General features: G+C 50.7%; 1 protein-coding gene across 1 annotated transcript; it reads left to right on the top strand.

Moving 5' to 3' along the window:
* The first annotated feature begins 15901 nt into the window (after positions 1 to 15901).
* SIM2 (SIM bHLH transcription factor 2) lies at positions 15902 to 69071 on the top strand. The gene is made up of 11 exons (XM_047720030.1): positions 15902 to 16735; positions 25396 to 25478; positions 28517 to 28606; positions 35786 to 35894; positions 40116 to 40201; positions 42405 to 42604; positions 47321 to 47427; positions 61528 to 61675; positions 63267 to 63435; positions 64235 to 64643; positions 66882 to 69071. The coding sequence occupies exons 1-11, from the start codon at positions 16561 to 16563 to the stop codon at positions 67340 to 67342; spliced, it is 2037 nt and encodes a 678-aa protein (XP_047575986.1). The 5' UTR covers positions 15902 to 16560; the 3' UTR covers positions 67343 to 69071.
* Positions 69072 to 70690: the final 1619 nt, after the last annotated feature.

Below are 70690 nucleotides of genomic sequence, written 5' to 3'. Positions count from 1 at the left end.
AAAGAGGAAAAAGATGTATAGTTTTATTACCTTCAATATACCTTTATTACCTTTATTACCGTCAGTTTTTCCCACTTTTTGAACAAGAGGTCTCACATTTTTGTTGTGCACTGGGCCCCGCAAATCTTGTAGATGGCCCTGCGTCCCTTTATTCCTCAAGGCACAGCCTAGGCCAGCTGAAGTCTCAGAGTAAGAGAAGGGAAGGGGGAGGCCACACCCAAGTGATTGAACCCCGGGGACTATCGTCTTGAGGAGGTCCGGAAGTCACCTCGCAGGCCCGGCTTTGGTCTCTAATGAACTCCTGAAATCATGCTCAGGGGCCGGACATGAACAGCTGAACTATCCATGCTCTCCTTCAGATGCATCTTTAAATTTCCAAATGGCTTGGTATGCATTTCTTACTTTAAAGATTTTATTTGTTCATTTGAGAGAGAGAGAGAGAAAAAAAGGGGGCAGAGGGAGAGGGATAAGCAGACTCCCCACTGAACACAGAGCCCGACATGGGGCTCCATCCCATGGCCCTGAGATCATGACCCAAGCCAAAATCAAGAGTCAGTCACTCAACCGACTGAGCCACCCAGGCACCCCAGTTTGGTATGTGTTTCTAAAAGATAAGAACATTTCGAAAACAGATCGTCACAGTTCCATTATCATACCTACAAGACGGACAGCGATACTTTGACAGCATCAAAAATGCAGTCTGTGTTCACATTTCCCTGGTTTTCTCCTACATTTTTACCAGGTGATTTTCCTGCGTTCAGATGCCAAGTTTCTAGCTTGCATGTGGGTCATTTGTCTACGGTCCTTTCATCCTGAAGTTCCCTCCCCGTCCGCACCCCCCCAGCCTTTTATCCTTACCATTTATTTGTCAAATAACCACTCTCCTATAGAACCACTCTCCTATAGTCTTTCACATTCTAGATTTGCTGGTAGCATTCCCTGATGTCTTTTAACGTATTTCTCTGTCCCTGTGTTTCCTGAAAACCTGTAGATGGTCTAGTTAGGGACCGAATCAGATTCAGAGTTGATGTTTCTCGGCAAGGCTCTTTTATAAGGGATGTATATGCTCCCTCAGGAGGCAGGTAAGTTCTCTGAATTTTCCTCAGTGCAGTCTCCATCTCTTTCCCTCAGCCTCCTCAGACCCCCTTCTGCCCCCAAGGTTAGCAGCCACTGACAGGTAGGTGATAGGTGAGGAAATCTGTAACTTAATCAGAAGTTTAAAAAATGGTATCCTAATTCCATCCTCTCTTCTTTTATATTAGTCAGACTATTTCTATGGAGACAGAATTTCCCCCCGTTAACCATTTGTTTACCTGGAGATGTAATTCGGACGTATTTCCAGCATACGTGTTCTTTACTATTGTTTTTTTCCTTCACAACTGAATCCACAGTTAGACGGTTCCATTTCTTGGGCTGTCTGGTTCAGTCTAAAGACCCACATTATCACGACATCTAATGATTCCTTTCTGAGTCTTTCAGATGCACTCACAGATTCTGTGATTTCTTGTCTTCATTTTCCACTAACTTTTCTTTTTTCTTTTAATATTTTTAAATTTTTTAAGTAATCTCTACTCCCAATGTAGGGCTCGAACCCACAACCCCAAGATCAAGAGTCCCAAGCTCTTCCGACTGAGCCAGCCAGGCGGCCTCACTGACTTTTCTTAATTCATCAGGGAAGGATGAACTAAAATATTCAAAGAATTAAGCAGACCTCAGCGAACAAGCCAAGACGTGGGCTAGCGTCTATACTGTGTCAAAATCATCTTTTGTCCACTAAGGCACCGGAGACCAGGGGTGATGGGTTATGTCCAGCGTACGAGCACATGCTGAGTAAAGTCAGGTGCGTGAGAATCAAGGGCAAGTGTGACCTAGTCATAGAAGAGGCACAAATCCTCTCAGAAGGCTCTCAGATGCTCGCAGGCATCCTGAATGTTGAATGTCCATCCTGAATGTTGGATTCAGGATGGACATTCAATCATCTGCTGGACCGCCCTGCCCCAGGGACACCAGGGCAGCTGTGAATGACAGCTGGGATATCCCCCCTCAACCTGGAACTTCCTCATTTTCTACCAGGGTACCAGGAGAACTGGGGGATGAGCATGGCTCTGTGGACATGCACTTCCTGAATCCAAGTAATTGATATTCGCCCTGCGCGTCTTCTGATTCAGAATATCCAGGGACGTGCAAGTATTTTGTTTATTCTACGGTTATTCCTTTAGCCTTTTAGCATTTGACACTGTGAGTTGAACTCATGTTTAATGAATGAACCCTGGGAAAATTTGACTGATGGGACAAATAACTGATTTTTTTTAAGGGAGAGTTCGTAATTTTCAGACTAGACTCAAAATGGCAGAAACTGTCTTCGAGTGAAAGTGGCAGGAGCAAATCTCTGCAAACTGAGTTAACTCACCAAGGACTGTACGGGAAAGGACACCTCTCTCAGTGAGTAATCTTGGCTCGTGCTCCTCCTGACCCATTAAATTATACAAGGGCATCAGTCACTGAAAGCTAAAAATAACACTTTGCGGGGCTTGCCAGAGAGTTCTGATAGCTCCAGTGGGAACTTTCCATGCTCTTGTGACAGACCAGCATCCACTGGTGTAGCCATAAGAAAAAAATAAGAATTGAGTTTCTTGCCTTGGTTTTTCTAGCAATTGCCACGTGGACAGCCTGCTTGGCCTTTGATGATAACCCCACTCTGGTCACATTGATTCGGCAAATATTTACTGGCCATCCACTGCGCGCCTGGTACAGCGCTGGGGGCTAGGGGTAAAGAGGTGCGTGTGACAGACAAAACATGGGCCCCAGGGCCATGAGATCTGGCCCCTAGACCAGCCTCAGTACTTACTGGCCGTGTGGTTTGGAACCAAGTCTCAAAAATCATGTCGGCCCTAGGCTTTGGCAGGGTTCCTAGTGAAAGCAGCACTCCACACTAAGTTAGTAAGAGCTGGATTACATCCCAGCTCTGTCCCTTACCAACTGTACGGCAGGAACCTGTGGTCACTTAGAAACAGAAAGGAAGCAGCAGCAGCTGGAATGGGAGAGCGAAAGGGAGGTAGGAGGGAAATCACATGTTACAATTTCTTCTTCTCTTTACTCAGGGTGTACCTTTCATGTATCAAATATAACAGCGCACGCAAGTCTGAACTACACTGCTCGATGCATTCTTCATACCAATCCCATGTAACTACCACCTAGATCAAGATATGGGACATTCCCAGCACCCCAGGAGATACAACTTTGAAAGTGAAAAGTACCAAAAGTCAAATCTCGGGACTTATGTACGGTTCACGCGTCCATCCTGCCAGCTTCGGAGCCACTTTCCAAACGGTGGAGATGAGTCTGCAGTCTCTCTTCCCATCCTTCTGCTGACCAACAGTACTACTTAAGGACTGGTCTGCTGGACATGGGGCTGATTGAGGCTGTGAATCTGGCTCGGAACAGAGTCGGAATGTGTACTAAGCTAACTGGTCCATCCAGGGACGCAACCCACCATCTTGCCCTCTTCTGAATATAAAACTCAGAGGTACTAGTTGCCCCAGCCAGACTTTCTTTGTTGTAAAATTTGCTAAATATTTATCATAAAATGACTACATGGTCAGAATAAAGGTTGGAGGGAAATACCAGTATTATCCACAGCAGCTGAATGGCAAAAACAACTTAAACGTTCATCAACAGATCCGTGGAGGAACCAAACGTGGACTATCCCCAGCAGAATATGATTTGCTGGGGGACCTGGGTGGTTCAGTGGGTTAAAGCCTCTGCCCTCAGCTCAGGTCATGATCCCAGGGTCCTGGGATCGAGCCCCGCATCGGGCTCTGTGCTCAGCGGGGAGCCTGCTTCCTCCTCTCTCTCTGCCTCCTCTCTGCCTACTTGTGATCTCTCTCTGTCAAATAAATAAATAAAATCTTTTTTAAAAAAGAATATGATTTGCTGTAAAAAGGAATGAAATATTCATACACACGACAACACATATGCTACAACTTTGATGCCAAGTGAAAGAAGTCAGACACAGAAGACCACATGCTGTATGATTCTATTCATATGAAAGTCCCGAGCAGGGAAATCCGGAGAGAGAAAGTAGGTTAGTGATGGCTTAGGGCTGGTGGTGGGGGCAGGAAGATAGGGATTTAATAGCCAATGGGTATTTTTTTGGAGAGGAAAATGGAAATGTTCTAAAACTGACTGTGCTGTGAAGATGGCTGCACACATCTCTGAATGGACCAGAAACCACTGAATTGTACATTGTAAATGGGTGAATAGAATGGTCCGTGATTGTATCTCAATGAAGTTGCCTTTTTAAGAAATGAAGGGAATAAAAAGTAAATGGAAAGATTATTCACAGTCTCTCTGCCCAAAGATACTCATGATCAATGCTTTGGGGGATATCTTTCTGGTGCTCGTCTCCCCATAGTTCTATTGTTTTTTGCTGGTGATCACACATTTCATAATATTGGCACACTTTCCAACATATGTTGGTCAGGATTTAGTTGCCAACGAGAGAAAGTGGTTTAGGCAGAAAGAGATCTGATGGAAGAACTTTGGTGCTTCTGGAACTACTGTTAGTCCTGGAGGAGAGGCTGGCTCTCCAGGGGTGGAGAACACATCAGGAAGGGCTGGCCCAACCCGTAATGCCCACGTGAACTATCAGCCAGGGATGAGAAAAACCACCACTGGCACTGCCAGCTTCAGCACAACTCAACTGGGCTCCATGCTGACAGACACACACTCACACACGCGCACACACACACACACCAAAAACATATTCACTGGGGCGCCTGGCTGGCTCAGTCAGTGGAGTGTGCTGACTCTTGATCTCGGGGTCGTGAGTTCGAGCCCCAAGTTGGGTGTAGATAGACCTTCAAAATAAAATCTTAAAAACGTATTTATTTATTTTAGAAAGAGAGAGAACAGGGAGAGAGGCAGAGGGAGGGAATCTCAAGCAGACTCTCTGCTGACCCAGGAGTCCGACGTGGGGCTTGATCTCATGAACTATGAGATCATGACTTGAGTCAAAATCAGGAGTCAGATGCTCCACCAACTGAGCCACTCGGGCTCCCCTAAAAGTAAGATCTTAAAATAAAACCAAACAACCATATTCACTGATCATGCCGACCAGCAGAAACCACAGAGGTGCCAGAAGTGTGACTTCCACTTTACTTCTCAAAGAAGTGCATCTCATGGTCACACTTAATTCACACCAGGAACCCTAGCTGCCAGGCAGCCTGAGAAATATGACTGCGTGCTAGGATCCATACTCTAGGAAGGTACTTACCATGCCGTGTTGTTATAAACTTATCATTTTTCATAGCTACATAAGTTTTCATTAACTATATAGATATATATCAATCCATATATAAGGATATCCATATATACAGTATATAGGATTTTATAATATTGGATCCAATATATCAGATATTCATCCATTTATATATAGATAGATAAGTAGATCTATTATACATATGTATGGATAGACTGTTTATTACTATATATGTTATATAGTATATATATAGACTGAGATTAGATATTAGGATAGACTGTTTCCAGAGCTTAATATTATCAGTATTAATATTCCAAAGCTTAATAATAAAAATAATGCTGTAATGATAATGCCAGGAGTAGCAGCTATGGTTTACTGAATACTTCCTTTGTCTAGGCAGTGAGCGAGGCCCTTCACATTCACTGTATGTGTCTTTCTTTTTCTGGTTAAGCTCATAACCTCCTTATGAGGTAGCTCTTAGCCCCATTGTACAGATAACAAAACTGAGGCATAAAGAGAAGTTAAAGCCCAACGTGACACAGCAAAGCTTATGCCCTTAACCATTACACAAATACGCATGAAAAAAGGTCTTTTTCATTTTGGAAATGCTTTCCATATCGCAAATAATCAGAAACAGAATTAGTGATTCAATACCTGGGGACATGTCGAAGGCCTCTGGCACATAGTAGCAGGTCAGAGTCTTAATCAGAGCATTATGGGGACTGAGAATGACCTCCATGGCAGGAGCTCACTTTTATCCTGCAAATGCCTGGCTGGGTGCCTGGCACACTGTGGCCACCCGAGGGATGTTTCCCCAATGAGGAACAGCTTGTGCGCAAGCAGGAGTGCGTGAGGGCTCCCCAATTCAAAGAACTGCATTCCTTTCCTGGGGTAAAGTACAAGCAGCTTCTAACTCAGTCCAGCTCTAGTCCGCAGTGAATAACGGTGCCTGGAACACACAGCCCTGATCTGTTTCTTTTAGCCTCCCTCACGCTGAGTCACCGCACAGGCCCGTCACTTTGTTGACTGTGAAGAGTCTAAAATGACCAAGTAAGTCACACCACATGCATCCGACGGACCACGCATGCGGCTGGAAAGTGCATCTGTTCTTTTAGGCATATGCACGGGAGCATTTTTTAACAAGTGCAACCCCTTCCTCGGCTTGGATTATTTAAGAAGTCGACTGTCTTATTAAATGCTGATTCTCCGTGGAAACATTAGCAACCGACATGCATTGTCCCAGTCCCAATGCCCGAATAAGACCATAAACCCGATACCTTCGCAAGCTGCCTCGCTGGTGGAGGCCACTTAACAGCCCTCAGATGCTCAGCTCTACTCTGCTGTCAGGAAGCAGCTGTACCCACCTAACTAACTACCAGCTTAAGAGGTTCATAATGCTGAAACCTCGGGACCTCCATATACTGCTTTCCCCAGCAGAGCAAAGTTCCATGACAGGATGGTTTGTCTTGGGAGAGTCACTGCAGAGGAGCCAAAAAACCTGCTGGACATCAGCTGACCTATAACCAGGTGGGTTTATATTCCAAAAGATTCATTCTGTCTTTCCAACCCTGTCCCATGGGATTGCCACCATCTTTATTTCCCTTAAAAAAAAAAAATCCTAAGATGATGAACGACACTACTTTTAGTGCTACCTTACCTACTTCTTGGACTGTACTATTCAGGGGTCTTTGGAGGGATGGAATTATAACTTTCATTATCAATGCAGAAATACCTAGAAGGGTGCCTGGTAGCTCAGTGGGCTAAGCACCTGCTTTCTGCTCAGGTCATGATCCCTGCCTCCCACCTCCCTCCCCACAACAGGCTCCCTGCTCAGCCAGGAACCTGCTTCTCCTTCTCTCCCTTCCCTCTCCCTTACCCCATCTCCAGCTCATGCTCTCGCTCTCTCTCTACTCTTTCTCTCTCTCAAATAAATAAATAAAATCTTAAAAAGAAAAGAAAAGAAATACCTGGGGAAAGCAGGGATGTCCTTTGGCTCCTATCCCACTGCCGCTCTCACATCTAGAAGCTCTATCAGGTCCTCCTGGCACAGAGTAGAGCTGGGAGGCAATATGACCCAACCAGACCTTAATGATTTTATTTCTTCCACATGGCCTGAGAACATGTTTGAACATCACTTGCCATAATTTTTCTGGTGATTTCTATGAATCATTTTTTAATTATGAATAATGTCTTTAGAGACACTCCTGAGAAATTTCACCCCAAGTTCCCTTGACAAACATCCCATAAAGTATCTGAAATGAAGCAGCTTCCATGACCAACCCAGAAAATCAATGCTAAAGCATGAATTCCTAAAAGATCCATTAGTCAACTTTGCAGGGAAGGGAGCTCAAGATTCACACACACAAAAGGTTGCTGAGAAATACAAGAACAAACAAAACCAGAAAAAGACATTTACTGTCAAATAACATTCAAAGGATTTTTGTACAAATGCAGATCTTCTAACTATAGATGGGGTCTTTTTTTTTTTTCTTCTAGCTGGAAATTTTCTGTGTCTAAAATTATTGCCTTTCTACCCTCAGCTGAAGGTTTTCAGCTCTTTCAGGATCTGCTATGGCTATGGCACAAAGGACCCTATCCTCTTGGCTCAATCCAGGCCACTCAGAAATTAAAATATTTGTGTAAGATAGTGAGCGTGAATTTCCATTTCTGGGATTTACTTTCAGAAAACCCAACTGCTGGATCTCAAACAATCAAGCAAGGTCTAAGTACCCTTAAAGGACAGCCGGACTGGGTATTGGCCCTGGGATTCCAGCACTTTCTGCAGGCGCGGCTCTCCTGGCTCCCACTTTCCTTGCTTGTCAGTGTTGACACCTTCTCCAAAAACATGGTGTAGACTACTGGCTAAACAGAAATGCAGATAAGCCATTAGATTTCAGTGGAGTACCCTTTAGGTTGCTTACCCAGGGAGGTGTTTTCTGGTCAATTATTTTAAGTAGACTTCAAATAAACATTAAGATTATTTGTGCATGGGTAATAATGGCACTGATCTATTTCCTCCGTGGCCTCCAACTACCCAGGAAGTAAAGCAGAGTCACTTAGGCGCTTTCCAGTGCTCACTACCTTGTTTAAAGTGCTTAAAAGGTGTTTGGAGCTGTCGCTCTTCCCACCCACCCCTCAAGGGCTGACAGTTCCCAAACAAGTAGAAAATGGCACCTGTGGCCTCGCCAGGTGCAGCCAGCATGTACATCATCACTGAACCGTGCTCCTGGAATGCCAGGCACCTCTGCGCTCTTCCTTACCCGAGGCCTGCTTACATTTGTTCAAAAGTTAGATTTTTCAATAAAATCTTCTAAGTAGCCACCTTTCTGATGCCCGCATTATCCGGGCAGAGGCTGGAGACTCTAGGATCTGTACACTATTTTTTTTTTTTTTTGTAAATCTTTCCACTATTAAAAGCAAGATAGAGGGGCCCCTGACTGACTCAGTCCGTAAGGCATGCGGCTCTTGGATCTTGGAGTTCTGAGTTCAAGCTCCACGGTGGGCGCAGAGTTTACATTAAAATAACAATAATAATATAAATAAAAAATAAATAAAATTAAATACAAGATTAAAACTAGGTCTCTCACACCACCCTAATTAAGCTGTTTAATGGGTTTCGACTTGGGGAGGGGAGTAGCACCTGCACGGTTCCACTGAGCCAGGAGCGCACCCTGACCGCCCTTCCCTTAATGAGAAAAGCAAGGAGAAGGGTCCCCTGAATGTGCAAACTTGGGCATCCGGCGAGGAAGGCGCCGGAGGGCTCACCCCGGAGAGGGGGGTGGGGCACAGAGTATTCCTCAGTGAGATTAAATAATGCCTTTGTCGACACCCGCGGGGCGAAAAGAGCGTTAGTGGAATAACCAGAATTATTGTTTCCGCCCTCTAAAAACCGAAGACGGTGCTGGACCTGGGGCATAAAATATTCACAAGTCGCACGATTTGAATCTACCTTGTAGTTTATCAGCTAACCGCTCCTTTTGCCAGGGAAAATAGCCTTGGATTGAGAAGAACTGCTGATTTTTAGTTATTCGTTTTACGCGAAAACGTGTTTTATTTACCCCGTGCCTTCTCTTCCAGGGTATTTGCTTTGGCACATAAAAGGAATTGTCTCAGTTAAAAGAGGGCGAGGGACGGTGGAGATCCCCAGTCGAGGACCATTCGAGAATTCCCTCCAAGAAGGCTGAGCCGCTGACACTGAGAATTTTGACTCCAGATCCGAGCTAAGTGCGCGTGAGATGGGAGTGGCCCACGGGGCTTTAGAGAGACCCAGATGAAAGCACAATTTCATCTTCAATTTCCTGTAGATAACCCCCCCCCTCCACAGGCACCGGGTTCTGTCGTCTCCCGCCGGCCCCGCGCGCACCCAATCTTCCTCTGGTCTCCACTTTCCTCGTGAAAAGAATCTGGGAGGGAGGGGCGCAGCCGAAGCCAAGCAACCCGAGTGGGAAAGGTGGAGGTGGGCACCGGCGGCAAGTGCCAGGGCGAGGACCATGTCCTGACGGCCTCAAGCGGCACCGGATCTTCACACACACCTCCCATCCGACGCGCACAACCACTCGCGCCCCAGCGCGCCGCACGCCCCTCGCCCTAGGCGAACCGAGGCCCACCCCCGCGGACGCTGCGCCCTCGCTGTGAGCGCTGAGAGCGCGCGCCCTCGTGCGCTTCCCACTCCTTGTGCAGTGCGCCCTCTCCGTGCGCTCGGTGCCCCCCAACCTGCGTGTGTACTGACACCACCCCCCACACCGGTGTGCTCCGCGCTGCCAGTGCTCACTGTGCCTTCCACGCTCCACGCGGACTGAGCCCCTCGGGCGGCCGTGCGCATTGCGCCCCCTTCCGCCAACCCGCGCACGCAGCGTTTCTAACCACGCGGACAGTCCCGAGACTGCGCCCGAAAGAGGCGGGACCACGCGGCAAAGTACGTCTGAAACAAACAGATCCTGAGCCCGCACGCAGCGCGGGAGTCCCGGGTCCCTTCTGCAGAATCAAGACCTCTAGCGTCAGAGAAGCCTGACTCTTGTCCCCCTCCTGCCGCCGGTGTCCCCAAGTGTGGCCTGCAGCTCCCAAAGCTGGGTTTCGGCCCCGGGTGGGGAGGGCTGGAGAGGGGTCCCGCCACAGCCTCCCTGCCTGGCCAGGTGGGGTGCGCTCTCCATGCGGCCGCGGCAGATCTAAAATCGGGCTTTGGCGCGCCGGGAACCTCCGATGCGGGACTGCTCTCTGCCGTGGGAGTCGCCTCCTTCTCCTCCCCGGAGAGAAGAGGGTGTTCCTGGACACACACCTCTCAGGAAACCCGCCTACAGCGCCGGCCTGTGCAAGAAAGTAAAAAATGAAAACCTTTTCTAAGTAGTAAGAGGCTCACGACCCGGGTTGGGGCGGCCTCGCGTCCCAGGCCGGGCTGGAAAGGGCCAACTCAGCCCGCACGCCAGCTTTTCTCTCTCTAACCAACCACAAATGAATTAGCATACCTCTTTTTACAGAATTGTTTAGATTAGGGGAAAGGTTCCCCCACATTCACTTTGCTTTGCAAATAACCCTGTTATATTAATTAAATGAAACGCGTTTGTATCCTCAAAGTACAGTAATAGCCCTATTCTGTAGTTAGCCTTTTGTTAAAGACCTGCTAGGGGAAAAAAAATTAAGCCCATCAGGTTTCTGCTCTTTTATGTGCAGAAATATTTATCTCTGGTGGATATTTTCTTTCGTTTTCTAAAGGAAATTTTTGGTGGATGTTTTTGAAAGGCGGTTTCAACGCGGTCGTTAATGAACTAACTGGTTTTCAGATTTCAAGGTGGTGTGTAATTGGTATAACCACTGAGGAATTTCAGCCCCTGCCGGACTGTTAAGACTCCTCCAGCTCAAAGGTTTCCAGGCACGACCCCCAGCTGGCTGGAGGCGAAAAGTGGGGCTTTGCGGGGAACCAATGGGCAACCTCTTCCCAGAATTGTGATTTTTGAGGCACTGTTTCTGTTAAGCGAGGCCAGGAGTAGGACTGTGAAGGCTTCAGGTGGTCGAGTCCTGGAAGGGTGGCATTAGGTGGGCGCAGGTCACTCCTTACCCATCTCTCTCTCTCTCTCTCTCTGCCAAGGATTCCTTTCTGTCCCTGAGCTCTGAACTTGGCACGGGCTGCTGCCTGAGCTCCAGGGGTAAATCGCCCTCCCTGAAGAACTTTGGGAGTCTGAGTGCATTGGGAAGGACACGGAGAATGGAGAGAAATTGAGGCCAGTCGTGAGAGAAAGGGAAGGAAAATGCAAAGGACAGGCTACCCTCTCACCTGCAGGTAAAAGTTAGAAGAAACGAGTGGCTCTCTTTTACCCGAAACCTGTGTGGCTTCTGTGGCCCCCTGTGTCCCATGCTCGGGGACTTTGCTAATCACTATAATTAATCAACCAGTGACACTGTTTTTCTCCTAAACGCTTCACCCTGAGGGAGGGAGAGAAGTGGGCAGCAGCTATTCCATTCCTAGGTCAAGAGGCATTGCCGTGACCCAAGGCCTCCAGACCCCAATCTCAGGACCCAAAATTATCCTAGGTAACTGAATCCAAAGAAAAGAACCATGCTCTTTTCAGAATCCCAGAGAACTGAGTCAACTGAGAGCAGGCCCAGGTAGGAACCCAGAAGATGGGAATTACCCCCCATAGTCCCACTCTGGAATGCCCCCTTCTCTTGCCTCCCCACCCCAAAACCATACCTAGGGCACCATGCTGAGGACCAAAGACTGGCAGGAAGAGATCCCTGGACCCCAAGCTCAAGGGTGGCCCTCCTTACTGCATATAACCAGAGATCCTGCCCACCGAGCTGAAAGCTAACAACTTTCTCCAAAGGAGTAACTTCCAGTGAAAGAATTTCTTAAAAACAAAACAAAACAAACAAAAAACAGGTAAAGTTCTCTTTCTCTACTTGGAAATACGTGAGCAGAGCCAGTTACTGTCTAGACCTCTGGAGGAATGGACTCACTAAGAAATAGCTCAGGCTACCTTGAATTACTTTTCAACAATGAGCGGTGATATTGGAATTGTCTCCTGATCCTTTCTGGCAGTAGCAATGACTCCAGGAAAAGCTGGTGGTATCTCCATGGGGCTTACCCAAGCAAAGGAGTGAAAAATCAGAGTACTCTTTCCCATAGCTCAGACCCAAAACTCCTCCAAGCCATGGTAGTCATATACGTGATGCCAGAGTCAAGCCAATCTTCTGGAGTAACCATATCTTGCTAGTTGTGCAGGAAACGGCTTATAAATGGAATGGACTCTAATTTCTCTAGTCCTGGATTTTCTGTTGCCCCGTTTTGCTCCCGCAGTTGGCATTCTCCTTAACTACCACTCAGAGAGGATGGCCACCACCTCCCCACACTGCTAGGGAAGGGAGGAGTTCTCTCCCTGCCCCCACCTCCTTAGTGACGGTCTCTGACCCCCTTCTGCCACTGCAGCAGCTTCTCCCGGAGCCCATTCCCGGTAGAACATCTGCGCGTTTCCCCCTTGATCTCACTCGAAAGTCGGTTTCCGCGGGGGATGGGCCTCAGGTAGGCGCCGGGTGCGGCCTGGGCAAAAACAGTTGCGGAGCATCTGAAGCGGAAAATCCAAGCAGATGTGGGGCGGCCTGGGCCCGCCCCTTTCCTCTTGGGGCCTCAATTTCTTCCAGATCACTTTCCTAATGGAAAATTTCTAAGAGGTGGCGGGTATGTAGAGGCGTGCTGGTGCACCTCGGGGTGCGCCAAAGCGTGTGAGGCAGGACTGGCGGGGGGTTGGGGGGATGGGGGGTGGTGAACAGGCCGTCCTCCCCAAGCCTGCTGACCTCAATGTGTCGGCCCCCCCAGTTCTTCCCACAGCCCTCTTCCTGCCCCCAGCTTCCCTTCATTCTAGATTCTGCAGGCTCCTTCTAGGTCAGCAGGGGAACTACTGTTTTTGGGTGATGCCCCGACTTCAGGGTCTTTCGTGGCTGCTATACTTCTCCCCTGCAGGCTCGTCTCTGTGCTCTGGGGGAGGCACTGGGAGGTAGCCCCAAAGCATAGACCTGGAAGTCCTCTCTGCACAAAGAGCCCTGAGAAAGGGACACGCAGCAGGTGTCCCAACCAGCGGCCACCGCTGACGCCCTTGATCACTCTAATAAGCACGATTAATGCTTTTCCCACATTACACAGCGCCTGTGGGTGTCCCTATAGAGGTCCGAGGATTTCCTTCCGATAGAAAGAGCTCTGGAACAGACCTAACCAGGAACGCACGGGGGAGGGGAGCGTTCTTCTTTCACTATTCCATGCAGAAGTCACTGTCCTTACCACCCAGGAAACCTCGAGGTCTGCGTCCAAGTGCTTTGGGAACTTTCGATGATGGGGGCGGCCGAGGGAGCCCAGACCCGTACTGGTCTGCGTGTGTGTGTCTCTCTTGAATGAACGTGTTGGGAGATATACAGTGCCCGTTTTGGCGTCTGCTGAGGCAGACTCTGGGGTTGGAAGTGTCCCACACCCACAATTCTACGAGTCTTCAAACGCTCCCTCATGCCACCTCTCGAACCCCGCGACTCAGACCGGTCCGGCTGATGCGAGAGCAGCGGCGGTGAAGATGAGATCATGAGATCTCAAATACTCTTTCCCGGAAAACCCGGGAAATTTGGTTTAAGAAAAGTTTCTGTTCTTCTCACTTGTTGGGTCTCTCCCACTTCCACTTAGCCATGTTTCTGCGCTCTGAGTAATCCCTTTCAAGCATAGGAGGAATTCTCTAGGGTCCATAATTGAGGATCGGAAATCGTGGGGGTGAGGGAAGCGTTAAATCCTCCCGAAGCCAGGAAAATGCCGGAGCACACTCACAGGCAGCCTTCGCAGCCCGCGGCGGGGCCCAGCCCGCATTCCCTTCTTCTTGGAGCCCCTTCTCCGGGTATCCTGGAGACGACAACTGTCTGCGGAGTCAGGCGCGAGATTCCGGGCAGGGAAGCGGGCCCCGCGCCCTGCGTTTGGGTACTGCGTACCCTCACCTCTCGCGCGCTGTCCAGACCCTTCTGAACGCACCGCAGGAAACAGGAAAGTGCTCCTAGATCCAAAACCCCAAGGGAAAGTGCTGCGCTCGGCATGGGGGCGGCGGGGGGGCCACCAACTCCGAAACTCGCGCTGCTCGTTGATTTCGGAGCGCCAGCCCCGGGAGCCAAGGCCACCTCTGTGGGTTCCGCTGGGCGCGGGGCTGCCGGCTCGTGGTTAAGCCGGAGTCTGCGCACACGGTCTCGCCCACCAAGGGAACTAAGACGCCTCCAACGCTGTCGAACTTGTCCCCTTCAAAGGGATCCCCGAAAAGGTCAGGAGCGCCCGCAGCAGAATTCGTGGTCCATTTCTCGGCCCCCCAGGCGTGAGGGAAGGAGGCGGGTCCCGGGTCTGCCAGAGCGCGGAACAGCAGGCTCGCATCCGACTGAGAGGGAAAGACGGGGCCGCTGAAACGGAGATTCTAGAGCGGAGCACCGCAGCCCCCGCTTCTCTCCTCCTCCCCGAGCCAACCTCAAAATCGGGCGCGCCACAGTCGTACAGTCTGTGCCACTCGGCCGAGGTACCTGCAAGACCCCGTGCCCTGAGTCCACCACAGCTGCCCTCTGACCCCACGCGCGGAGGAAGCCAGCGTCCTCCTAGCGCGCGCGTCCGCACGGTGGCCGTAGTTTTCCAACTGCTACGAGGGTGAGAGTCGGTGCGACCGTCGGGGATTGGAGGAGAGCCGTCCCGAGGGTGGCGTGAGAGTGGGTATGAGGACTCGCGGCCCAGTGTGGACCCGAGGGAAAAGCACCAGGACGCCCTATGGCTGTGTCCCCAAGTGCGCCTTCCTACTCCAACTGCTTCCTGGCCCACCTCCTCGGGCCCTACCAAGGCTCACTCCATTACTCCCGCTCGGCCACCCCCGGCCCTGAAGAACCCGCCCCAGCCGCGATTCCCCGCAATTCCGGCAGCACCGATCCGGCTGCGGGAGAGGGGACTGTTGTACCCTGTGCCCGCCAACGCCCTGGGCGAGGCCTGGTCTCTTGGCTTGGCTCCCCGGCCCCCTCCTTTCGTCCGGCCCGCGTATCCCCGCGGCCTGCAGCCCCTCCGCGAAGGCGCCGATCTTCTTCAGCTCCGCTGTTTCGAGGTGGGAAAGGGCCGGAGGGGCAAAAGGGGCAGAGGCTCTCTCCCGCCCTTTCCTGAGGGAGGGAGTCTTCCCTTCGGGCCTACCCCCTTTCTGCCCTCGGACCTGCAAAGTGGGGAAGGAAGGGCGCGGGATCCGCGCGAGGCTCGGAGGACTGAGTCCTCCCCGGAATGGCACATGCCGGCGGGTCAAGCCGCCTCCTTTCGGCCGCGCGCGCCGGGGACTTGTCCGGGAGCCACCCGGAGGCTTGGGCATCCCTCCCTTCCTTCCGTCCCTCCCCCGCTCCTCCCCACCGCCCGTCCTAGCGCCCAGGTCCCGCGACCCGCTGGCGGGAGCCGGTCCCCAGGGCGCGCGGTGTGCACTTACCGAGACTTCCTCGAGGCCGGGAGCGCGCGGGCCTCTCCTGGGAGAATCCCTGGAGGCCGCGACGCGGAGGCGCGCCTGCGACTCCCCGGCCGCGGCGGGGTCGGGAGGCGAGATTCGCCACCCCCGCCCCCGCCACGGTCCCTCCCCCCTGCCCCCCCTCCCTGGGCCGCGGAGGCCGAGTGCTCCGCCCGAAGGCGGGTCCGCCATAAACAAACGCGGCTCGGTCGCACGTGGACCGCGGAGCTGCTGCGACTCGCGACAGATCGCGGGCTTCGGGCGCCGCGTCTCCAGGCAAAGGGAGCCGCCAGGGAGGGCAGGAGAGCGCGCCCGGGCCCGGCCCCAGCCGCCTCCGCCCCAGCTCCCCTCCGCTCCCCTCCGCTCCATGGCTCCGCGGCCGCCGCCCATGCCGCCCTCCAGCCCGCAGGGGCCTCGCGGCAGTGGGTACGAACACTCCGTCAAGGACTAAGCGGCACCGCTGCCTCCTCGCTGGCTCCTCTCCGCTTCCTAAGGAAAGCCGAGACGCGAGAGCCGGGAGGGAGAAGGGAAGAGTGAGCAGAAGCGAGCGGAAAGTCGGGCTCTTGGCACCGCGGGACAGCACAGCCCGGAGGAGCCTGCGCCCGGGGCGGCGGGCAGAGCGCGCAGCGGCGCCGCCGGGTCGCGCCGAGCTCCGGGGCCCGGCGGCTGCGGAAAAGCTACTCGGTGCCCCGGGCCTCCCCGCGCACCTGCCCCGGGCGGTGCCCCCGACTCACTTGGCCCCCGGAGTTCCCTTCCCCATCCCCGCCGCTGCAGCCGCAGCGGGGCTCCGCGGGCCTGGAGCACAGCCGGGTCTAATATGCCCGGAGCCGAGGCGCGATGAAGGAGAAGTCCAAGAATGCGGCGAAGACCAGGAGGGAGAAGGAAAATGGCGAGTTTTATGAGCTGGCCAAGCTGCTCCCGCTGCCGTCGGCCATCACCTCGCAGCTGGACAAGGCGTCTATCATCCGACTCACCACCAGCTACTTGAAGATGCGGGCCGTCTTCCCCGAAGGTGAGGCCGCAGGTGGGCGGCCGAGAGCCTCGGCCCAAGCGGGGAGCTGGAGCTGGATTGAAGCGCCAGTGCAGGGGCGTCTTGGGGAGGCCGCGCCGGGAGCTTCGGCTCCCGTTGGAGAGAGGAGGAAGGGTCTTGGCGCCGTGGGGACTAGACCGTGTTCTGGCCCAAGTGTGGACCCAGCGAATCAGGAATTGTTTTGTGATCATGCTGCTCTGTTCTGGTTTCCCTCCCTCTTTTCTTTTCTCTTGTTTCCTTTCTCTTTCCTTTGCTTTCCTTTTCTTTTTCTTTCTTCATTTCTTTAACTCCCCTTTTATTTTTACCTTCTTTCATTCCTATCTTTTTTTCTGCGGAAGGGACGCGTGTGCCCCCCAGCCAGAAGTGAGACGGGCTTGCTGCTCCTGGCCTGGGAGAGAGTGGAGTGCATGAGGAGGCCCAGGCCCTGAAGGCCCTTTGGGGCTGGGGGCTCAGATTTGGGCCTCTCCGCCTGACTCTTCTTTGCTCTCTTGGGGCTGGGCGGGGCGGGGCAGGTCAGGGTAGGAGAGACCGAAAGTAGGGGAGCAGAAACCTTGCAGGAGAAAGGACTAGTACGAAAATGGCAGGCGGGCTGGCCAGAGCACAGTCTTCTTTTCCTGATCGGAATTATAAACCAGAGGGGCAGGTGCCACGGGGAGCAAGGGTCACCAGGATCCATGGGTCCCGCACACTGCGGTGGTAAGTAATGGCGTGCTGGCCAGCATTCCCTGCTAGCACATGGCCTGCAGAGAACCGTGGCTGCCAGGCTGGGCACTTCTGAGCAACGGGGCTGTGGACGCCTGGTCACCGCAGAGCTCCCTTTGGTGTCCGGGTGTTTCTGAACTGATCGCCTTTCAGCGTCTGTCCCCAGCCAGGGTGGCCGCAGCCTGGCCCTCGAGATTCTGACACTCGGCTGGGGCTGGGACGCTGTGAGTGGGGGCCTGCTGGGCACTCCAAGGCTTCTGGGCCGCAGAGCCACTGGAGCCGTGTGGAGAGTAGAAACAACTTCATCTGCAGGACACCAGACAGTGGCTACACTGTAGGGACAGGTGTCCTTTGGATGCAGGGTGCCTCCATTAAGGCGGTGCCTGGTCAGGCCATCCACCAGAAGTCAGTAAGCTTGACCTTTGCGTTGGTTGCTTCTTAAGCCTGTTAGAAGTAATTGGCTCCGGGTTGGAGCTGCGTTTCACACTGCCTCTCCTGGGTGGAGGAGGGCCAGTTACGCTGCTTGCCCTGCAGCCCTGCATCTCAGCTGGCCAGAGAATTTAGGGGGGCCCCCTCCCAGAAGCAACTGGTAGCCTAGCTTAGCCTTTGCCTCCCAGCTGGGCCATGCAGCCTCCAGCGCATTCCTCTCTGGTGCAGGAGCCTGGGACCTGAACCTCCAACCCAGCCCCGTACCCCTTCTTTCCTCTTCCAACCCCAGTATAAAGCCATGTCCCACTCCAGCCCCTCCTACTGGAAGTTACCAAGCAGATGGTCACTATTAGTGTGCCTAAGGGTGACCCCTTTGCCAGAGAAGTAGAAAATTAAAATTAGAAGAGAATTGGCTTTTATGAGAGCTGAGTCTCCTTCCCAGTCGGGAAGGAGTGGTGGTGAGCCGGTTTTTGTTTTTCTTTCTTTCTTTTAAAATTTTATCTATTTTCTTCCCTCTCCCCAAAGTGAGTTGTTTCTTAATTTGCATGCCACAAGCAGGTGGGGAACCAGGACAGGACCCTGGCCTCCTCTCACATCCCCACTGGAAATAAACACATTAGAAGCCAGAATTGGGATAGTAAATGATTTGTTACCAATGATTTCCAGTAAGCCAGAAATTAGAAAGGGAGGCCTTGGGGAAAGAGGGCTAATTGTAAGCCATTTATTGTTTAGAGAATTTCCAGGAAAGCCTGCTAAAAATTGGGAAGTGTTGGGTATAGGGCAGGTTTTAAAAATTGGAGCTGGGTGCCCTAACTCTGAGAAATGAGTCTCCAAAGCCTTTGAGCCCAGAATTACTTGGCCCTGCGCCCTTTGCAGAGGTGGGCTTGCAGAGGTGGTCCAGGACTCTATCATCAGGCCCTTGTGCTTTGTTGGGTAGTGGTCTGGTTGAGGGGTGGCCTGTACGCCTCCTGGGGGTGACTATCACTGTTGGAACTCAGGGTGGAGTAGGGGGCCCAGGACTCCTCATTTCATTCAGAGGCCTGGGGCCTGCAGCTCTGGGTGGCGGCACTGCTCCCCTCAAGTCAGTCCGGGGCGCAGAGTTGTAAAGCTGGGTGCCTAGGCGGAGAAAGAGGCGTTTAGAGAGACCTCAATTATGCAAAGTAACTGGCTCACCATTCCGGTAGCTCCGCAAAAGGCGGTGTGCGGAAGCTGAGCTGTAATTGATTTAGCCTCTGGGTGTGCACCGGGGGAATGGAATAGGGCCTGGGGGAGCCGCGGGGATCTGGGCGTCAGCATCCGGGAGGTTTAGGGCCAACACAGGCTTGCGTGGCGGTGGGACCTCCCGGATCTGCTCCAACTCTCGGCTGCGGACTGAGAGATGCCGAGTGAAACGGGTATCTCGAGCTTGGTCTCGCTGATCCATAGTCACAGAGCAAGAGGGATGCGCGGGTTTAGAAGGGTCTAGAGGCCAAGTTAGGACTTCGGGGGCCAGAAAATGAGTAGCACAGTCGGAAGGAACCACAGGCATCGCGGACTAAGCCTCCGGCCCAGAGGAAATTGAGGCCAGAGAAGGATGGGCCTTTTCCAGGGTCCCACAGCAAGGGCAAGAGCAAGCAGTCGCTGCGCGGGGAGGCCACTGGCCATGGCTCCTTTCATCCTGAGACCACCTGGGCCAGAGGAAAGATAGAGGAGCTCGGAGGAGTCCCACACAGGGGCAGAAAGAGGCCAAGGTGGACGCTCCCCATGGAGGTCAGACTGCAAGCTTGGGGGTGCTGACAACTTACACAGCCTGTTCAAGGTTCTGCTCCATTAAGCTGCCCCACCTAGACCTCCTGCTCCTTGTCTGCAAAATGGGCCCATTAAGAACTCCATGCCTGTGCAAGTTTCCTGGAAATAAGTGTGAGGAACCAGGCAGTGAAGGTGGAAATCGAAGGTGTTCTTACTAAACTCACTTTGTCCTGGGAGTGCACGCTGTTTCTGGAGCCAGACATGGCTTAGATGGCAGGGCGCCCTGTCTCTGTGCACCTCTGGGACTCACCGTGTGCAGTTGGAAGTCTGCTATTTTCTGCTCCCCTTAATAGCTAAAAAATGGGAGGTAGACAGGGAAGAGGACAGGCTGGCTTTGGAAGTGTACTCAGAATTGAAAACTCAGTGCGTTCACTGGTGGCTGGGAAGGCCTGCGGCACTCAGGGCTCAGGGAAGGGCCAGGGCCACGATTTGCCTGCCCTCTTTGCGCTGTGGCCTTCCCTTCAGGAGAGGGGGCTCTTTGGAAGCACAGAGGCTCAGGGTGGGAGGGCGCTGCCGCTCTCTGGCCATAGCTGCATGGTGACGGGCCAAGCAGGACGCAGGACGAGTTTCTCCCTCAGGTGATGTACTCAGGGCCTCAGGACGCCGGAGTCAGAGCCCCAAGAACTCCAAGGCCCATCCGGTTGCTTAGTCTTCTTCCTAGGAGCCAGGACTCTGGATTCGGATTTGACCCCCAGCAGTGGGGTGGGGGGTGGTGTCCCTTTTGGACCCTTGCATGCAAACAGCTGACAGGAGGGACTGGCCTGTGGTCCAGCTGAGGAATGGAGCTGGAAACTGAGGCTGACTCCCCTCCCCCCAGAACACAGCCCCTCCCCTTCCTTTCCCAGACCTGAAAACTCCGGACAGGTGGGGAGGGAGGGAGAACAGGGGAAGGGAGTGCAACACTGTCAGGCTCACACAAAAATACTGGGGGTTGAGGCCGGAATCATTCCAGCGGTGGAATTGGTCTGGGTTTAGAGCCAGGCAGACAGCTAGAAATTGTTGTCCCGGATGGAAACGCTTTGATTTAGAGGGTCCGGTGAGAAGAAAACCGCCCTTAACCTAAACAGATCCGAGCCCTTTCTCTACCGAAGCCCGAAATCATGTAGATTTTAAAAAGAAAACAAGCGAACTTATTTTTTTGAATAATGTGACGCTTGACAGCCACATTGGGAGAGCTCCCAGTCCCCGAGCAGGAAGCTGTGAGCTGTGGGCAGCGGCGAAGGGAACTCCGGGGTGCAGGGCGGGGGCCCTGGACATTGAGGCGGGAACCAGAGCGCGCTCGAGCCGCGGATTCAGCCCCGGGCGGCCAGATCCCGGGCCGCGGCCGGGGCGCTCGGAGGCGCGGGCGGAAAGCAGCTCCGGGCGGCGCCGGCCCCCCCCCGCGGTCCTCCGTGCGGGCCGCGGCCGGGCCTCCGTCCCAACCCCCGAGGACTGGGCGTTAGGCGCTGGGGGCCCGGGCCTTGCGTCTGTTGTCTGAGCACGTACTCTGGCCAGCGGCCAGGCGAGGCCAGGCTGGAAGCCCCCTCCCTTCCCCGCCCCGCGGGCCCGGCGAGGCCTTCTTGGGGCGTCCCCACGACCCCGCTTCACACCCCGCTCCGGGCCCGCTGTGCGTGGCTTTGGGAAAAGGCCCAAAGGCCGGGCTTCTCGGGGACCCCGGACAGAACGAAGCATTCCGAGGCCCGACGCTGAAGTGCTCGGAGGAGCCCCAGAACCGTGACCGTGTACGGGGCCCTGCAGTCGGGCGAGGAAGGGGCGCCAGCTACGGGCTCCCCCAGGGTGGGAGGCGGCAGGACGGCCCCCGGCTCCAGCGTTACAACCTCGCCCGGGCGCGCTATGTCCCGTAGCCCCGGGCCGAGCCCCTGAGCCGGCCGCCCCGCGGCTGGTAATGCTCCGGAAACCGGGTTGCAAACACCCGCGGGGCGACCGGCAACCCGCGCCCGCGCCCTTGCCCTGGCGTGGGGGGTGTCGCGGTAGAGAAGCCGAGCAGCCGCCGGTAGTCCCCGCCTCAGCCCTGCGCGCAGCCCTCTCGACTTTGGAGTAGTCTGCGGTCAGCCAGTGTGACCTTGTGTCCTCAGACGGCCCACGATTTTCAAGAGGCCACACTCCCCGATAACACGCTTCCTTCCCCCGCAAGGGCCTAGTAATTTGGGGGACGGGAGTGGGAGGAGAGGGCTGGAGGCAGGGAAGGAGTGGGAAGGCCAGAGAAGGCTGGACCAATGTGGTGGCCGCACCGCTGCCTCCCAGGGGACCCAGCGCTTTGCTCAGCACCCTCTGGTTTCGTGCGTTTAATCCTACAATATCCTCCCTCACTTTAGAGTCGAGAAATAAATGTTAGAGGTCAGGGCACTTGCTGGAGATCCGACCAGCCAGACTGGCCCAGCTGGGGAGTGGGGGCAGAAGGAAGTGAGATACCCCTGTGTCCCCTGGGGGATCCAGAAATGTCCTTCCTGGATTTTGGATTTTTCTCAATCTCAAATCCAATTTTTCCATGGACAGGTGGTGGCAGGGTTAGAAGATCCCCTATTAACCCCGTTTAGTTTTCAGAAGATCCCTCTGAGGAGTGTTCTTGTCACCATGTCAGATACCCAAGGCTGCGTTCCAGAAACTGCTGTCCATCTCAGGAGTTCTTATCAAACTCCAGACCCTTTCTCTGGGGCTGGACAGCAGGTACGCAACAGCTGTTTTTTGACTGACTGACTGAGCACCCAGCGAGGAAGGACCACGTTTAGACAGCTTCTGTGGCGGGAGAGCCTGGTAAAGTTTAAACCAGTCAGCCAGTCAGCCAAGTAGTCAAGTTTGCATGCTAAGGTGCGGGTACCCACAAATGGGGGAAAGAGGATTCCTGGCTCCCTTTCTCTTCTGACCCACTGGCTGACCTCCTCCCCCAGGACCTGGCCATCTAGATTCCCAGTAGCAGGGAGTGCCCAGTGGATTTCCCTGCTGACACATGTAGGGCAACTGGGATAGCAAACCTTTTGGTAGGGGAATGCAGGCCAGGTTTGGGGTGCTTCTGGCCATCCGCCATCCGGCTGCGCCCCCCACAGTCATTGGAGGATGGGCACTCCCAGGATCTGGTGAGGCCACAGATGAGCTTGGAAGAGCTTAGCTCAGCCTCACCTGTCTCTCTCATTTCTCAAACAAATAAAGCCCTTTGTTAAGCCCAGATATGGGTCTCATGCCCAGCGCCTCACTTTTGGGGGGATATCTATGGCTTTACACGTACCAAGACTGATTTTTGGTTCTAGTTACAAACCTTACCTTATTTTGTCTCTGCGTTCAGCCCAAAGTAGATTTTTATGGGCGGAGTGTAAAGGTCTCACCCACTTTCTAATACAAGTGCTGATGGCACCTTGCCTGGGCTGAGATGGCACGGGGACCAGATGACTGAAGGGAAACCTGGCTGTGACCGCCGCCACTTCAGGCTAGGTCCAGAAGGGGGATTCGGACCAAAGATTTACCGGCAAAGCAGAGGTGTCAGGACATTATAGGAAAAATTACAGTGATATAAGAGAACAGGCTCTCTTGACGTATCCAGGTATTTGATTTATATGAAAAATTGTCCTGTGTACTCAGTGCAATTTTGCATGTAAGGCCAGAGCCTTCTTCCACAAGGCTTTTGGGAGAGCTGGGCAGGGCAAGCCTGGTTTGGGTCTGACCCTTCCCAGAGGTACAGACTTCCCCAGGTCACCTGGCTGTGGACACTGCAAGAAAGCCTAATCTGGGAGGCCAAGTTCACTTTTCCCACTGAGCCAGGCAAGGCTAGTGTGATGCAAACCAGGGGAAGGACCCAGGAGTTGGGTAGAGGACAGGGCACGGTGGTCCATTTTTGGAAATCAGGATTCCTGGGTCTTTATTAAATTCTTTTTTCATTCAAGTCCCAGGGTTTTAAAATTTTGGTTCTTTCCATTTCCCCTTAATGGAGTAAACATTGACCCCACCAAGCCATCCTGCCCATATGGGGGCCCGGGGAAGACCTGCTGGTGAGAGCCAGTGGTGCCCTACTATGGTCACGGTGGTCATCCTTGGAAGTGAAATTGGGCAGACAGTGATTAACTGGGATTAAGAAGACACCTCTGTTCACATAGTGGTGGCTGAGGGGCTGCGATGGTGTTTGGGGAATCAGGATATGTGGAATTTAGTCACTTCCTTATGGATAAGGATAAGCTCCTAATTCCTACAGTTTAGGAGGAGAAATTAAAGGTCATCCCTTTTTTTTGTTGAACAGAGTTTGCAAGGAATGATCTCCAAAACGTCTTGGGGCGGGGGAGAGGTGGGCTGGGCCCCCAGGTCCTCTGGGGCCAGGCAGCTCCTTCGTTCTTGGGGTGGAAGCCTCCAGAAGCCCAGATTCCAGATACCTGCGAAGACAGCAGAGGGAGACCCAGAGTGTCCAAGCAGCGCCTTTCCAGGCCACCCACTCGCCGCAGCCCTCTTTGGGGAGTTTTGTGGTCTGGGGAATGGTCCCCAAATTCGCTGATATTAGTGGAGGTTCCCCATCCCGCCCACCCGTCCTGCTCTGGCTTCGCCACCAGCACTCCCCAGGCGCAGCGGGCTGGGGCTGGTCTTGCGGTGAAGTTCTGGGCGAAAGAGAGGAGAACCAATCGACTTACCTGCAGTGGGACCCACAGCTCACCCCGCAGGGGTCGCAGCCACGGGGCGGGGTGGACGGTGCATGAGTGGGCCTGGAGCCTGGGGCCACCTTCTCCGCTGGAGGCAATGGCAGGCTGAGGACAGGAATCCCCAGCCTTTTCCACCTCGCTCCTGGTTGGTGGCTCTAACTGGATGGTTGCTGCTGAGGGTTCTCCCACCCGGCACTTAGTACTGAACCCTTGCCTGGCTTTCCTGCTTTCTTCTGAATATGCAGAGAAAGCCTGGGGTTTCTGGGGTCACAGCAGTTGAGTCGGGAACACGGGAGGAGGCTTCTCTGAGCAGAGCCACCATTCCGCTGGTGTGCCTCCTGAAACACTTGTGACCTTCAGGGAAGTGGGGGGGGGGAGAAGGAGGTGGGGGGGAGTTAAGAACTGGGGAACCCTAATTATGTGGCAGCAGATCCCTTTCAGTTATCCTGACCTACAAGACTCCCACCGCCTTCGGCCCATCCCCCACCAGGCCTTGGGTGCGTTTGGAGCTCGCTCTCCGGAAGGCGGCAGGTAACGCGTTGCGAGGCGCCTGCGAGGGCTGCGGGGTCCCGAGGGGTTATGTGAGGTTTAAAAACAAAACAAAACTTTTTTTTTTTTTTTTTTTTTTAATGCTAGAAAAGCTGCCTCCTGGCCGGCTAGGGCTTTTCGCCTGGACCTGTCTTTAGGAAAATGCAGTTGCCGGCGACACAGTGAAGGGAGGGAGTGAGGGAGGGTCCTTGGGGAAATATTTACAGGTCAAATCGATATCCCCGTTTGGTTTCGAGGATGGCCGATCTCAAAGCAGATTAGATTACTTTATGGCATTTCAAATAAAACGGCAATTTCAGAGCCGTGAGCACGTGGGCGACCCACGGGAGCTATGGGCCCGGCGAGCTGGGGGCGCTGGGACCCAAGGCCTCGGCGGGAACATCTCCTCTGGCCTTTTTTTCTCTTTAATCCAGGGCAAAGGGGCAATGGCAAGAACACAGACGGCGGCCTGCGGGGCCCAGGGGACGGCAGGGGCGACGCTCGGATTCCAGCCGGCCACGGCGCGCGTGGGGGCCTCTCGATCGGCGCTGCGGTTTACCGATTTGCTTTATTCCCCAGGTTTAGGAGACGCGTGGGGACAGCCAAGCCGCGCCGGGCCCCTGGACAGCGTCGCCAAGGAGCTGGGATCGCACTTGCTTCAGGTAAAGCCTCCTTTGCCCGGGGAGGGGGGGCGGAGCGCAGCCACCGCCTGAGGCGCTGATCCGCGCCGGGTGGGGGCCCCCTTCTGACTCCGCCCTCCCAATCTCCACGTCCTTCCCCAAGGACCCCCGGGTGGATCTCGAGGCCACCATCAGGCTGCAGAAGTCGTCAAGGCGAGAGACAGCTTCTGGACCTCGAGGCAATTGGCTACCTCCCCCACCCTCTGTCCATGCATGCTCTCTGGAGGTCGGGACTGGGGTGGACTCAGTCCAACCACAGTAACCTCCGGTCAGCCCCACCCTGACCCCGCATCTCACCGCGTCCCAGCCCTAGTACTCTCCAGCTCACGAGACCTAGGCCTAAGGGCGCCCGTGGGCGCGCCGTTCTTTCCAACCTTATTCCTTTAGCAAACTTTTATGGAGCGCTTGCTCTGTGCCAGACGCTGTGCCAGGCGCTTGAGCCAAAGAGGAAGTGATCTGGGTGCTCTGAGCCAGAGTGCGGCAGTCCTAAAGCCTTTGACAATTGTGCATGTTTGGAGGGGATGCAATAAAAGAGATGTAAAATGGTACCCGTAACAGAATATTAAGTTAGCATTTACTGAGAACTTACTACTGATCAGATTCTGTTTTAAATCTTCTTGAATCCGGGTGCGTCATCATCCACCTAGAGTAGGTTCTGTTTTGAGCTCCATTGTCTCAAAGGAGGAAATTGAGGCACAGAGAGCTTAAGCACCTTGCCTGAGGTCACACAGCAAGTGCTGGAGCGTGGTTCAACCCAAGTCCTCCAGTTCTCGAGAGCTCCAGGTCAGGACCTGGTGCGGCCTCCGGGGTCACCTGGCTCAGGGAGGGACCCCTTGCTTGGTTTGTGGTCAGCAGCCGCCCTCAGCTCGGAGCCATTTAGCCCTCCATCGGTAAACCGCTCGTGGCCTGGGGTTTTCCCCGCAGGGTGTGCGGCGCTGGCCGGCAAGGCGTGCGCACGGCCGACCCTTTCCAAGTCCGCGGCTGGCGCTAGGAGGGGACCGCGACGCCTCTTGTCTCCGAATCTTTCAAATGCCCTTTACAGAGCCTCATCAACGGCCCGATTCATTCCCCCCGCCCGTCATTTGTCTCTGCCATCGAAAAATGCTTACCAAGAGCTCTTTTGCATTTCCTCCTTCTAGTTTGTGTTTTCTTTAAAAGGAAAAAAAAAATGTTGGCGGCAGTACGCCGTGGCTTGGGTCAGCCAGTCAGCCAAGAGCACCGCATTTCGAAAAAAGCGGATCTTTTCAAAAGCCCTTTCCCCAAATGTCTAGTATGATTTTTTTTTTTTTTTTTTTAATGCATGCTCGGGGCACGAGAAGATCCCGGGGAATATTTGAAACCTGAAGCTTTTACAGCATAAAGCAAGCGATGTGGTGGCCAGGCGGGGAAATGGCGCTCTTGGAGTCCTTCCCGCGCCCTGCGCTCACGCCCTTGCTCACTCCCAGCTCCGAGCGCCGCCGCCGCCGTATTTCGCTGGCTTGATGCTCCTGCAGGCTAAAAGTGACACTAACATCAGGGACAAGTGAGTGAAAACCTGGAGGGCATAGTCATCACGCCTGGGTTCCTCCACCGTCCATTTCTCTAACTCTGGAATGTTGTGCCGAGGGGCGTGTTTACTGTTAATATACCTTCAAGCGAATCAGGTCATTTGAAGCTATGAAGACATACCCCAAATTTTCCATTAAGGACATTATTTTTTTGGCTACTGCTGGCAACTCTCAGAATTTAATTATGATTTTTTTTTTCTTTTTCTCCCGCATGGCTGTCAGATACCGTTTCAATAAATGTATCTCTTTAACGATTTCGGAGTTGAGCAAGGGTGTAAAATAGGCCAAAACGTTTATAACTGTAGAAATTGCTGTATAGTTTATATTTCTGAAACGGAATTTAGTTGGGAAAATACTTTACAGCTGAGTTAGACAGGAGAAAGTAAGGCTTAAAATCAAGAAGTTGATTCCAATGTCCGTGTAGGTTAAACTGTATTTGAGACACAGAATGTAAGGATATCTTTCAAGTTTCACTTCTACTACATTCTTTGTAGGCCCCCCTCCAAAGAGGGGGCAGATTTAGAAAAACCGAAGGTAATCTGGTTTCAATTACATGTTGTAAAAATAGAATTTGTGGCCAGAAATTAATTTGGAATATTTTTTATGGGGGCAGCGTTGTGGGGTGTATGGACCGCTCACCAACTTTATTGCTTTTCTTTGGTTCTGGATCTAAAATATGAAAGGGTAAATAAAAATGTAGTTTCCTTTTTCAAAAATAATTTAGCCTTTTTCATCCTTGCCACATATAAATATAATCATTACCCTTTTATTTGTCTTAATTAGCTCTTAAAATTTTACTTTATTTTTTTGAGGGCTAGCCAACTTAAGCAATATCATTTAGGTAGTTTTAATTTTTCAGAAATTGATACTTTTTCTCCTCGAATTTTGCAAAAGTTATTTGATCTCTTGCAAATTCTAAGTAGTTAATTCTGTAGACATAGTCTGTTAAAAATAACCGGGTAGTTTATTTTCAGGGGAGTGGTAGTGTTTGGAATTTATTATTCAAATGGTACTTAGGGGGTAACTAGAAAATTGTGGCAAATAAAGTATATGTCCTGGTGGTATAAAGGACTGCCAAATATGACATAAAATGGTCTATATAGTGGTGGGTTTCCCCCTAAGTACCATAGAACTCCGGATTTGCGCTAAGTGCTAAAATAACCCTAAACAATAAAACTACTGCATTTAAACTGAGCACGTTAGGAGTTCTCCAGTGTTTTGCGTGATTTTTGTGATGTGGATGTAAGATTGTTTTTAAAGTTCTTTAAAAGCATTTGAGAGCCTGGCCCCAGGAATTAAACCTTCAGTGTTATAACCTGGAACCCTTTTTAGGGCCCTGGGCTGGTCTTGTATGGACAAGTATGTACGGATAATAATATGGGATACATTCCTCTACCTCAGTGACAGTACAATTACGAGGTTTCACTCTACTGTGTAACTATCACCTCTTAACCTTGGCACTCTCTTTTACAGACTTTGGATGGATTTGTTTTCGTGGTAGCATCTGATGGCAAAATCATGTATATATCGGAAACAGCTTCTGTGCATTTGGGCTTGTCGCAGGTAGGTATTACCTGGTTTTAGATACAACCAAAATATTAAAGCAAGCGTCGACGACGGATCTTAACCCAGCCTGTAAATGATTCTGTTCAAGCGTCTGCTTTTGTGTGTGAAATGATCCAAAATTGCAAAATCATCTTCTTAGGCTATCCCGCAGAGCTTTTCTTCATGTTGCATTTCCCAGTTTTACTTTCTTTTTTCCTTTGGGATTAATGAGCGGTGTATCCGTGCAACGGCCAGCTTTGTTCTGAGATCCTGTCTGATAGCCTGGACTCTGCCTATACAGTAACGGTCTGCTGCTAACAAGAGCTTCACAAAGGGAGAGTTTTCAGTGCACGCTTGCCGGGCTGCACGTGGTCTTGTGAGTTGCCATGAAAGCGAGAGGAAAACTGATGTCGGACATGGATTTTCTGCAGACTGTGCTTTGGGGAGAGAGAGAAGGAGTGGGGGGTAGATTTATGAGTGTTCACATGGAATTCAGGGTAATTTTTCCTGAGTTTTTCCAGTTCAGTGGTCGTTTCAGTAAAGCATTTTATATGCTTGTGATAGAAACTCGTAAAACTCAGTTTACTACTGTTTTGCACAGCAAGGTCCTGTTTTCTCTAGAACATTTAAATATTACCGATTTTTCTGGAACTGTCTCCTAAAAAGGGGTTCATCCCGTCAAGGAAAGAGGTGTGCTTGGCTTTATCTATTCCGATCAAGCCAAAGGTTTTGGGGGGGAAATTCAGCTGCTCTCTGGGCTCCTCGGAATGGAGGGAGAGGAGGAGTCTGATGGTGGCCCTTCACGTTCGCATTTCCGATTTAACAAGCGTGGACTGAGGTTCTAAAATTCACATTTTTAAAAATACATCTAGGGATTAAATGCTTCTTTATATTGTGACTTACCAGAATGCTTTTTTTTTTAATCACGACTGAAGACGCACTAGAATTAATTAGAGACAGGAAATGGGCTCCTGGGAGGCAGACGATTAATCTGTGTTACACCAGCCCCCTCTGTAGTTAAGCCAAAATAAAACACGTCAATTAACAGGGCTGGAGTTTTTTCATGGAAAAACAAAATTCCCAATTTGGGAAACCTGCATCTGGTGTATTCCTTTTCTTTTTCTGCCAATGCATTTTTTTAAACTTGCCGTTTGTTTACAACCATCTCTTCTAATGTGGCTATATCCTTATCCATGCCCAAAGGGGTTTCTGTGCCTCTCTTTCTTATATATAGTACTTTAAAGAGAATCTCATATTAAAATTATTTAGTGTTTCCTTTTCCTTTCCTCCTCTCTTCCTTTACTAAACCAGGTCTCCCAGCTAAGATTTGCTAAGGCTGGGTTCTTACACTTCTATGACTGATGGTGTTAGTACACTAGTAGGAAGGGAAATACTGTTGGGAACATGGAGTCTACTATTTATATGTTTTTCAAGGTTGTTATGCTCTGAATTTCCACGATGCCCTATTTAGAATTATTTAAACCTCTTTAGTTGTAACCAGTCTGGTGTCTAACCCTCGTTCTATCTGTGGCTGAAAGATTTTGAGCAGATTACTTGATTTTTCAATTGTAATTTATCGAACCTTTAGTTAGTCTTATAAAAATGTCACAAAAAAAGATAAAGCATCTCACCTCCTTTAAACAGGACTGGACAAAGATGAAACAGGTACAGTCACTATTTTCAGATATTAAATTTAGATCTGAGCTCCCTAGCAGTCAAAGCAAAAAGGGAAATGCCCAGTTATATGTTTTCATTGTCTGGTAGGGCAGGTTCTTAGCCTCTCTGAACCATCACTTAAATAAGAAAATCCTGCCTGATTTTCTCTTTCAGGATTGTGGTAAGAACTATATCAAAGTACCCACTTTATGTGTTTTATAAATAATAGGGAGCTATGCAAAATCCAAGTGTCCCCAGTTTCATTAGAACTGTACTTCCAGTAGCACAAAAGTTGCTTCGGGTAGTGTCCTGTGGTGGGCACATATTGGGGCTGGCTAGTCCCGTGGAATATTCTGGCTCATCAGAAGGCCCTATGCACGTCCCAGGACTCCAGCTGACTCAGTCAGGCTACTTCTTCTAGCATCCTACAACTCTCTGTCATTTTCCTCTTTTTATTTGGGAAATGAAATTGACCATTTGTGAGCACAGTAATTAAGAATGAACAAAATATTGGAGAGGTGACAAGTTGCCTCCTGTTCCTGAGTGAACTCTACAAAAGGAAATCTAAGGAGAATCCCAATTAAAATTACATTTCCTTTTGGTCATAATGCAGCAATAAAACCTGGTGTCCTCATTTTGAAAGAGGAGGGAGTTCTATGCTCCCGTCATTTTTCAGTTTTTCAAGAATGTCGTAGAGATGCCTTTTGTCTGTATGTTGCCAGCCAGGAAGAAGTGTCAGTTTAAAAAAAGATAAACCAGGGACACCTGGGTGGCTCAGTTGGTTAAGCGGCTGCCTTCGGCTCAGGTCATGATCCCAGCGTCCTGGGATCGAGTCCCACATCGGGCTCCTTGCTTGGCGGGGAGCCTGCTTCTCCCTCTGCCTCTGCCTGCCATTCTGTCTGCCTGTGCTCGCTCGCTCTCCTCTCTCTCTGACAAATAAATAAAATCTTTAAAAAAAAAAAAAAAGATAAACCAAACTGACTGCGTAGAGCGACTGATCCCCCCCCCAACCCAGTCTCTTGGTGGAACTGTCTCACTATCAGTCTCCAGCTACAAAAACACTTTAGTGCAGACACGAGTCCTCGTTTGTGTCTGGGGAGTGTTCCACACTGAACTGTTTAAATAAGCAACAGCAAACCTTTCCTTCCAATCTGCCTCCTGCTCACGATTAACTCTGCAGAAGGAAATCTAGGCAGAATCATGGTGTGTATTTTTTCTGTCTTCTTTACTTAAATAGTAAAATGAAGTATTAAATAGGATGTCAAGAACCTCTCCCCTTAAAAAAATTTTTATACCTTTTAAATTATTTTTTACTAGTAGTAAGAAGTCAGGCAAATATGTCAAACATGAAAACTTTATTAAAATAGGCTTAAGGATTTTTTTTTAAATCCTCAGAGATGAAAGTGTTAAGAAAATTCTATCCAGTAGGCACAGTAACCCTTTAAATAGATTTTCTGATGGAGAACGATAATACTAATACTTACATTTACATAGTGTCCGTCTGTGTTCCAAGAACTTTCAGTTACTCTTAGTGACATTATCTCATTAAGTAACAATATCTTTCCCATTAATTCAGGGTTAAACTCTACGTTAGCAGCTCCTAGGGAACCTAAGCTCTTAGGTTTGTCATAACTGTGTGATAATTTACAACAAAGCAATTTAAAAAAAAAAATCTGCACTACCTAAATAACTATCTGAATCATCTATTTGAGAGTATAAAAATCATTCTTTGTGTTATAAGTCCGTCCTAATTCTCAAGGCCTTATATTGAACTTTCTTTTTTTAAGATTTTATTTATTTATTTGACAGACCGATCACAAGTAGGCAGAGGCAGGCAGAGAGATTGGCAGGGATGGGAGCAGGCTCCCTGTGGAGCAGAGAGCCAGATGAGGGGCTCGATCCCAGGACCCTGGGACCATGACCTGAGCTGAAGGCAGAAGCTTTTTAACCCCTGAGCCAGCCAGGCGCTTGTTTTATTGAACTTTTTAAAAACAAGTGTGGGAGTAACAAATCTGGCAGTGTTTATTATTTTTGCTTTTAAATGAGTAATCATGGTGATCCTCACTGTCAGACTTCAGGACCAAAGAGTGAGAGAGAGAACCACAAAATACAAGTTGTATCCTCAGCCTACAGTCCGAGTGTGGGGAAACAGAGTCAGACTACAGGCTTGAAAATTCTCCCTGGTCTATGTGTACACAATGATACATAATAATTCATGTAGCCAGATTTAGATCTGTTTGGAAGAGGTAGAGTTGCGGAAGCACTCTTTACCCACGCAAGTTTATTAGGTGGTTAGTTCCATGGGTTTTGGTTGATGTAATTAACTTACTTATATTGGAAGAAGGGGGAAAAAAGCCCCCTGTATACCCGCTGTGTATTTCCGTGGACTCTTGGAAGCATCCCTGTGTTGAAATTTCTTCACCAGAGTCACGTATGTTACATAGCATCTAGGTAACTAATGTAAATTTTCAAATAACTGTAGATATGTGTGAAATGGCCGTTTATGAGACATGTAAAGGAAAATATAATATTGGAGATTGTGGCCGGGACTACAGCTGTAAAAATAGCCATGGTATTGTTTGGGGCCATAAGACCTAATCCTTTCACTTTTGTGAAATAAAGAGAAAGGACAACGTTTTATGTTTGTTGACATAATTTGAACTCTGAAATCCAAACCATCTTTTTTTTTTTAATGCTTAATTTACCATAGTCAGCAAAACACCCAAAGCAGAGTAATGTGTGTTTCCAGAGTACTGGGTGACTTTCCCCTTCCAACCCAAAATATATCCATTTAGTACAGTATTTATCATATGTAGTTTTCTTGGCAGGAAGGAAAGCTATTCAGCAAAGCATAAAAACGTTCTTAGTAGGAAAGCAATTCATTTTGTAGTTAGCAGGGTCTTACAAATACTAAACTATCACATTGAGGTTCTGTTTTAATAAGGTTGATGTATGAGACCTGGGGAGTTTTATAGCGACAACCATAATTTTTTTTTTTTTTTTTTTTTTGGTGAGGTAGTCACATTTCTTCCAACCATTCAAAAGCAGGAATAGATATGTAAATACAGGAAACACCATGTCAACCATAATTTTGAGTCAAGGTCAGCCCTGTTTTATCATTCCAAAATTTGTTCTTTAAAAACATTTCCATTATGTGAAGACCATTTTACTTCCTGGGCAGGCTTGGAGTTTATAATTGAAGCAAGGATTCAGAAAATCAAGCCTCTTAAATCATGGACCTCCTCTGTCTTCATTCTCCAAATGCATGTGGTGAGATTGGGGTCTGTGAGGACAGATGAAGCTACTTTGGGATTAAAACGCGAATCGAATCCTTGTAAGGACAGTTGCAAATGTTCTTGCGAGTACATAAATATACTTTCTCTGAAGAGACATGGGGTACTTTTTTCTGATGAAGAACTTGGAGCAAACCAGAATGCTCTTTTTTTTCCCCTAAAAACGTGGGTAAGGGAGAAATGATAGGCCTGCACACAAAAAATTCTCTCATTATTTTTTCATTTTAAAAATAAGCCATTGAAATTGTGAATCAATTTTTTAAAAAACTCCCTTATTGATTAGCCTCTGTCACTCTCCACATGACAGAGTTTCACAAGGAATTTCTGTCACTGGCTTCAGGAAAAGAGGACATGGTCCTGTCCCGAAGGGCTGACTTAGCACTTGCTGGTTTATCGAAATTTTCTAAGGATGAAATGACTTGAAAGACGGCTATGTAGTTCTTAATCCTTACTGTGTTTGATGAATTCACGTAATAACTTTGGTCATTGGCAAATCCCCTTTAGGGTCAAGTGGGGAGGTAGGGAGGCTCTCTGTATCACATGATTCTCTCCGTTCCTCTGTAGGCATAACATTGGCAAGAGACAGCCCATGAATAATGCAGAAAACAGAACTGCCAAAGCCGTTTCAGGGACAAGGTTACTTAGCAGGCCAGAAACATAATTTGTTCTGAATAAAATGGTAACTCCTATGTCTTAACAAATGACAAAACCTGGCTCAGAGGACTGGGGTAAATTCCGTCACCTCTCCATGGCTGCTCAGTCCCAGGGAAGGAGCTGGTGGCCCTGATGCTAATTTGGAACAGTGGCTCCCAGGAGAAGTTGGGCCTCACGTTGCCTGGCTGCGGTTGTCCTGCTGCGTGAGGTAGCTGGGTCAGAGCTGTACCCTGACAGGAGATCGTGTTGTCTCCACTCTGACGGAGACCAGGGAGCCTCCCAACAAAACACACGGCACGACGCACTTAAAAATAACAAGGGGGTGCTTGGGGACAAGACTGCCTTTGCTCTTTTAGCTTGCCCTCTCCCTGTGAGGCAGAGATGAGAAAGGAGTCGGACCTGCCCATGGCTCCCTGCCCTCCCCCAGGGGCAGTTTCTCACGCTCTCAGTTTCCATCCCCCTGGGCCGAGGGGATCCTTCAGGCCGTGGTGGAAGAGAGATCCCTGCCCTGGGCTCCCGCTGCCTCACTCTTCTTGTCTGTGGCATTGCATCTCTAAGACAGGGCCCACCCACCACTGCTCAGAAGGCCCTTCTGATGGACTTAGTCTCTGGAACATTCTCTGGCACCGCCCATCTTGGAATGATGGGCCAGGGCATCCTGGCCATCCCATGACATCTAACATCCCCTATCATGGCACTTATGTTTGGGAGAACAATAGGAAAGTTCTCAAACTTCGGCATTGAATCGCCAGGAATCTCTGTGGAACAGTCGTCATGCTGGTGTTGTCCTAGAGAACCCCGTCCCTGCAAAGCAGGGTCCTGTCCCACACGCACGTGGGCTCAAGGCCTGCCGTCGTGTCCTCTGCAGGGTGTGTACCTGGAAGTAGGTGGTGTCCAAGGGCTGGGGTCACGACCCCTAGAAATAACCACCATGTCACTTGGCTGTCTGGAGCAGGCCCAAAGTCCCCGCAGGTCACACAGCTGCCCTGCCACACCCGTGGGCGGGAGCCATTGGATGACCAGTCATCCCAGAGTCAGAGGGCTGGGACACGTTTCTGGCAACGTGAAAGAGGCCTGGCGGTGCCTGAGGGGCGCAGCTTGGAGCTGATGGAGAAAGGGCCCTTGTTGGAAGGCGAGGTCTCCTCAAGGGCAGTGGAGACCCTGCGGGTCGCACCTGCTCATCTCAGAGAGGACGGGGCTCGCGCAGGGACCACAGTCTGGACTTGGCAGCTGGTGTCCCGGCCGGCCAGGCCCCTCTGGCTCCACCCGGGCCCTGGCTCCGGTCTGTTGTAAGCTGCCTCTTGTGTAAAGGACACTGCCCGGGGCCGTGGGGGGGCAGGGGGGTCACCCACCTCGATGGCACACCTTTCCATCCTTCCCATCACAGTTCCTCCTGCTCAGGACCGTCCCCACGTGGTGGATGGTTCAGAGCGCAGCTCGATAAAAGACCCATGTTTCTGCATGTGGAGAGGGTGTGGGCTGTGAGCAGAGGTCGGAGCTCTGACGCTGGACGTGTCTCCCTAATGCGCACCTTCCCCTCCCCGACCTGCGCGGCCCGGGGGGATTTCTGACCCCTCCCTTCCCTCTGTGGCAGGTGGAGCTCACCGGCAACAGCATCTATGAATACATCCATCCTTCCGACCACGACGAGATGACAGCTGTCCTAGCAGCCCACCAGCCCCTTCACCATCACCTGCTCCAAGGTATTTCCTCCAGACGCAAAGAAACCAGAATGAAAACCATACCACACTCTTCAGCGTGACTCGAGGGTTTGCTTCCCGGGCTGCCAGGGGGAAACGTGACTGGGGCTGCCCCGCTGGGCCTCTCCAGCACACACGCAGCGTGGGGGGTTTGCTTTCATGTCTCTGTCCTTTGAAGCAACACTATTGATCCCATGTCTCGTGCTAGAGACCAGGACAGGCGCTGGGGTGGGAGGTAAAGTGAAGCCATCAAGATGTGCTCTTGGTTCAGAATTCCAGGAATGCACGTCTGTCCCTGGGCTTTCTGACCAGAGGGTCCCTGGTAGAACTCAGGGGGTCTGTGAAACGGCGCGGGGAGAATTACGTCTTTATTCTGTCTGGTTGGAATGTAGCATTTCCTTTGCTTACGGATTATGGGCAGTATGCCATCTCTCTCACTCTGCCGGTGGCTTCGCCAACGAGTCACACACATTTTTCATTTCACTTCATAGTTCTCCCAGGTGTTTAAACTTATCACTTAATGCTCATCAGTCTTCAAAATTCCAGGAGTTACGAGGCCGGCTGCTGGCTGTTGTTATTTAATGTGTGAATAAAGCAGCACATTTATAACAAAATCACCACTTGTTTTATTACCAAAAAATATTACCAAAAATACTTTGGTAACTGTTTTAATACAGTTGAGTTGGTTCCATTTGTGATCTCCTATACTTTTATCTTCTGCATTTAAAAACATTATTCTGGGGGCGCCTGAGTGGTTCAGTCGGTTAACCCTCTACCTTCAGCTCAGGTCATGATCCCAGGGTCCTGGGATCGAGCCCAGCATCGGGCTCCCTGCTCTGCGGGAAGCCTGCTTCTGCCTCTCCTACTCCCCCTGCTTGTGTTCCCTCTCACTCTCTCTCTCTCTCCCTCAAATAAATAAATAAATATCACAATTAAGCCGAGAGGCAGGCAGAGAGAGAGGAAGGGAAGCAGGCTCTCTGCTGATGCGGGGCTCGATCCCAGGACGCTGGAATCGTGACCTGAGCCAAAGGCAGAGGCTTTAACCCACTGAACCACCCAGGTGCCCCTAAAAAATCTTTTTTTAAAACGTTTTATTTATTTGACACAGAGATAGAGATCACAAGCAGGCAGAGCATCAGGCAGAGGGAGAGGGAGAAGCAGGCTCCCTGCTAAGTGGAGAGTCCGATGTGGGGCTGGATCCCAGGACCCTCAGATCATGACCTGTGCCGAAGGCAGACACTTAACTGACTGAGCCACCCAGTTGCCCCTAAATTTAAAAATCTTTAAAAAAAAAAAAAAGTTACTCTGGTTAGGAACCTCACCAAAGTAACTTTTGTGCCATGGCACGAATGAGTTAAGAAGCTCCTGTCCAGATGGAGGCAGGTCTACCTCCCTGGCCTGACACCACGTGGGGACACGATCCCCCACTTGACGGTCCCATTACTGAACACAGATGGATTGGGGTCCAACCGCCATAAGCGCGTGTAAGGACATAATGTGTGATTGTTCGGGGGAGGATGTGGAGCACATTGTTACACAGATGACTCCCTAAGTTACAGTCGCCGTGCATGCTAGGAAAACGACCTTGTTCTGGGGTGCTGGCCTTTTAACTCCCTCTCTCTGTCAAGCCAATGACACCAACCAGCATGACGCTCAGTGGGTCTCTTGTCTGCTGTGGACTATGGCATCCCAGCTGGGCCAAAATTCCCCACAGAAAAGAATGCAAAAGCAGAGACCTCAAGCGTGGGGTGGGGTGGCCCACAGGTGAAAACGGCCTCCTCCTGGGAGGGGCTGTTCTAAGGCTAGAAGGAGGGACTGCAGAAGAGCGTGCTCGGCTTGAAAATCACTGCGGGTACAGCTCTGTGGCTCCCGTGTTCTCAGCTCCAGACGTAGTCACTGGGCGTCTTCTCCTTACAAGGAGAGAGATTTCTTTTTTCTTTTTTTTTTTTTTTAGATTTTTTATTTATCCACCTGACAGAGATCACAAGTAGGCAGAGAGGCAGGCAGAGAGAGAGGGGGAAACAGGCTCCCTGCCGAGCAGAGAACCCCATGTGGGGCTCGATCCCAGGACCCCGAGATCATGATCTGAGCTGAAGGCAGAGGCTTTAAACCACTGAGCCACCCAGGCGCCCCAAGGAGAGAGATTTCTGTGCTGGTTTCTGAAATGAGGTGGGGGCTTCCTTGTAGCTATGGTCCGTAATTCTCTCTCTCTCTCTTTTTTAAAGATTTATTTATTTTATTTTATTTATTATTTATATTATATATAAATATAAGTATTTATTTATTTTTATTTTATTTCAAAATTTATTTATTTATTTATGTATTTGAGAGAGAAAAAGAGAGCGAGAGCATGCGCTGGGGGGGGGTGCAGAGGGAGAGGGATAAGTAGACGCCCCACTGAGCAGTGAGCCTGATGTGGGGCTCAATCCGGGGGCTTGATCCCAGGACCCTGGGACCATGACCTGAGCAGAAGGCAGACATTTAACCAACTGAGCCACCCAGGCACCCCACTATGGTCTGCAACTCTTAAGTCCTTGCAAACAGTCTGGCCACCTCAGTGCACACAGATAAGCTTGGAAGAAGTAATTTCTAGCAAAATGAGGGCTGGCCGGGAATAGAGTACCTGAGTCTCATTCTTTCACTACGGGGTTGTTTAATGCTGGAAAAGGCTGCAGGAGTCTTAGAGAATTCCTAAAAAACATTCTGTTGTTACTGTTCTAGAAAGTTCCACAGTGTGTTAGTATGCAGGAATGGAATTTCTCCCACGAGCTCTGGTTTCATGTCAGCCTTCCATGTCATAGCTATAAATTGTTTATAAAATGACAGCAAACGGTATCTTGGAAATACCACAAGACCCTTCCAATCCCAGTCCCTGTGGGGTTTATGTCTGAGGTGTAGCAACCACACAAGAGAAGCACGACGCTCCAGGAGAGATGGGGATGCCACCCGACTATGCAAGGTCTGAGGTTCCCAGACACTGGGACTGGTCCCCGGCTTCTTGTCCACAGAGCTGGTTTTCGGCCTCTGAGCTCCCCCCGCCGCCCCGCTGCTTCCTGGTTGTTGTGCTGTTGGCTTTTTCCATACTGGATGTTTCATTACTGGGTGAAGGTGTTTAGCCCCGAGTGTCCACACCTCAGTGCATAGCTGGAAATGGTGCAGACAGGCAGGCGTGTTCCCGAAAAGCCTTTATGCCTCACAGACCCTGGCCCGCTGCAGAGGAATTGTGGATAAATGCGGCTGCCCCTCCAATGGGGGGCGGGGCGGGGGGACAAGGAGCCTCACGGGCCATTCCCTTGCTCCCCCTGGGTAGGGGCAGGGGGCACTGCCTCCACTCCTAATGGTAACCTTTCTTTAAAAATTAATTTATTAACTGCCACCAAGTAGCTATTCATTAGGAGTGGACTGACCTCACCCTTACCCAGGGGCGTGGACACATCATTCTGGAGAATGGGTGTCTGCTCACTGAAGCATAGGGTGTTTCCTTCGGGAACTCACTTGTATTTGCAATAGTGAGGTTAGAGATGGATGGGTGAGGCCTTCAGGCCAGCCAGGGAAAGACTGAATGGGGAGGGTCAGAGCCATCAAGAAAGGAGGGGTGGTCAGACTGGGGCTATAGATGAGGGCAAAAGCTTTGATCTGGCCGACCGAGTGGGTCTGTTGGGTTCTTTTCCCCATTCCCTGGCAATCTCGGGCAGGATCGGTGCCCACGGGCACAGCTGGCAGGAGGCGCCCTGTGGCTGCCTCCCTCTGCCGGAGAGAGGGCTGTGCCTGTGAGCCCTGACCCAGCATCCTCATCCCTGAGGAAGTCAGATGCCTCTGGGCAACTCAGACATCCTCCCCAGGACTGGCCAAGGCGGTTCATTTGGCACCAGGCCTCTGCACACCTGCCCGGAGGGGACCACAGACGTGTGAGCAGGGCTGGGCCCGCTGCACTTAGAGTTCTCAACGTCGGCCCTGGGCTGGTGTCTCCCGAGTTCCCACCATGGCCACGTTTCCAGCTGCCTACCTCTGGAGCACGTAGAAGCCACACCGGGACAGGGCCGGTCTCCCCACCCCACCCGGGGTCCAGCCGCAGGCGGAAGTCCCTGGGTTAGAGGCTGGGTGTTCTGGGATGGGGCCTCTGGCTGCCTGGTCTGGTCCTGAGGGTTGACTGAGGTCATGGGGACAAAACTGGGGCAAGCATCACCGGACAGTTGGCCCATCTAATGCCACTCCTGCTTTCAGAGTATGAGATAGAGAGGTCTTTCTTCCTGCGGATGAAGTGTGTCTTGGCGAAAAGAAACGCGGGCCTGACATGCAGTGGATACAAGGTACGAAGAGCCTGGTGTGGCGGGAGGGAAGCAGGAGTCGGCGGTGGGTCTTCACGGCTTTAAGGGTTGCTTCCCTTGCAAGAGCATCTGCAGACAGCACGCACCGGGACCCAGACATCTCGCCCTGCCCCAGGCAGAACTTTCTAGGGAAGCTGCCCGCCCCAGCTCCTGTAGCAGGTGTCCTGGTGTCCCACAAGGATATTCCAGGAGGACTGGATTTCATCGCATGAGACCAGGAATAAGTGTGGGCAAGGGTAGAACTTTCCTTTCCTGCAGTTTTCTCTTTGCTCGGGTCAGTGCCCCTGGAGCCTCCGCCCTCTAGTTACTGAGAACCCGTGTGGCGGGGTCGCAGTGAATATGCAGAGAACCGAGACGGTGCTCCTGCCCTGGAGTCTTTGACCAAACCCAGTGATGGCTGTGAGGTGCCTGACTAATGGCAGAACCTGTTCTGAGGGCCAAAGAGCTTTGGTCAGCAGACTCTCATCTCGTTAATTACCAGTCATCACGGCCCGCGGAGGGGAGTCTTCCTGGTCCCACTTTATGATCATCAGGGACGCAAGCAGAGAAGGGACGAGACTGGCAGAAGGCCCTTGCGCTAAGGGGCAGAGCTCCTCCTGGCTGCCTTTCTTCGCCAGACCTGGCCTCCTACTCTGGCTCGCTCCAGAACCCAGGAGTCGGTCCCCTGACGAGTCCAGGGGTGGCTTGGTGCCTCTGTACCCAAGTCAGCCTCTCCCGGGTGGACCAGCAGGTTGGGGGACGTCAGGGCTGAGCATCGCCTTCCGAGCTTCTGAGTCCTCTCTGGAGCCTGAAGTGACTGTTTCTCCCACCTTTGTCCTCTCTTTCTGGAATGCCCCTCCTGCCCTCCTCCCTACCACAGCGGCTGCCACCCCTTCAGCTTCTCCTCAGCAACCCGCCCCCCACTTTGAACCCCACACTGAGCTCTTTCCTTTGACTTTACCTCGCTTTGTTTTATGGTTTGGGGACACATTTCTTATTTGCTGACCCAGACTTGAAGCCTATTTCGACCAGGGGTGGAGAACCCCCGGCGCTGTCCTCTACCCAACAGACTTGGGTCTTGAGTTATGTCTGCCACTTTTTAGCTGTCTAATCTTTTTATTTATCTATCTATCTATTTATTTATTTATTTATTTATTTATTTATTTGACAGATAGAGATCACAAGTAGGTAGAGAGGCAGGCAGAGAGAGAGGAGGGAGCAGGTTCCCTGCTGAGCAGAGAGCCCGATGCGGGGCTCGATCCCAGAACCCTGAGATCATGACCTGAGCCGAAGGCAGAGGCTTTAACCCACTGAGCCACCCAGGTGCCCCTTAGCTGTCTAATCTTAAGCAAAACAGATCACCTACCTTGTCCTTAGTTTCCTCATCAGTAAGATGCGACAGTGGACTGGACGGATTTTAAGATTTGTTGGGGCTCTAAAGAGTGAACGCATCCAGGAGTCCCGGAGGAACGTTTTAGAAAAGAGAATTTAAGATTTTAGCTGTTCGTTGCTGCTGTCACGGTGATCGGGATCCTCTCAAGATTTTACTGACTCTTAACTCATACAAATGCTGCTAACAGAGAGGCTGAAGGTTGCACCAGTGTTTCTGTCGGCCATTTGAAACCCTCTACATTCTCTCCTGCATGGTTTTTGGCTATAACAATCAGGGGTTTCCATATAGCCATTCCGGCTTAGTGCTCATTACAAGGGGATAGAATCTTGAGTTACAAATAAACAAAACAAAATAAAAATACATTAAAGGAAGACCCTTGATTCTACTGAAAGAATTCTTCATTTACTGGTGGAATGGTGTAGCTTGTCGAGTGATGTAAGTGTCAAGTTAACTGGTTGTCAAATCGAGTCGCACCGGGAGGCGATGAGCATCGTGGAGCCAATGGTCAGCTTCCCCTGGTGCTTTCGTTGTGCCTCTGATAGTGACTTGGTGATGAGTTAATTATGGATAAATGCATTACGATTGGAGTCTTACCTTGTGGAGTTACTTGAGCAGAGTCACTTAGGTGAGACAACCCTTACATCCCATCATGATAGTTTCCTGAGAAAGAAGCATGTTGGCCCGACAGCTCAGTAGAGGCTGGGCGGGGCACTGTCCAGCACGCTCAAGAAGGCAGGCCCCAAGCCAGGAGGAGTGGGTGTCAGTCTGACCCCTGGGCTGCCGGCAGCTGACTCTGCCCTCTGCTTTCCCCAGGTCATCCACTGCAGTGGCTACTTGAAGATCAGGCAGTATGTGCTGGACATGTCCCTGTACGACTCTTGCTACCAGATCGTGGGGCTGGTGGCCGTGGGCCAGTCGCTGCCGCCCAGCGCCGTCACAGAGATCAAGCTGCACAGTAACATGTTCATGTTCAGGGCCAGCCTCGACCTGAAGCTGATCTTCCTGGATTCCAGGTGAGTTTGGCACCTGCTGTTCCTACAGAGTTCTGGAAGACCCTGACGGTGGAAACTGCCCCGAGAGCTACCCTGTTAAGCCAAAATGTAATGAGGAATAAGTCATACTAAGAATGCAAGTGAGAGAAGCGCCTGGGCGGCTTGGTCAGTTGAGCGTCTGCCTTCGGCTCAGGTCATGATCCCGGGGTCCGGGGATCGAGCCCCGCATTGGGCTGCCCGCTCAGCGGGGAGCCTGCTTCTCCCTCCCCCTTTGCTGCTCCCCCTACTCGTGCTCTTTCTCTCTCTCAAGAATGTGAGTTAGAAAGCGATTTAGTGGAATCAGGTCATGAGTTGAAGGACCTGCTATCAGCCGTAGGCCTCAGGGCATAGGCGCTTCTCCAGGCATCAGGTTTTATATTATTTTATATTATTCACTTCTCCCTTCATCATCCCACTGGAGTAGGAACTGGAAATACGTGTTGTGGACACAAGTTTTTGAAGGCCCACGAGGTCGGGATTGTCTTGTATCTCCATGGAGTAGGTAGGACCTTACGATCGAAAGAACGTAGTAGTGTGGGTGGTGGGGAGGGGGCTGCCCACGCAGGCTGGTGGGAGGCCATCCGAGCTGTGGCGGCCACCAGAGCTGAGGCTGCGAGCAGGCAGGCAGCCTTCCCTGGGGAAAGCTGTGGCCGCGACCTCAGTGGGGGCCCCCGGCTGGCCCTGACCCGGGAGGGCAACCCCGGCGGGCAGGGAGGGTCAAGATGCAGTGGCTCCAGACCCGGCTCTCTCGACCGTCCTTTCCCTTCTTACTTGAGGATGCCTGCCAGTCGGAAGGTCTGATCCCTGAGAGAGAAGGGAGCGTGAACGACGCAGAAGAACTGTGTTCGCTGGGCCCACGGCAGCCTGCACGGAGAGGGGGTTGCTGGAGCAGCCCAGCCGTCCCCCAGGGCGGCCCGCGGGCTTCACACGCCTGGAGGCCTCAGGCCTGTGGGGCTTCTCTGGGCTTCCCTTTTCTCGTCTGTGAAACAAGTCAGCCCTGCCCTGCCCACTGGGGTACCCACAGGCTGTTTAGGGCAAGTGAAATCTGAACCCAGACAGGAAGCATTTGTAAAAGTAGAAAGCCTGATGGGCCTGCAAGGTGAGTCACGCTGCCGCCTCGCAGTCCCCTAGAGGAGGACTCGATGTTCAGAGACCCTACTTCTGCTTTTTGGTGTGTGTGGCTAAGCTTTCTGGGAGAGAGGAGATAGATACATCTACATGTAAATATATACATACACACACACACACACACACACATAGTTGTTAAGATTTGTAGATTTTTTTTCCCATCTTTTTAACTGTGGTAAAATATACATGCCATAAAATTGGTCATTTTAACCAGTTATGGGAGAAAACCACACATATTTGGTTAGGGCTGGGAAGAGAAGACACCAGTTAGCATAGTTCATCGTTAGCGCACCTCAGAACCTCAGAACCCTGCAAAGGTAGAGAAGTGACAAGGGTTGACATGACAGACTTGGACTTTGTGCTCCCAGGAGCTCCAAGCAGAGTACGCATAACTCTTTGGGGGAAGGAGGCCAGCCCCTTTGGGCAGGCAGACGCTGACAAATGCTGTTTCCTGCAGGGAAGACAGGCACCTGCCTGGAGGGGCCCAGGGTGGGTGGGCTGCCTGGCGTGTGGCAGAAGTGACCGCAGGCAGTGGTGGGAAGGGGTTCTTTCTGGATTCAGGAGGCACTTTTAAAAGTGAACTGAAAAGAGTTCCAGTCCTCCAAGTTCATTATTTTAGACACTTGGGGGAGGTTCTCCCTTGTTATGTCTGTCTCCTCCTAGTTTTCCTTTGAGGGTTCCAGGAAAAGCCTCTGAGGCTCAGTGAATTCTCTAGAAGATGAAAGAGGGAGGTCTCCCCGGAGAAGAGACTTCACATCTTCTCAAATGGTTCAGTGCATGCAGCTTTGAAACAAGAAGGACAAACGGAGGGCTTTGCGGAAGAGGGCATACAACGTGAGCTGACAGGCCAGACTGCTCGGGGAGGGAGCCTCAGGCATGGGCTTTCTTGAATGCCAGCATCCTTCCACCTCAGTGTGAGGGCCAGACCCCTGAGGTGAGTAGGAAAGAAAGACTGTGAACTTGCAGAAGACATCCTGTCTCTGCAGAAGTCCCCATGGTTCTCCCAGCTAAGTACCAGGAAGCTTCTAGCAAAGCTTCTGAACTCCAGTCATCTAAGAGATGCTTAAGAGAGAGATGAGCTGGAGAATTCTTCACTCCACTCTGGTCTCTGGTCCATTGTAGCTCGGCTCTGAGAGGTCTCTGGGCTGGGGGACAGAGGGGCTGGCCCAGGACCCAGAGGTCGGCAGAATGGCCCGGCGGGGTGGGAGATGTCAGCTCCTACATCCAAACCCCAGAAGCCACTGTGTGGGCTTGGCTTGAAGCCCAGCAGCCCTAGAGTCCAGGGGCCTGGGGGGGTGGCCCCTGGGCCCCCCCACCCAGCGACTCCCAGACACAACTGAACTCAGCGTAACCTGAAATTTGGTTCATAGGGGTTTTGTGGTATTTCACTTTGAAACCGTAGCTGGTGCTTTTGCTAAGGATGGGTGAACCCAGCCATGTTTGGGGTTTGGCAAATCCCTCTGACAGGTCTTCAGACACTGGAGGTTTGGAAAAAACCATGAGGGCACGCTGCCAGACCCTTCTCTTTCCCTTTAATTTTTAAAACCAGCGTGCACTTTGATGAGAAACTTAATACATGTGTTTCTGATTCATTTACACGTTCGAGGCCGTTGTTCTGTAACTTTGCTTCCAAAGGGTCTGGGAAGCCTCTTTCATCCCCACACCGTAGAGATGCCTGGTTTTCTTTCTGGGGGGATGCCCCGTCTCAGTTTTCCTGCCACACAGTTCGACTCCAGTGGGGCCTGAAGTTCTAGGTGGCCCTTAGACACATCCCCCGAGCCCTGAAAGGCTGCGGCAAGTTCCCTTTTCCACCTACCTCCAGCCCCATCTCCTTCCCACCCTGGAGGAACACCATGGAAATGTGTACACCAAATAGTGAGTAATTCCAAGGAAATATGAGGCTCCCAGAGATTTACAACCCGAAGCCCGCACAGAACTCAACAGAAAGGGGAGCGGGTTACAGAATGAAAGTGAGGTCAAGTTTCCCCGTTTCATTTCTAGCCAACATTTCAGACAGAAATCAGCAGGACCTCCAGTCCTGGCCCAGCCTCAGGCCCCACCTCTGCCCCCCAGAACCGCCTCCCTTCCCTTAGAATCCTTCTTGTCCTCCTCTTTCATCTGTTCTTGAATATCTATCACCAAGACGTTCGGGCCATCTCCTCCAAGGGCACAGCTCCCCGCTCAGTTGCCCAGGGCCTGAGGAACAACACCGTTGCCTCCGGAGGGAGTGATCCGAAGGCCAGTGATGATGTGGGCTTGGACCTTGAGAGCTGCTTTTCTTCACAGAGCTGTTGTGGGGCCTCTTGAAGAGAATCTTCATTCCTGGGGTTTGATGAGAACAGAGAGGTGATAATGGCAGGAAAGCCCGGGGACATGCTGCCCTTTCGTCAGCAGACTGAAGGTTTACCTTGCAGTCATGCTATTTGTGGGGGCTGTTCTACCGTTTTCTGGGGGCTGCACCACCATGCTCCACTCATAGGAGGGGTCATTGGCTCCAGCTAGTCTGAATAAGCCACCGCCCAACCAGAGCGTCCTGAGACCACGGCATCCGGTGAGACATCGGGGCTCACACACTCCGTGCGAGGTTTCCGGATGTGGAAACCTCCTAGGTGGCCGTCAGGGGGTGAACAGACAAACCTAATGTGATATCTACGTGCATAGAACATTACCCGACCATGAAAACGAACCACATCTATCACACGCCACAGCATGGGCAAACCCTGAAAACATGATGCCAGGTAAAAGAAGCCAGACAAAAGGACGTATGCCACATCATTTCACCCCTCTGCGATACCTGCTTTTTAAAATTTTTATTTATTTGTTTGTCAGAGAGAGTGATCGCACAAGCAGGGGGAGTGGCAGGCAGAGGCAGAGGAAGAAGCAGGCTTCCCGCTGAGCAAGGAGCCCAATGTGGGGGACTCAATCCCAGGACCCCAGGATCATGACCTGAGCCAAAGGCAGCCACTTGACCGACTGAGCCACCCAGACACCCCACTTGTAAGATATCTAGAATAGAAAGATTCATAGAGACAGAGGGAGAGTGAAGGTTACCTGGGTGCAGTGGGGAGTTCTGGAGCTGGAAAGGGTGCTGGTCCGACAAGATTGTGGATGTAGTTATTGCACTAAATGTACACTTAAAAATGGTTAAAATGGCAAAGGTTTTCTACTATGCATATTTTACCATAATAAAAAAACAAAGGTTCCCATTGGACTGTCACCCAAAAGCCCCAGGAGAGTGGGTCTTTCTCCCACTATCAGCATCAAAGTTCAGGTGTAAGCGCCCCCAGAGAAGCTTCACCCCGAAAAAGGGAAACATGTTAAGCCATCAAATGTTCTTCTAGCCGGTGGTTTCAGAAGAACATTCCCGCTCACAAACACTGCTACATCCTGCACAGGGCTAGAGTTCAAAGACTGTCTTCTTCAAAGATCACTCAGTTTCCAAAACCAACATCAGCCCCCCTCCCCTGAGCCTTTTAGCACTTGACTCGTTGGCCAGACCAGTATTAGTTTAAATGAAAGGCGGTCTGCAGAGCCGCGTAACCCACGGAGCCACTGTTCCCCTCCCCCCAGGGTGACCGAGCTGACCGGGTATGAGCCGCAGGACCTGATCGAGAAGACCCTCTACCATCACGTGCACGGCTGTGACGTCTTCCACCTCCGCTACGCGCACCACCTCCGTGAGTACCGCTCACTCGAGCCGCGCTGGGCTGTGGGCGGGGCTCGCTGTGGGCGGGGCTCGCCGGGGCTTGGGCAGAGCGGGGAGGAGGCCCTTGTCGGGTACCATGGTCACCCGCTGTGCACACGTGAATTTTAAAAGTCCTGCGCGCTCCATCCACCCCTCCATTAAGCACAGTTACTGGTCTGTTCTCAGCCGTCCAAGCTCACCTTCCGGTGATGTGGCGGGGGTGGGATGGTGCGGAAGCTCCTGGATTGGAGATGGTGATTTACAACCTGAATGTCTCTATGACATCTGGACACCGGCTGCAAATGAAGGCAACCAGCAAAAGAACCAGCACGTACAGAGTCCTTACTATTGTCGGGCACTGGTTTAAGTGGTTAAATATGTTGCCAGCCCGATGAGGGAGCTTCTCCTGTTCATAGCTTTCTTTTACTGCTGAGGAGGAGCTGAGGTTCAGAGAGGTTCTGCCACTTCCCCGGGGTCACACAGTGAGAGGCAGCAGGCGGTCTCTGATCGCTGTCCACCACCTGGTTGGCAAGCTCAGGGGAGACCCCAGGTTCCCAGGATGGGAGAAGTCAGCATGGAAAGAGGGAACAATCAGTATTCGATTTGCCAAAGCAGACAGTTGGATGAACATCTGCATGGCATGGGGGTGGGCCTCAAGTCACTGAAATGTTTAAAGAAGTGACACTTTTCTTCCGGAATCCAACTTGAGGCAGTAAAGAATTGGCATGGAGCAGGATACCTCATCTTCTCACGGTCCAGCCTTCCATGCCAATGGCCGGCTCAGGGGTGCTTGGTAAGGGGGAGGAGAAGGTTGGAGGAACAAGATCTTCTCCTGCCCCCATTCTCGCTTTGCTTTGTGTTGATGAGGAGGCGTTTAAGGACAAGTGGCTGGTGTCAGGCTGAGGGTGGATGGCAGGTCAAGGACTGTTCGCTCTGGCCACATCGTCTGCCTGCCCAGTCATCTCTCATCCCAGTGGGCATGGCAGTCACTAGGGTGTCGCTAGGCAGACTCACACAGCTTCTTCCTGCTCCCTTTTGATTCACAACAGCAAGGAGCGGTCGCTGTGCATGGACAGACTCAGAGTTGTGAGCCGCCTTTGTATTTCTTGCGTTTCAATAACCAAATCGTGATACAGACATCCCTGTCGTTCTTGAAAGCAGCTTGGTCAGGAAGCAACTGCTGACCATTTGGACGGGATCTATAGGTTGGCCTCCTACGCTCCTACGGGGGCTGGTACAGGGGTAGGGAGTGTCGATTACAGAATAGTTATTGGAGAGACTTGCTTGGCAGAGAGTAAGCTGAGAGTATGTGCTCTAGAGTCGCGAGAGTGGTCGGGAGATGAAGAGGCTTCTGCTTTGAGGGTGTGGAGCAACAGCATCACCACGGAACAATCTAGAAGGGAAGAGAGGTGTGAGGGTCCTCATCTCCACACCACCTGGGGGATACCCTGGGAAGGACATTCCCAGTCACTACCACTGCAGGTGGGGAAGGCAGGCAGCTGCTCTGAAAGCCTCCACCCCACAGGTCCCCAGCCCCCTCCTATGGAGGCAGGAGCTCGTCAGGACCCCTGATACCCAGCAAGCCCTGATATCCCCTCAAATTACCTGCAGGAAGAGTTGCTCCTCAAAGTGGGGGCTGTACTGGAGGACATTAGGCCTCTAAGCCCGGAGACTGAAAACTTATGGAATTAAAAGTCTTCATTTTAAATCTCATTTTTTAAAAAAGATTTTATTTATTTATTTGACAGACAGAGATCACAAGTAGGCAGAGAGGCAGGCAGAGAGAGAGGAGGAAGCAGGCTCCCTGCTGAGCAGAGAGCCCGATGCGGGGCTTGATCCCAGGACCTTAGACCATACCTGAGCCAAAGGCAGAGGATTTAACCCACTGAACCACCCAGACGCCCTCATTTCTTTCTTTTTTTTTTTTTTTTAAGATTTTATTTATTTGTCAGAGAGAGAGAGAGAGAGAATGCACAGCAAGGGGAGCACAGGCAGACGGAGAAGCACGCTTCCCACTGAGCAAGGAGCCTGACGTGGGGTTCGATCCCAGAACCTGGGATCATGACCTGAGCCAAAGGCAGACGCTTAACTGACTGAGCCACCCCGGCGTCCCTTAAATCTCATTTCTTATCTCTGTGCTGCCTGGCTCATAGAGGGGAGCAGGGATTTTTTTTTTTTCCAGGGGAAATAAATATAATTTGTGCTTTGGAAATGTAATGAAAGCCACAGTGATGATCAGCATGAGGCTCTTGTGACCCCGACACAGTCTGGATGCTTTGCATGTGTCCATTCTGACCTTTCATCATTGAGGGGAGCTGGGCGGCCCTTATGCCCATTGCCCAGCAGAGCAGATGAGCCCCAGGGGTGGAGGCCTGTGGCCGGACAGCAGCTGAGTCAGACAGGACTGGGGTCCAGGCTTGTTTGGCTCTCAAGCCTTAAGCGGTTTCCGCCACAAGGTGGCTCTTAGACGTGGAGACATGGGCCCGTCTTTGCTGCATCAGGAATCCCAATCTTACCAAACTCACCCGGCTTATGAAGGGACTTTATTTATTTGAGAGATCCTCTGCAGTTTGTATGACAAATTCACCTTATCCCACTTGGAATTTGGTATTTCTAGATATCTCGACAAGGGAGCCCTGAAAGGGAACACATTCACAGGCTTCCAGGAGACACAGGGAAAAGACAGAGGCATTTAGAAACCAGAGGGAGCACGGTGGTTTTTTAATTTTCTCCAAATGGGCTAGAATTGGTAAATCAAAGAAAATTAAAAATAGCAATACTGACAATGATTGCCACTGTGCAGTGACCTTCGCAACAGTGGAGAGCATATCCCAGCCAGGCTGCGGGTAGATGGGGCATGGCCTGGGGATCCACCGTGAGCCCCACGTCTGCCTCAGAGTCCCTTCCCCAGCTTTTCCTGACATGAACTAGAGCACCTTCAACAGTGAGAAATAGCAGAGGCTCTTAACACAAATAGGGGCAGGAATTAGTCTTCCAGAGCTCACACCTTGGCTCCAGGATTGGAACATTCTTTGGATATCCTCTTCAGGAAAGCCATTAATTTCGCCTTCAGTGCTGGGACTCTCGGACGAAGAAAGGGGACGTATTCAACATGCAGAGCTTGGTTTTTGGAAGCCGGGTCTTTGTGGGTGTGGAGCTGGGGCGGTTTTGAAATCTCTGTGTTGTGAGGTAGCTGGGGCTCTGAGTCTCCTTCCCACGCACAGAACTGGGGCCAGAGGGGCCAACTCTGGGAGCCGACCCTGAGCCTAGAGTTCAAGGACAGCAGTTTATTTGGACAGTGGCCAAAACATGGTCAAGGGAGAGAGAAGTAAGTCACGGAGGGGAAGGAGTCTTAAGAGGGACTTGTCTGTCTGGGACTCAGTCATGGCGCCAAGGCAGGTGGGCTGAGGCATTTATGTTCCTGTTTCTGCCAGTCATCGGATGATGGCCGCTCTCGGGGCTGTTAACCCCCCAGCTCCCCCACATCTGTCAGCGTGGGCTCTGCCGGAGAAAGGCCTCAGGGAGGAGATGGGGCCGTCAGAAGTTGCTGGGTGCGCTCCCTGGTGAGGGATGCGATGAGGCATCTGTCAGAGCAAAGGTCCAAAGGGCTGTGTCTCGTCAGCCTACCCCCCACCCCCCGCGTTGGTCTCTAGGCTTCGAGAAGGTGTTCTCCGTCCAGCCCTCCCTCCACAAGCTGCTCCTCACCTCCCAGCCCAGGTGGTCATCTTGTCCTCGCAGGCACTGGTCACCCCCACAGCCCAGGGGCCCAGTTGGTCAGTTTGAGTGTTGTCCACACCCAGACTCCTGCCCCGTGGGAGCTGGGGGAAGCCAAGCCTCACCCCACTCTTTCCAGTTCTGTTTTCACTCCTCGTATGGTGTCATCTGCTATCACCTCTCCTCCAGGAGGATGTGTCCGGCTCCTTCCAGCCCTGCCTGCTTTCGCCTCACGCTGTTCGGATCCTTATGGGGACTGTATTGGTCTGCTTGGGCCGCCATGACAAAATACCCCAGGCTTAAATCACAGAAATGTGTTTCCTCACAGTTCTGGAAGCTTGAAACTGAGATCAAGGTGTTGGCAGGGCTGGGTTCGCCGGAGGCCTCTGTCCTTGTCTTGTAGATGAGCGTCTTGTTCCTGTGGCCTCACGTGATCGTCCCTCTGTGTATCTGCGTCCTCGTCTCTTTTAATTATAAGAACACTGGCCACACTGGATGAGGGTTCCCTCCCTCCCCCCCGCCATTACTTCATTTTATTTCTGTTACTTCTTTAAAGCTCCTATCTCTAAATACAGCGACATTCTGAGGTACTGTGGGATGGGGCTTCAACATATGAATCTGGGTAGAACACAGTTCAGCCCATGACAGGGACTTTCCTCAGAGCTCTGTGTCTTTCCCCAAGTAGTAGACCCAGCTGGACAGGCTGGCTTCAGGGGCGCGGGTGAGAAGTCTGAGAAGGCAGGATTCATCATTTGGAAACGTGACTTTTCAGTCCTGTCCCGTGGTGCTTCAGTAACTGATGGCAGAGCTCTGGGCCGGGCAACAGCCTCCTGCCCTCCAGGCTTCACCTAGATCCCGGATCCACAGGGGGCCATGCCAACCTAGGACTCAAGTCTTTCATTCTCATCACAGCTGGAGCTGGCTTGGTGTCTGCCCCAGGAGGGCAGGCACTCCACTTCCTTTCTGCCACGACAGAAGGAGGCCAGAGATGGCCAGGACTATGGTGACCCTCAGAACTCCAAGGCCTTGGGGGGCGCTGGCCTCCTCTTCCAGGGGAACACACAGACACATCTGTCTTCGTAGTGGATGAGGTCACCGAGCACAGGAGACATCTGCCAGCACCCAGGGAAGTCACTGTCCAATTTACCAAGGCCAGATTTTCTCCACACTGGCGTCCCAAACCCAGGAATCCCGGGAGATGGGGGCGAAGGCCTTTGCCAGCAGCAGGGTTAGACATAAGGCCGTGGTGGCTCTGGAGGAGCACAGTCAGCCAAATGGTTTTCACACATTGTTCAAAATATTATCTTAACCCAGAGCAGGGACCCACAGGGTCCAAAGAAAGCACAGCCCCTAAAGAAAGAGAATTCAACACCTTCCAGAAAGTTAGTTTCCTGAGGAGAAGCAGAACACGGGTTTCGTGAGATCAGAAAGACGGGGCTGGCGTGGCCCTGGCACTTCGGCTTCTGTGTCCTTGTGGACCTGGGCCTTCCCTGCCAGTCAGACTGGGCCAGCACTTTCCCCTGAAGCTTCTACAAGGACAAACAAACCCAGATCCTCTAGGGAATGTATTTGACCCACCCCACCCCCCAAGCCTTCTCCTGACCACCATCCCGAGGTGGCTCTGCTGAATGTGGGCCCCAGCACAGGCCAGACAATCATGCGGCCTCAGGCCAATACACAGCTTGGGAAGGGACTGACATCTACGAACCCGATGATTTCTGTTGAGGGACACTGGACAGATTTCTTGTGGACACAGTAGTTCAGAAGAACTAGGATATCCACAAAGCTATTTGTACAAGATGGGCAGAGAATGTCCCCCTAGCTCTCTAGTTAGGCCCCTCTTCACAGTGGGCTCAGATCACAGAGAACACAGGCCATGTCCTATTGTCAAGACATTTCGATATCCCAGAAAGGCTTCAAAGTCTGAATGTGTGGTCTACAGAGTTCAAGAAATAACTGTTATAACAATATGATAGGACAGCTGGTAGACACCCATAGAGAACGTACCTTAAATGGCACACAGCCCAAATGTTTATGGGGCCAGGCCGGTGACATGTATGAATGGGCAGCTGGAGGGCAGTAGGGAGTGGGCCTGTGGCTAACACCTGACCAGCCAAAGGCACCCAGAGTAACAACAGCACTGGGCCACCAGCAGAGCCCACCCATGAGCTTATGCGGTACATGGGACACCAGTTTGCCTAACTCTATGGAACAGGGGACAGAGGTCTTCAAATGAAAGATAAAGTTGAAAGGAGTTTCTAATCTACTGTGACCATTGCATTTTAAGTGACACTAGCCTCTGCTGCTAGCCTTGCTTGTCTCTGGACTGGGAATGGATGACTACGTTTAATTCATACTCAGATCCTTTTTTAGATCCTATCCTCCAAGCAGAGTCTGGAGGTGGAGCTGTCTTGGTCCTGCAGGTGACGGTGTGGGGAGCCTGTGCGTGAAGGGGGAACCACGAGCGATGGAGCAGTACAGAATCCTAGAAAGTGCAGCATGATCCACGTGTCGTCCTGATCCCTGGAAGCAGTTTGGGACATCTAGACATGTAGACTGTACCTTTGGGATACAGATGGGTCAGTCTCAGCCCAGCTTCGGTGGTCGGTGCCACAATGTGGCTCTTGGGGACATTCTTCCTGAAGGTGCTTCTGTGTTGTCCTACCCATCCTACCCTCAGCGTGGAGCAGGGTATTGTGTGGGGAACGTGCACGCCCCCTTCATGGGGCTTTCTTGAGTCTCACCGACCACTCCCCCGAGGCCAAGCCAGCCCAGAGGATAAGAGCAGGAGAAGCACGGGGATCACACTCACCCGTTTTCCCATGGAGGGTGTTATCCTGGCGGGGGCTGAACATGACGGAAATGCACTCGTGCACAGTTTTGGGGACCAGAAGTCCAAAGTGAATGTGTTGGCAGGCTGGGCTCCCTTTGGGGCCTCAAGGGAGGATCCTTCCTGCCTCTTTCAGCATCTGCTGCTGAAAGGGTCCATCCCTCCACTCTCTGCCTTGGCTGCTTTCCCCCACAACCCCTCCGCTGGTGTATATCTTCTCCTCTTCTGTCTTAGAGGGGCATTTGTGTCGAGGTAAAGCCCACCCCATTCCAGAACAATGTCGTCTTGAGATCTTTAACGATGACACCTGCAGAGACCCTTTTCCCAAATATGGTCACATTTGTAGGTTCCTTGGGTCAGAAGGCAGAACATATCTTTTGGGGGAACACTAGTCAATCAAGACAGGCATTTCTGGTGTCCTCTTCAGCTCTTCATATTCAAAACCAAATAGAAATTGTGCTCCAGGCCAAGGCTTACTGTCCTCTCAGAGGCCGAGAGGCCTAGTTGTGCCTTCACGAGGAATTCCAGAGGAACCGGGCAGGCCACCTACTTTTCTGGATAGCAAATTCACGGAACCAGAATCTCCACCCCAAAGTGGCCTCAGAAAATCACGACCACTGGCCTCCATGCCAGCATGGGCCACCCTGATTTCGGAAACATCTTGGACCATGATGTTGGGGATATTATGTTTTGGAAGCTCCAGAGCCAAGACCTCTGCCCCCAGAGCTCACAGCTTAGGGGAGTCTCCAGCCTGGCCCTGTCCCTCACCTCCAGGCAGGGCCTTAGCTCATAGCCCTCCAGATCCCTTCAGGCAGCCAATTAAGAATGACGGACTGGAGGGGGAGCTAGAGCAAACCGAGGAATGTTGTGACTAAGCATCTAGGATTTCAACTTTGATTGATACGTGGACTATCACCATGGGTCATAGAGAAGAACAAAAAAACTCAGTGTCTATGTTTGGTCTCCATGTCTAAGCCCCATCCCAGCAGAGGCAGGGAGAGTCAGAAATAAAATCTCGGCAACTTCTGCCATCGGAATCCTAATATGAAATATTTGGGATAAACTGGCTTTATTATATCTGGCTTAGATGATTACAGATAGGTTTTAGGAATGTTGTAAGAAGTAAGGGAAGTATAGGGGTGCCTGGGTGGCTCATTTGGTTAAGTGTCCGGCTCTTGATTTCAGCCCAGGTCCCAATCTCAGGGTCGTGGGATTGAGCCCCACACTGGGCTCCATGCTCAGCATGGAGTCCGCTTGGGATTCTCTCTCCTTCTCCCTCTGCCCCTTCCTGCTGCACATGTGCACTCGCTCTTTCTCGAAGGGGGGAAAAAAAAAGAAAAGAAAGAAGGAAAGTATGAAGTACAAGGTAGGAAAAAGGAAAAGCATACAGTCTTATTGCCGGGGGTGCTATGGATACCACTAGGAACAGACTTCAAAGTTGAGAAGCCTCATAAGCATTTCTGTTGAGGAAGGAATGGCCACTTGGGAAATCCACATGTGGGACCCTTGTTGGATCTTACCACATCTCTTTTGGGGCCAAAGGCAAATTGGTTGAGTCTTCCTTAACCTTCCACCTCTCCTTTCACATATAGCTACAGAGACCCTTCTGGAGGCTGCAGCCTTCTCCTCCCACAGTGGTCACTTGGAGGAAAGGGAGTCAGGACACCCAGCCTGGGGTCCAAGCTGTACCCTCAAGATTTGTTGGCCCCACTTTCCAGGGATGTCTGGCTCCCACAGTGGCATTCATGAAATGCATGCAAACCTGAGCTGGAAATAGAAACCATGGATTTTGCTGTTAAAAAATCAAACCCCAGGGCCGGCTGGGTGGCTCAGTGGGTTGAGCCTCTGCCTTCAGCTCAGGTCATGATCTCAGGGTCCTGGGATCAAGTCCCACATCGGGCTCTCTGCTAGGCAGGGAGCCTGCTTCTTCCTCTCTCTCTCTCTCTCTCTCTCTCTCTCTACTTGGGATCTCTCTCTGTCAAAATAAATTTAAAAAAAAAATCCTAAAAAAAAAAAATAGCAAACCCCAGGGGCACCTGGGTGGCTCAGCAGGTTAAGCCTCTGCCTTCAGCTCAGCTCATGATCTCAGGGTCCTGGGTTCAAGCCCCACATCGGGCTCTCTGCTCAGCGGGGCACCTGCTTCCCCCTCTCTCACTGCCTGCCTCTCTGCCTACTTGTGATCTCTCTCTCTCTGTCAAATAAATAAATAAAATCTTAAAAAAAAAAAAAAAAGCAAACCCCAAGAGGAGAAGCATTAGAAAGATAGCTCTTTGCTGCTACCTCTGTCTGTATTTTTCAGCATGGAATCTCACTCCTGTCAAGGGAGCCCACACAGGTGCACATGCCAAGGCTGGGAAGAAGAGAGCTCGTGTCTGCCCTGTCCCAGAGAGTCCTGTCCCTCGTCTGGGTGGGATGGCGGTCCTGGGGCTAAGTAGGGAGCCTGTGGCCTGATTCGTGCTACATTTCCACTTCCCGACTCCCACACAAATGACTTAATCATGGGAAAAATAAGTGTTCACTTTCATTAAAAAATGAATACCTCCTTATTGTTGGAAATGTAGACTATCAAGAAAAGCTGAGAAGAAAATGAAACTTACTTGTAATTTGACCAGTAGATAATGAGAGTTAATATGTATCAAATCCTTGCTGTGGGTCTTTGCCACTGTTCTAAAGCTTCAGACAGATTATCTATCCTCCCAGCAGCCGGGTAAGGTGGAGAATATGATTATCCTCTTGTTCTAAATGGGAAACTGAGCCATGGGGGGTTAGTAACTTGTCCAACATCACACAGTTAGCTGGGGTGTATGTGTGTGCACTTTTTCCTACAGGTACTCTATGCCCTTCTGAATCTTGTCTTTTTTTTTTTTAACGAGACATAATTGACATGTAACATTATATATGTTTCAGGTGTACAACATCATGATTTGACATCTGTATGTGCTGCTACATGACCACAATGAGTCTAGTTAACATCCATTACAGTATATAGTTATAATTTTTTTTCTTGTCTTGAGAGCTTGTAAGATCTACTCCCTTAACAACTTTCCATACATAATACAGTGTTATTAACTAAAGTCCCCATGCTAGACAGTACATACCCAGACTTATTTACTTTATGTTTTTAAAGATTTTATTTATTTGAGAGAGAGATCAAGAGCACTAGTGGGGAGAGAGGCAGAAGGAGAAGCAGACTCTCTCCTGCACACGGAGCCCAACTCCAGGTTTGATCCCAGGACTCTGAGATCATGACCTGAGCTGAAGTCAGATGCTTAACTGACTGAGCCACCCAGGCGTCCCTCCAAGACTGAAATAAATATTTCATAACTGGAAGTTTGTACCTCTTAACCCCTTTCACCCATTTCACTCGCCTGCCACCCCTCACCTTGGCAACCATCAACCACCGGTCTGTTCTCTGCATCTATGAACTATTTTTTTTTTTTTTTTTTAAGATTGCACATGTAAGTGCGGTGACATGGTATTTGTCTTGGACTTATCTTACTGAGCATAATATCTTTCGGGTCCACCCATGTTGTCCCGAATGGCAGGATTTCCTTCTTTTTTTAGTGTGTGTACATATATACACCACAATTTCTTTATCCGTTCATCCACAGATGGACACTTAGGGTGCTTTCGTTTTTTGTCTTTTGTAAATAATGCTGCAATGAACATGCAGGCACAGATGTCTTTTCAAGTTAGTATCTGTTTCCTTCAGAGAAATACCCAGAAGTGGAATTTCTGGATCAGATGGTAGCTCTGTCTTAAATTTTCTGAGGAATCTCCTTACTGTTTTCCATAGAGGCTGCACCAATTTACATTCCTACTGATAGGGCATAGGGGTTCCCTTTTCCCTACATCCTTGCCAACACTTGTCAAATCTTGTCTTTTTGATAGTAGTCATTCTAACAGGTGCGGGGTGATGTCTTCTGTGATTCTGATCTGCATTTCCCTGACAATTAGTGATGTGATGAACTTTCTCGTGTACCTGTTGCCCACCTGTATGTCTTTGGGAAAATGTCAATTCAGACCCCCTGCCCAGTTTTCAGTTGGGCTGTTTTATTTATTTATTTTTGCTACTGAGTTGTGTGAGTTCTTTGTATATATTGGATATTGACCCCTTATCACATATATGATTTGCAAATATTTTCTCCCATTCAGTAGGTTGTTGATGGTTTCCTTTGCTGTGCAGAAGCTTTTCATTATGATGTAATGCCACTTTTTATTTTTGCTTTTCATCTTTTAGGGAATTTTGGGGGGTTCCATACAAATTTTAGGGTTGTTTGTTCTGTTTTTTTCCAAGGATGACACTGGAATTTTGATAGGGATTGCATTAAGTCTGTAGATTGCTCTGGGTGGTATGGGCATTTTATATGAATTCTTCCACTCCATGAACATGGGATACCTTTGCATTAATTTCTGTCTCCTTCAGTTTCTTTCATTAATGTCTGTAGTTTTTAGGGTCTTTCATCTCCTCAGTTAAGTTTATTCTTAAGTATTTTATTCTGTTTGATGTAATTTGTAAATGGGATTTTTTAAATTTCTCTAACAGTTCATTATTAATGCATAGAAACTCAACAGATTTTTGTATATTGATTTTATATCCTGAAGCTCTACTCAATTCATTTATTAGTTGTAAGAGTTTTTTGATGGAGTCTTTAGGGTCTTCTGTATATGCTGTATCATCTGCAAATAGTGACAATTTTACTTCTTCCTTTTCAGCTGGGTTGCCATTTATTTCTCCTTTTTCTTACCTAAGTGCTTGGCTAGCACTTCTGATTCTATTGAATAAAAGTGGTGAGAGTGTTCCCCTGTTGAGTGTGGTGTTAGCTGTGAACTTGTCATGAATGGCTTTTATTATGTGCAGTGGGCATTTATATCCCCACTTTGTTGAGAGGGTTTTATTTTTAAATCATAAATGGGTGTTGAATTTTGTCAAATGCTTTTTCTGCATCTATTTTTATCCTTCACCTAGTTAGTGCAGTGTATCCTACCGATTGATTTGCAGATATTGAACCATTCTTGCATCCTGGACGTAAATCCCATTTGATCTTGGTGTGTGATCCTTTTAATGTATCGTTGAATTCAGTTTGTTAATATTTTGTTGAGGATTTTTGCACCTATGTTCATCAGAGATATTGGCTGTAATTTCCCCTTTTTTTGTGGTACCCTTGTCTGGTTTTGGTATCAGGGATATGCTGGCCTCATAGATATGTCTGAAAGTGTTCCCTCCTCCTCTGATTTTCCAAAGAGTTTGAAAAGGATTGATATTAACTCTCCTTTAAGCATTCGGTGAATTCACCAGTGAAGTCATCTGATCCTGCACTTTTGTTTGTTGGGAGGTTTGGATCACTGATTCAGTCTCCTTAATAGTAATCATTCCTGTTCAGAATTTCTGTTTCTTCATCATTAGTCTTCATAGATTGTTTGTTTCTAGCAGATTATCCATTTCTTCTAAGTTGTTCAATTTGTGGGCATGTAATTGTTCACAGCAGTCTCATATGATTTTCTTATTTCTGTGGTCTTGAATGTCTTATTTTCACTTATCATTATACCATACACATTCCCCATAATATTACAGAATTCATATTAATCAGTATTCCAATAGCTGCATAGTACTCCAAAATTTATTTACCATCTTCCCTAATTCTTAGGCAGTCAGGTCTCCCCCTCCCTTTTTCCCCAGAATTATAAACAGGATCAATTATTAGAACTGAAGTCATTATGTCAGTGGATATGAGCATCAAACTGCTTCCCAGATGGACTGTACTAATCCATGCTTCTCTCAATGCATGACAGTGCCTCCCACCATACATTAGCTGACATCACCCATTGTCAGTTCATTATTTTCTTTGAGATAAAATCCACATAGTATGAAACTCACCATTTTAACCATTTTCGGAGGTTTTCCGTATATTTACAATGTCATGCAACTGTCGCACTGAACTCTTTACTGAGTTCTAGAACATTTCCTTCATTCCAAGAAGAACCCTGGTACCCATCAGCAGTCAGTCCTGGTGCTCCTGAACCCCCAGTTCTGTCAACCACTAAGCTGCTTTTGGTCTCTACAGATGTGCCTATTGTGGACATTTCACATAAATGGAACCATACAATATTTGTTTCTTTTTAAATGTCCGCTAATTTAATGAATGTTATCTAGCTTTGAACTAAGCAAATACATTGAACATTTGTTTCTCATTTATCTTTATTCTTTGGTGAATTGTTTTTTCAGGTCCTTTTCTCATATTACTTTTAGGGTCTTAATATTTTCATTGATCCATGTGAACTCTTTATATATTAAGGCTTGTAGTTCTTTGACTATCATATTTGCAGTATTTTTTCTTCTGCACCAGAGTACTTTACAGCAGGTGTTAAAATGGATGATAAAGAGGCACCCTTAATATGAAAAGCCACAAAAGGCAGTGGAGAACCCCAGGAGTGTTTGGGCAGATGGTGAGGAGGCTCTGCCTAGTGGCACAAGACGAGGGCTAAATTTCTGTGTCTGTGAGCCCCCAGGAGGTCCCTTCAGTGCCAACTAGTGCAAGCACAGAATTTGGCCACCTCCCCAAATCCCTGTTCAGATGGCTGCTAGTTAGGGCCCTAGGGCCAGCCCTGCTTTGAGAAGCAGGAATGCTCTATAGCCATGACCTGGGCATCAAGGGATGCATTTTAGATTTGTGCTGGCCTCCCCGTCCCTGGAGAAAGCTAACTGGGACTTTCTTCTCTCCACTGCCCACCTAGAGCTTTTGGCACTTTCCTTCCCTTCCAGCCTGTGCTCTCCAGGCCCTGAGAGAAATGAGTACAGAGACTTTGGATGGGAGTGTGGCTTAGCAGTCTGGAGTTTGCGCCCATGCGTGGAAGATGGGCTTATAGGCCCAGTGTTAAGAAACTAGCCAAGCAGAGTTTTTTCCTACATATGTAACATAGGAAATTAACAGGCCCAAGGAAAAGTGGGGCTGATGGGAAGAAAATATAAAAGGCATCAGAACAGTAGTCTCTCTGTGAATACACACATGTTCTGGAGAGTAGCAAATACCAACAACAATTTGACACTTGGTTGAATGTACTTATTACTTTGTTTAAATAACTACACCACCCCTCCCCCTGGTGCCTATTAAGGGTTTTGGGGATTAAGGGTTTGGGGGATTATAACATAATCATGGCATTTGGGAAACCGAAATGCAGAACCAATTTTATCGCTCTGCCAAGTGTAAATGTTGTATGGGGACTAATTGTTTTTCCCAATGAAATCAGTGACTATTACATTTGATGGGGGAGGGGAGTGCTACTGAGACCCCTGGAAGCCATAGGTAAAAATCTTGCCTGCGTGTGTGTATGCATGTGTGTGTGTGTGTGTGTACGTGTGCACGTGTGTGTGCTTCCAAGCATGCACCTTCCTGTGGAGAAAGCCCATTCCTTTGTCAAATTCTCAGAAGCGTCCTTGACCCCGAAAAGCTCCAGAACCGGGACTGTGGGTTATTTGTGGGGGGCGATGTCCCCGAAGCTGGGGCCTGCTAACTGCCCCTCGGGACTCATGTCATCTTGTGCTTGCAGTGCTGGTGAAGGGCCAGGTCACCACCAAGTACTACCGGCTGCTGTCCAAGCTGGGCGGCTGGGTGTGGGTGCAGAGCTACGCCACCGTCGTGCACAACAGCCGCTCGTCCCGGCCGCACTGCATCGTGAGTGTCAATTATGTCCTCACGTAAGTCAGACGTATTTGTTTCCTTGCTCTCTCCTCCTCCCATCCCTCATCAGTCCGCTCCACAAGCACCATCGCTCTCTCTCTCTCTTTCCAAAACTGTTCATTTGTCTCCTGTTTTGTTTTTATTTGAACAGTCTGTTCATTTGGGAAGGGCCAAACTATTTCTGTACTCAGCACGGAGAGCCAGGCGCTGGGAATTGGGTGAACGCTGGAAAGGGAGCCCTGCCCCAGACACAGCTGAAGATCAGACCACAGAGACCAGCTGTGGGGGGGGGGGGGGGGCAGAGGCAGGGGGCAGGTGCCCTTGCCCTCCATCTTGCACAGAACGTATAGGCGATGTACCTCCAGGACCAGGAATATGAATTTATGCTCTTTGTGCCCACAAATGTCGGGGTCATCTTGCTTGCTCCTGCCATGTGGGACAGGAGATATCTCACATCTTTTCCTGTCTTTCTAGACAGCCCATTGCAGATAATGATGAGCGTTTGGCCCCTTTAAAAATCCCTGAAGGTCAAGTTCAGTTGCATATACTTTTATTTTTTTAAGATTTTATTTATTTATTTAACAGACAGAGATCACAAGTTGGTAGAGAGGCAGGCAGAGAGAGAGAGGAGGAAGCAGGCTCCCTGCTGAGCAGAGAGCCCAATGCAGGGCTCGGTCCCTGGACCCTGGGATCATGACCTGAACGGAAGGGAGAGGCTTTAACCCACTGAGCCATCCAGGCGCCCCATCAGTTGCATATACTTTCAAGACCATTAGGCACAGCAGGACATGGGTCTCCCTGGGACCATACATTACTGTGGACCCACCATGGCTACTGTATGTGAAATCACCTGTACCCAGCTCTGGCCCTGAACTTGATGTCCAGGCTGTCCCCCAGCCCTACCCGGAACAAGGTCCTCAAGTGTGCTCTAGAGCAGGAAGGATTTAGGCTCTCAGATCTTTCATAGAATGACCAGGTCGCTGGTTTCTTGATTTTGTTTTTGATTTTTTAGAACTAGAGGTGAGTTTAACAAAACTGTAGGGAGGAAAGCATTTTGGCCCCTTCATGATTCTTCCTAAGCAGCCAAGTGTGGGCTGGTACTCCGGGTAGCTTCCTCACCCCTCCAACCACGAACATGACATTGCCGAGTTAGCTCTTCAGGGCACAAACTGGCGCCTGTTGTGGAAATGGGCAAGGCTGACAGTCAGGCTCCTGGACCCTTGGTGGTCCCCCACCCACGCCTCCCTGGGTGCTAACTGAATGACAAGTAGTGCTTCTGCCCTTTCCTTCTGCGCTGACACACTTCCTCACGGCCCACCGTGTCACTGGGAAACGTGTTTGGGAGCTAGAGGATGGAAGAGCGCTCAAGTGACACCCCCCACCCCGCTATTCCTGCCACATAACACTGACCTCACAGCATTGCCCAAGCCTTCAGGGGGGCTTTTCTCACGAGGGTGGGCTGCTCTCTGCTCAAGTCCTGTCCCACCCAACCTCAGTGATCCGCTGTGCTGGAGGTCCGGGAACGCACTGGCTCAGGGGCTGGGGCCAGGGAAGCCGCCCTCCCCCCGCAGCCCGCTGGACAGGACTTGTCCTGCTCTTGCTTCTCAGGGAGATCGAATACAAGGAACTGCAGCTGTCCCTGGACCAGGTGTCCACGTCCAAGTGCCAGGACTCCTGGAGGACTGCCTTGTCTACCTCACAAGAAACTAGGAAATTAGCTAAACCCAAAAACACGAAGATGAAGACAAAGCTGAGAACAAACCCTTACCCCCCACAGGTAACCCCGGGGGGAACTGCTGGGGCTGGGTGCAGCAGGCACCCGGCCGGGGGTGGGTGAGGGTGCTCAGGACCACCAGCTCATCCAAGAACGCGGAGCCTCTGACCGCAGAGCGGGTCTCCCGGCCCAGAAGTTTCCCTGTGGAGTGTGGGCAAGTCCCCTGGGGATGTCCCCGGCACTTGGCAGAGACGCAGCCTAGAGGCACGTGAAACTAACATCTGGGAGGGCTCGTGAGGTCTAGGAAAAAAAGACTAAATTAGGAAGGCACATCAGCTTGCTGGGTTCCATGTTAAGGTGGCTTAGAGCATTGTTTCCACAGCATTTATTTTTTAATGAGAACCTTTTTTTTTTTTTTTTTGAGATTTTATTTATTTATTTGACAGAGAGCGAGCAAGAGAGGGAACACAAGCAGGGGGAGCGGTAGAGGGAGAAGCAGGCTACCACTGGACAGGGAGCCCGATGGAGGGCTTGATCCCAGCACCTTGGGATCATGACCTGAGCTGAAGGCAGTCGCTTAACGACTGAGTTACCCAGGCTCTCCTTTTTTTTTTTTCAAGTGTAGTTTGTAACCTCTAGTAGAAAGTGTGTGGGGGGGGGGGCATATGGTCAGCTTGGGCTTGGGAGACCTCCTTCCACACAGGGACTGGGTCACTGTGTACTGTTGGCTGTGCACCTGTCCCCAGTGGGGCCTCCCTGCTGTGGCCGCGCCCAGGGAGGCAACTAAGTCCTAGAGGGTGGGGTCTGGTGAGGCCGGAGGGGTCTCTCACCGGCCCCTTCATCCGTCTTCCTTCCCATGCAGCAATACAGCTCGTTCCAAATGGACAAACTGGAATGCAGCCAGCTGGGAAACTGGAGAGCCAGCCCCCCGGCGAACGCCCTGGCACCCCCAGAACAGCAGCTCCATTCAGAAAGCAGTGACCTTTTGTACGCCCCGTCCTACAGCCTGCCCTTCTCCTATCATTATGGACACTTCCCTCTGGACTCTCACGTCTTTAGCAGCAAAAAGCCAATGTTGCCGGCCAAATTTGGGCAGCCCCAAGGATCCCCGTGTGAGGTGGCACGCTTTTTCCTGAGCACCCTGCCAGCCAGTGGTGAATGCCAGTGGCATTACGCCAACCCCCTAGTGCCTAGCAGCCCGACTCCAGCTAAAAGCCTTTCTGAGCCGCCAGTGAACACTGCTCGGCACAGCCTTGTGCCAAACTACGAAGGTGGGTCATGTTTGCACGAGGGGAGGGGGCAGGACTGTGAACAACGGCGGTGCTGGCGGTGGGTGGCAAATGGAAAAAGGATCCTCACACTTTGGGCCAACTTTTCCTTTTTCTGCTTGTAAGTAGGAGTTGCTACACTTTCCTGCTCTCAATGAGAGGAGCTTCACGAGAGGGAGAGAAGCAGGGTGACTGAGTCCATGTGCCTCTCGTGGCACCGGTGACAGCATAGAGGGCAGAGGAACCCAGGGGTTCAGCCACCCTCCATAGAAACCCTGGCCTCATTTGCTCCCCAAGAGGGAGACAAAGTGATTTTCAAACCCAGCTCCTGGGTTTGAGAATGCTGCAACTGCAGTTATTTTACAAGACTACTCTCCCACTCCACCCAAAATTGAATATGGGATGCTGCTGGTTTGCTTCCCAAGCTAGTTTTCAAAGTGTGGAAAACCGTGGTAAAAATTCCTGAGCTCAAAGACAGAAGTGTCACTCACCAACCCAGGGCAAATAACGTAAACACTCCATGACTCAGTTTCTTCATCTGTAAAATGGGATCATAACCCATGCGATATGCCTACTACCCCAGGGATTGGCCAGCACCAGTGGTTCAACAACAGAGAGAGAGGAATGGCCCCTCCCCCAGCCCTTCCTGGTCGCAGACAAGCAAATGTCCTCTGTGGATGTGCCATCAGCATCCCCAGGCCCACACAGACTCCTGTTTGCTCACTGGACCAACCCCAGGCAGAGGGTAGGTAGGGGTTGAGAGGTAGCTGTGAGAGGTACACTCCTGTTTCATGCAGAACTAACTACTGCTCAGAGGGTAGCCCACGATGGTTCGAATTTCCTGCATTGACTCCTACATTCAGGGTGAATGTGACATACTCAGAAAAGAAACACCTGCCTCAAGAGGAGAGCTTTTTGGAGCCCCCTCCTTCCCCTCTAACTTTCTCTCTTTGGAAGCAGGTAGGGCTCTGTTCCTCCTCGGGTTGCTTGGGGGAATCTCTTGCTCAGACTCTTGTCTTTACAAGGCTGAGACACATTTTTTTCTCTAAACCTGAGAAGAGGGGTAGATTGTAGGAGAAAGCGAACCATGTTGGAGATTACTAGGACATGTTTTTCCGAAGTAGGCGGCTTAGAAAAGAACACACCAGCGACCAGGGCAACGCAAACCTGCCTTCTGGTCTGGGCCAGTGCTTGGAGCCACCAAGTCCTCAGTTTTGGACAGACAGCCGACAGCGCACCGTGTCGCTCCAATAACCAAGGAAGGGATTTCCCCCAATGACCAGAAAGGCAAAGCTAAGAGGTTTGATAACAGCTGAAAATATTACTCACTTGAGATTGATCTGAAAGAACTCTTTTTGTTTGGCCAATGATATAACCAACACACAGTATCATATATATTTTTTAAATTGCTATTTTGAAAGTGAAAGAGGTTAATAAGGAGCTCATTTGTCATGACCCTTGGTAAAAATGAGCCAAATTTGGGGGCAATTCGTGATCTACTTCCTAGTCTTCTTTGATATTAAAGGAAGACAAAGTTTGTCTTAAAGGAAAAAAACAAACAAAAAAAACATAGGGATCTAACTGATTGCGGGCACCTGATTAATTTGGGTGGTTATGACCTTTAGTTAGGACAGTACTAAAAGGAGCAGGCGTGATTACCACCCACTGAGGGCTAAGCAGCAAAAAAAAGGTGTGAGAAAGAGAAAAAAAAAAAAAAAAAAAAAACCAGGGTTGGCTGGGGGCACCTTACCCGGCAGGCAGTGGAAGCCTCCAGACCAACGCTGTCCAACATGGTAGCCAGTAGCCACGTGCAGCTCTCGCGCACGGAAACGTGGCCCGGGCACCGAGAGGTGCTGCTGGGTGTGCACGGCACTTCGAAGACAGAAACAAAAAATCAAGTATCTCGGTCATTTAAGGGTATTGATTCCACATGGGAAGAACCTGTTGGATACGTGGCATTTACACTGAGCAGCGGTCTCCGCGAATTCCACCTGTCTCTCTCCGCGCTGCAGCGCGACCTCCGGAGCGCGGCAGTGTGCAGCCTGCACTGGACAGCGCGGGCCTGGGCGCGGAGGGGAAGGGGCCCAGGCGGCCGCGGCGGGGGGGGGGTGGGCACCCCGGGGCGCGCAGCGGGGGGCCGAGAGGGTGGTGGCGGCGTCCGGATGCGCCGGGTTGGTGCTGCTTTGGGCAGGTCCCCTTCCTCCCCCGCGCGGGCGTCTAACGTGTCGCCTGTCCCCGCAGCGCCCGCCGCCGCCGCCGCGCGCAAGTTCGGCGAGGACACCGCGCCGCCGCCGCCGCCGCCACCGCCGCCGCCGCCGCCGCCGAGCTTCCCGAGCTGCGGCCATTACCGCGAGGAGCCCGCGCTGGGCCCGGCCAAGGCCGCCCGCCAGGCCGCCCGGGACGGGGCGCGGCTGGCGCTGGCCCGCGCGGCGCCGGACTGCTGCGCGCCGCCGGCCCCCGAGCCCCCGGGCGCGCCTGCGCAGCTGCCCTTCGTGCTGCTCAACTACCACCGCGTGCTGGCCCGGCGCGGGCCGCTGGGGGGCGCTGCGCCCGGCGCGCCCGCTCTGGCCTGCGGCGGCGCCCCCGAGACCGCGGCCGGCGCGCTGCGGCCCCGGCCCCCCGGCCCCGCCGCCGCCTCGCCGCCCGGCGCGCCGCTGCCGCACTACCTGGGCGCCTCGGTCATCATCACCAACGGCAGGTGACGTCGCGCTGGGCTGCCCGCAGGGAGAAGCCATAGGCCAGGCCTAGGGCTCCCGTTCTCCAGAGCGCAGCCGAGTGGCGAGGGGCGAGCTGCAGACGCACGGTTTAAATTAATTTATGCAGAGACGACTATTTTACTAGAACTCCGCGGCCGCCTTCTAGATTTTTACGTAGATCCCGCAAACGCCGGTGCAGGGGACTGCGGCGCGGCCCGAGACCGGGGGAAAAAGGCCCGCCGGACCTTTGTCCTCCCAGAGCCGGGCCCCCAAGGGGTCCGCGTCCCGCGTGTGACCTCAGACTACCCCGTCGGGAGGCGGACTCGGGTGCCCCACCTTGCCATCGGGCTCGCGCGCCTCTCCTCGTCCCCGGTGCTCAGTAGCCGTCCCGCCGGGGCACCGCAGGAGCTCCCACCCCCGGAGAGCCCCCCCATGCGGTGAGACACGCCGGGCGGTGGCCCCCCCGGAAGGAGGAGGCCTCGGGAACTCAGCGCTCCTGGCGTCTTAAGGCAGGGTGTGACGATTGAAGTCCCGCGCATCGACGACAACTCTGACTTTGCAGGTCATTCACGAGTCTCATTAGAAGTTGTCGTTTTAATTTAAGCCTTTTCTGAGTACAAACCATCAAGCCGAGACCAAGGGGGGGGGGGGGTGAAGGCACGTGGGGGTGCCCCACAAGCACGTTCATGAGCTTTCACTTCCTCCCAAGCCCTATGAACTCTCGATACCACCAAGAACAGCACCTTCCGAATAGATGAAATAGGCATTAAATGCAGAGCTAGAGAGAGCCAGGTGTTTTCTGAGAATGACACATTGGATGATGAGGTGCCCAAGGCGACTGGCTACCCTGTCGGGTTCGATTACGAGGCAGCATCCCTGTGGCCCACAAAGACCTGTAACTCCCTAGGCTCGGGTTTGCTACAAGTAATGCTAATAAAGTTAGTTAAATTGCATGTGCAATATGGGAAATTGTCAATGGACTGCGCCCTCGTGGAAGAAAGCTCGCTAGAGGGATGGTATAAAAATGGTGTATACATTTTCTTCAGCATTTCCTGCATTTTCTGCATAGCAAAAAACAAAACCCTTGAACATGTCCTGTATGTAACAGGTGAACAGAAATCCTTTTATAAAGCACCAGCAGTGTTTAAAAAACAAACTTCCCTTCATTTTTGTCTTTTATATTTTTGCTTCAAGATTTCACCATTTAAAAATCCCACCGTGCCTCTGAAATGGATTGGTGCATGGAACCACCGTCTTTTAATCTTTTCCACACTCTAAAACACGCCCTCATCTCCCTGTTTCCAAAATGGTTTTCTTTCAGGAAACTCTGCGCCTTTCTGAGTGGAAAGAGTTTTCACAAATGTCTTTTTAAGTCCTCGTTGGCGAATCGAAGCGCACCTATATATAATTGACTGTTTGCAAAATCTGAGATGATTGCTTGCCAACCTGGTGTCACACTGAGGGTCTGCCTCATTCTTAGCAGGGCGTCAGGGGGTGACACTTGCAAATTTAGGAACTGGAGTCTGTCCTGCAGCAAAGGGACTGAGTCATAAGCATCCACCTCCCTACTGCACTTAGCGATACCTCATGAGCAGCTCTTTGTGCACACAGAAAATAAGCCTGGGGTATTATTTTTTTATGCTCACAAGTCCTGTCATTAAACCAGGATTCCTGAAAGTTGCGGTTTGATGAGCAGATATCACGTGACATTTTTCAATAAAGTACCACAAAATGCATTTGTGTCTCCCTTGTTATTAATCATCGGGGGCTGTGTTCACGAGTAAATACAAACCACGAAAACTCTGGAGCAGTTTAGGTTACTGTGAAAAGATAAGACCATGATAGACTTGCAAATGATAACGTAAACGGTCTTAACAATGAGTGTGTGTGTACTTGAAAAATGAAACGTGTACTAGGGAAAACTTCCTTGTCTAAACAAACCTCGGGATTTTCATAGCCTAGAACACGAAGAAAGATTGCTACGCAAGCCGGCTTCAGGGCAGCTCAGTGCAAAGTTAACAGGAGTTACCATGGCAACCTAATATTGTTACCTCCATCTTTAAGAGTCTGCACATTTAAGCTGGGGATATCATTTCTTGACTTCTGGGAGGCTCTGGCAGGGGAAGAGGAAGCATTTTAATAAATATGACTCTCTTTCACAAAAAAAGAAAAAAAATTGTAGTGGGTCCTAACCCGTTGACAAAAATGCCAGATCAAAAGGATTTGAGAAATAAACCCAGTTCAAGACTGGCCGGGCCCTCCAAGGGGCCTCCCAGGGAAAGGAATTCCTTTATGTTCATGGAAGCCCTTTCTAGAAAAGCCATTCCATTCATACCTTTGTAGAGAAGGGAACAGGGTGTGAAGAAGGCTGCTCTGGGGAAATCTGCAAGAGCTGGGTATTTTGCACCCCTCACCCCCCACCCCTTTGTCCTTTTTAAAGTCCTATGGCCAAGCCTTCCCCCATGGACCCTAAGGGCGGGAGAGGTTTATACAGTCAATGAATCCTATACAGAGTCTACCTGAAGTTGTAATTTTGTTGTAACTGTGAGACAGTTAAGGTACACTGTGGGGGCTGCTACAAATAATATGGGATAAAAAGAACATTTTCAAATAAATGCCAGAAAGTTAGAGTAGTTTAAAATCTTAGTGAATCGTACCCCTTGGGTTATCGAAGATGCATTATTCAAGCTGTTCCTAAACTTAAGTATGATATATAAGGTTAAAATCTTGGGGGGAAAAAACTCAAAAGCTAAGCGGTTCTTATAAAAAAAGAGTAAGAACAATTCTACAAGAACAAAATCTGTTCGTAGAGTAAATTTGTTGTTATATTAAATTTTTCAATTTCAAAATTTATATTAAATGGTTATATTAAATTTACTTCTCACCTCAGTTAAAAGGGGTCTTTTTATTTTTAACTTTGGGTTTTGCTAACTTTCATTCTTTGGAGTAATAAGATTTCTCTTTTGTATGACACTTAATACATTTGTCAAAAATAAATCAAAAACAACAAAGAAAGCACCCAACTTCTCAATACTTAGAAATACATACATATTCCTTACTATGTAAAACTATTTATTTTGTAAAAATGTTTAAATATGAATAAAGATACCATAACCAAGAGTAGTTGCCTATTTTGAAAAATGAAACCTGTGGTCAAAAGAACAATGAGCCCAAACTGTACAGAAAAATCTTAAAGTTTATTTTGGTAGACTTGCTTTTTATAAGCATTGGCTTAAAGTGATTACTTTTCTGAGACAGTTCTTTGGAAAAGGTAAAAATGCGAAGGTTTAAAATTTCAGATGTGCATAGTAATAACCCAGGAATGAGGATTCTCCCGTTCTGCCTGTTAAGAGC

This window comes from Lutra lutra, chromosome 1, assembly GCF_902655055.1.
Source record: "Lutra lutra chromosome 1, mLutLut1.2, whole genome shotgun sequence".
Lineage (NCBI taxonomy): Eukaryota > Metazoa > Chordata > Mammalia > Carnivora > Mustelidae > Lutra > Lutra lutra.
This window is presented reverse-complemented; position numbering and strand designations above follow the sequence as displayed.

Excerpts from the sequence above, each read along its gene's own strand:
- SIM2 (XM_047720030.1), top strand. The coding sequence starts at position 16,561 with ATGAAGGAGAAGTCCAAGAATGCGGCGAAGACCAGGAGGGAGAAGGAA. Across the intron at positions 47,428-61,527 it reads CCGCTACGCGCACCACCTCC|TGCTGGTGAAGGGCCAGGTC; the intron begins GTGAGTACCGCT and ends TTGTGCTTGCAG. Across the intron at positions 61,676-63,266 it reads AGTGTCAATTATGTCCTCAC|GGAGATCGAATACAAGGAAC; the intron begins GTAAGTCAGACG and ends CTTGCTTCTCAG.